We start from the raw sequence: 72,089 nt of genomic DNA, 5'->3' as shown, positions 1-72,089 counted from the left end.
GTCTTGTTCTTCCTGAAGTCGGTGACAATGTGCTTCGATTTTGCAGTGCTGAACTGTAGTCAAATTCGACGCTGGTGTTGTTACCGTGGGCCGGGCGGCAGTCTTAGGTGTAGAGAGCGTACAGGAGAGGGCTGAGCACGCATCCTTGAGGGGAACCGGTGCTCAGCGTTCAGGTGGAAGATGTGTAGAGGCCGAGCATCACAGTCTGGGGTCTATTGGTCAGAAGGTCCTTAATCCAGGCGCGTATAAGGGCAGGGAGGCCTGGATTGTCAGTTTGGGGATGAGGATGTCTGTAATAATTGCGTTTAATGCAAAACTGTAGTCCTCAAAGAGCATCCGGGCATAGTTCCGCTGTTGTTCTAGGTGGCCCAACACAACATGCAGAGCAGTGTCGATGGCGTCCTCAGTGGATCTGTTGGCTCGGTATGTAAACTGGTAGGGGTCTAGTGTGGGAGGAAGTCAGTCTCTAATGTGCTAGAGAGCCAATCTCTCAAAGCACTTCATTATGACTGGCGTGAGAGAAACAGGATGGTAGTCAGTCAGGTGAGTTGTGGGTGACTTACAATACAGAATAAAAGATGGTTATCCATCCATCCTTTATCCATCCATCTTTATTTACTTATCCAGGATTGGGTCGCAGAGAAATACTATAGTAATAAATGATAAGAATAGAAAAAAATATCATATTGTGATTTATAAAAGATAATTAATGAAGTAATTCATATTAAAATGTAACTTTTAATATTGCAGAGCCACACCCCCAAACCCCCTTATGAAGCACAACATTTTTGGACCACGTTTTCCCTTGCCCGGACGCGGGTCACCGGGGCCCCCCTCTGGAGCCAGGCCTGGAGGTGGGGTCGTCGGTGAGCGCCTGGTGGCACCCATGGGGCTCGGCCGGGCACAGCCCGAAAAGGCAACGTGGGTCCCCCTTCCATGGGCTCACCACTTGTGGGAGGGGCCAAAGGGGTTGGGTGCCACGTGAGTCGGGCAGGGGCTAGAGGCAGGGACCTTGGCGCTCTGATCCCCGGCGACAGAAACTAACTCTTGGGACATGGAATGTCACCTCTCTGGCGGGGAAGGAGCCTGAGCTGGTGTGCGAGGCAGAGAAATGCCGACTAGATATAGTCTCACCTTGGACAGTCTTCCACTCTGGATTTGCTCAAAGTGAGAGATGCCGAGCAGATGGGGGCATACTTATTGCCCCCCCGGCTTGGCGCCTGTACATTGGAGTTCACTCCGGTGGACGAGAGGGTAGCCTCCCTCCGCCTCAAGGTGGGGGGACGGGTACTGACTGTTGTTTGTGCCTCTGCACCAAACAGCAGTTCAGAGTACCCACCCTTTTTGGAGTCTTTGGAGGGTGTGCTGAAGAGCGTTCCCCAATGCTCACGTGGGTAATGACAGTGAGACCTGGAAGGACGAGATTGGGAGGAATGGCCCCCTCAATCTGAACCTGAGCGATGTTCTGTTACTGGACTTCTGTGCTCATCATGGATTGTCGATAACGAACACCATGTTCAAACATAAGGGTGTCCATATGTGCAATTGGCAACAGGACACCCTAGGCCGCAGTTTGATGATCGACTTTGTAGTTGTGTCATCTGATTTGTGGCCGCATGTTTTGAACACTCGGGTAAAGAGAGGGGCCGAGCTGTCAACTGATCACCACCTCGTGGTGAGTTGGCTCAGATGGTGGGGGAAGATGCCGTTCCAACCCGGCAGACCCAAACGTATTGTGAGGGTCTGCTGGGAACGCTTGGCAGAATCCCCTGTCAGAAAGAGTTTCAACTATCACCTCCGGCAGAACTTTGCCCATGGGGAGGCGGGGCACATTGAGTTTGAGAGGACCATGTTTCGTGCCTCCATTGTTGAGGCAGCCGATCGAAGCTATGGACGTAAGGTGGTCGGTGCCTGTTGTAGCGGCAACCCGAACCCGCTGGTTGACACCGGCGGTAAGGGATGCTGTCAGGCTGGTGAAGGAGTCTTATCGGGCCTTTCTGGCCTGTGGGACTCCGGAGGCAGCTGACAGGTACCGACTGGCCAAGCGAAATACGGCTTCGGTGGTTGCCGAAGCAAAAATTCAAGCGTGGGACGAGTTCGGCGAGGGCATGCAAAACGACTTCCAGACGGCTTCGAAGAAATTCCGGTCCACCATCCAACGTCTCAGGAGAGGGAATCAGTACACCATTAACACTATATATAGTGGAGATGGGGTGCTGCTGACCTCGACTCGGAACGTTGTGAGTCGGTGGGGAGAATACTTCGAAGACCTCCTCAATTCTACCGACACGCCTTCCATTGAGGAAGCAGAGCCTGAAGACTCCGTGGTAGACTCACCTATCTCAGGGGCTGAAGTAACCGAGGTGATTAACAAGTTCCTCGGTGCCAAGGCCCCGGGGGTGGATGAGATCCGCCCGGAGTTCCTAAAGGCTCTGGATGTTGTGGGGCTGTCAATGTTGACACACCTCTACAACATTGCGTGGACATCGGGGACAGTGCCTCTGGATTGGCAGATGTAAGATGGGCTGAGGATAGTTAATCAGTTTGTGTATTTATAATCATGTTTTTATACACTCATTCATGTTTAAACACACACACATAGACACTTACTTGTTATTTTAGCACACACGCACACAGACACTGTATCCTGATGATGTGTATAGTTAAATTGACCTTTACACTGTGAGTTGTGATTCTCTGCCTGCTAGAGTTACTGATGATTAGTTATTGATGTTTTCTGTCTTCTGCTGATTAGTTTAGTCTAAAACAGACCACCATTGTTAATTAATCTCCTGTATTCTGGTGATTTAGTTTAGGCTAAACAGACCTTCATTGTATTCTAATTTCATGTGATTCTTGAGTCAAACTAATAAAAGCCGAGCCGGTGAGAAGAGGAGGAAGAGGAGTTGCATGGAGCGGCTGCGAGCAGGCGAGCTGCTGCTCGCGGCCTGTCTGTCCCACTCTTTTCCCCCGCCGGCGGTGAAAATGAACAACGGTGTCTGGTTCCTCCTGGCTATTCAGCTAGCGTTTTATTTCGGCCGTTACATTTAGTAAGTTATTTCAGTAAGCCCTCCCAAAATGGGCATTTAAACCTGACAGCAGACCGGGGCCGTGGTAACCCTTTTTAAGAAGGGGGAGGATGTTTTCCAATTATAGAGGAATGACAATCCTCAGCCTCCCTGGTAAGGTCTACTCAGGAGTACTGGAAAGGAGGGTCCGTCGGGAGGTTGAATCTCAGATTCAGGAGGAGCAGTGTGGTTTTCGTCCAGGCCGTGGAACAGTGGACCAGCTCTACACTCTCTACAGGGTCCTTGAGGGTGCATGGGAGTTCGTGCGACCAGCCTACATGTGTTTTGTGGACTTGGAGAATGCGTTCGACCGTGTCCCTCGGGGAGTTCTGTGGCGCGTGCTTCGGGAGTACGGGGTACCGAGCCCGCTGATACAGGCAGTTTGGTCCCTGTACCACCGATGCCAGAGTTTGGACCGCATTGCCGGCAGTAAGTCGGATTCGTTTACAGTAAGGGTTGGACTCCACCAAGGCTGCCCTTTGTCACCAATTCTGTTTATAACTTTTATGGACAGAATTTCTAGGCGCAGTCGAGGTGATCCGGTTTGGTGACTGTTACTCTGCTAGGGAAGGGGGGAAGTAACATAGACCAAGTTGTAAAATGGTTTGGAGAGAGTTTACAATTTATTTTTAGTGAAAGAAAAGAGGTAGGTTTCAAACAAATGAGTTGAACAAAAAGGTATTACCCACGTTCACAAATGTGTTTAAGTAATAAAGGATAATGTAATCATGGCAGTCATGATCTAAACACAGAGCAAAGGGTAGACTGATAGGAGCTACCAGCATGACTTTTGTTGTCCCGGCATGAAAGTCCATTGTTTCAGAGGTGTCTCGTTCACACCTCCTTTGTTGCAGCCTTGATCCAATCTACCTGCATTCATCTCCTGAGGGTCTTGTCATTAGCATGGTCCAAACTTCGGTTACACTTAAAGGATTTCATACATTTCACTATTAAAGGAATACAAGAGTGTGAGCTTAACATAGTTCATTAGATGTTGCTGCATCCAGTGTATGAAAGTGTGAGACTGTAAAGTGCTGAGCGTGTGACTGGTGGAGCGGAACGGTGTGTGGGGTGCAGGAATGTGCAAGAATGGAATGTTTCAGGACAGATGGTGATAGCCGCAAGGAGGGGGCGAAGACGAGATGAATCAAGCACAACCAGGAGGAGCCACCACGTGATTCTTCAGGGGAGAAAGACCAATGAGAGCAAGCTAAAGTTAACTGCAGGATACACATAGCCAATAGAATCATGCCAGGATGCCTTTGTCTTTGTGTCATTTACATATTGTATAGTATGAATCACTACTGGGCAACTCGAAAAAGTTCTGTTCTGTTGGTGGCAAGAGAGGTGTAGAGTTGTATTGAGAGGGATCCGAGACCCAGGCGCATATGTAGTAAATCTGTGTATTGGGAATAAATCCACTCGTGCGTGAAAATGCTGGCTTCCCGATACCTTTCTATTGCAGAACGAGCGCGCATATTGTTGGATGAGTGAGAGTTGGGTAAGGTCACAAATTGGAGTCAGATTACTAATTTGAGGTTACATTGGTTTAAAATTAAATTCTAACATTGATTTAAAGCTGAATTCCAACAATTTATATATATATATATATATACGTCCATTATCTATACCGCTTCTCCTCACTAGGGTTGCGGGGGTGCTGGAGTCTATCCCAGCTATCTTCGGGCAGTAGGCGGGGGACACCCTGAACTGATTGCCAGCCAATCGCAGAGCACGCAGAGACGAACAACCATCCGCGCAAACACTCATACCTAGGGGCAATTTAGAGTGTTCAATCAACCTGCCATGCATGTTTTTGGAATGCCGGAGGAAACCGGAGTACCCGGAGGAAACCCACGCAGGCACGGGGAGAACATGTGTCAGGTTCGTCAATCAGACATAATATTTTCATAGGCTAAAAGCTTAAAGTTTATCTTACCTCTGGTGTTCCGTGCTGTCCCTTCTGGTTCAGTCGGATGATGATCGAGCCGCGCGTCGGGATGTTCTAGCGAGGCTGACCTCGAGATGAGGGTTTAATACTAGTTGCTGTGCACAGTCTTCCTCCAGCTGTCACTGTTCCCTCCGCTCGATCCAGCCACCATCCAGCTCGAACTTTGAAATGTCACGGGAGAATCACACCATGTGGTGGAGCGACCCTTACCCTGACAAGTAGGAAATTCAGAGACAAAATAGACACGGACACCAAGTGGCAAGAGTCTGGCGGCCAGGAGAGATGATACCCCAGTGATCGGGTCGGATCTCTGAAGCTTCCTACAACCACCCTGGGCCTTTTATTGAGAATCACAGGTTATATCACAATACAGGTTTACGCAACAGTATCAATGGTACCTTTATTCTGGTCGCTGCTGTTGTTTATCCTGCTCACATCCGCACTCCTTTCATGTTTATTTAAAGTTGTTGGGTCGCCTTAACCTGGGTGCAGGTGGCTGTTCCCAGAGTTGTTAGTTAATGTGAGAACCAAAATAAGCAACAAAACCTATACCGTATAGTTAATGTTGTGCAGTGTGATATTAAACGTATCTTTATATTACATTGGTGAACATAATTGTTCCTATGTTATTTCTCTGTAGCCACTTCATGAGAATTTCTTTATCATTCTTGACATTCTTCTTTAGCATAGGTGCCGACGTGGTTGCAGCAGACTTCGACGTCAAACATCTCTTCTCAGGATTCAGCACGATGCGGTTTGCGTCAACTTCTCTCCTGCATCTCCACTCAAACTGCAAACACTCAAGCATAGTCTACTTCACTAGATTGCAACATGTTATATGCACTACGTATTAAAATAAAGCTGCGTCACGGCAAATGTATAATAACCTCTGAATCTTATTCTAACAACATGCAAACTACCCACAGGATGGCCGGAGACGGGATTGAACCCACGACCAATGCTATATATATATATATATATATATATATATATATATATATATATATATATATACAGTGAAACCCCGGTTATCGCGGTTAATGGGGACCGAGACCACTCGCGAAAACTGAAAATCCGCGAAGTAGCGGCGCCCCTTCAAAAATGCTTAAAAAAACCTATACAGTATACCCCCCTGTATACATTACACCATATAGAATACGGGTAGAGAGAGAGAGAGAGTGAAATTCATGTTATAACAATAAATACCAAATTATTATTAAAACTTATTATTTTTTTTATTCCCCAGCCATTATTTTTGTATTTATTCAATTACTTCTTTTTGTATTTATTTAATTACTTCGACTTTTACCTGCTGGTACGCCGTCCGCTGTGCCCTGTGAAATGAAAGGTGGCATTCTTCATTTATTTATTTATTCATTTATTCATTCATAACTGACAGCCTCGCGCTCCGCTCGTGCCCGGGCGGAAGAGGTGCTCCTCTTCGGCTTAATTGTCACGCACGCCGGACCTGCTCCCCCGAAGTGTGTCTCCGTTGGGTTGAACTCGGTTTCATTTCGCACCGCTCGTACCCCGGGCGGAAGGTGCTCCTATTCGTCTTAACTGTGACACACGCCCGCCCTCCTCCCCCGGAGCTTCCATTCGGTTAAACTTAGGGGCCGCTTGGCACGTCCGTGCTCGGGGAAGGTGCTCCTCTTCGGCTTAACTGCCACGCACGCCGGCCGGCCTCCTCCGGAGCTCTCGTACGGAGCGAAATGTCGCCCCGCTCGTGCCCAGGCGGAAGGTGCTCCTATTCGGCTTAACTGTGACGCACGCCCGCCCTCCTCCTCCGGAGTTTCCATTCGGTTACACTTAGGGGCCGCTTGGCACCGCTCGTGCCCGGGGAGGGTGCTCCTATTCGGCTTAACTGTGACACACGTCCGCCCTCCTCCCCCGGAGCTTCCATTCGGTTAAACTTAGCGGCCGCTTGGCACCGCCCGTGCCCGGGGAAGGTGCTCCTCTTCGGCTTACTGTGACGCGAGCATGCCCTCCTCCTCCGGAGCTTCCATTCGGTTAAACTTAGGGGCCGCTTGGCACCGCCCGTGCCCGGGGAAGGTGCTCCTCTACGGTTTAACTGCCACGCACGCCGGCCGGAGCTCTGGTACGGTCCGAACCGCGCGAAACCTCGCCACCGATCGTGTCCGGGGGAACGTGCTCTTCTTAGTCCACTCTCCTCTTCGCCCACGCTCTTCTTCGGCGCACGCCGGCCGTCTAACCGCTCCAGCGCCCCGTCGTGCCGCTCGGCGAAACTACAATGCCCCCGCGGAGCGGAGCGAATGGAGAGCCCCGATCGTGCCCGGGCAAAAAAGCTTTTAATTTTTGAATATTTTTTAGACCCGCGAAGCACTGAACCCGCGAAAGGTGAACCGCGAAGTAGCGGGGTTTCACTGTATATATATATATATATATATATATATATTGTTAAAGAAATTTAAGTTTGTATGTTCATCTGTTAGTTTTGTTGTTTAGTTTGTCATCTTAGCAAGTTTCAAACTATAACTAATCTTACAGGCCCCCTTTGTTGCACATGCATTCGTATCTTTCTGGCCTCAAATTGAACTGTCCTATGGGTGCCAGGTACGGCTCCTCGCGAATGTGACTCCCCAACGCCAGAGCCCTTTTCTGTGAACACCTCCCTTGAGGTGTTGATGACCTCTTAGACCCTTAGCAGATAAAGAGAGACTCGCTCGCTTCTAAGGCCGTAACTTATGACTTGGGGAGGTTCAGCACAAGGCTTGGTACCTCTAAAGCAACAATATCGTCATGGCCAGAGAGATAACTTGTATGTGTCAGGCCTTGTGAAAATACACCATACACCAAAAGATGTCTTGTAATCTGAAACCATTAGAATAGGCTGGAAGAGTGTGATGGAGTCAAATGTCAAGTTTCCCATTCTGTATTGCATATTCAAATTGCTTATGCTGACGCAAATAAAAACCATGTGTGCAGTCGAACACGCTGGCTTCGCCTCGGAGTTCGAGGGCTGCCCCGCGCGTAAATGACAGACAAACTTGGCTGGTTGATTCATTTGTTCAGGCTTGTTTTGATAGAAACATCCCTAACATTACTTGGTCCTTCGAATGCCGGATGAAAACGTGTGATCTGCGGTGGACGATTGACGACGACTGAAAACGGCGCCATCGTGAAAAGTCCTCTCTTCCAGGAGGCCAGTCCTCGGCCATCCTCCACCGGAGAGAACACAGACTTCATCCATGAACCGCGAGTGTCTCACCAGCGGAGAGATTGTCACAGGTCAGTGGTTGTATACAACAGATAGTAAAAAACTTGAGTTTTTGGGTTTTTGAAGGATAGTAGGGTTTCAGGGAGTTCCTTTACCCGAAGAGATAGTACATCTTAGCTTCGTTATTTTCTGGAAGAAATACAGATTTAACTTTGCTATTTTGGAAGGCTTGTTGGAAGACTCGGATAGTACAGAATTAACTGTTGTTTTTTTCTGGAAGGCAGATTAAGGCATTCCTTGTCTGGTAGAGAGTACAAGTGTAGTTGATTATATCTGCTCGGATAGTACAGAATTAACTGTTGTTATTTCTGGAAGGCAGATTTCGGGGTTCTTATTTCTGGTAGAGTACAGATGTAATTATTACTATATTTGGAAGTGATAGTACAACGTTTATTTATAGAAGACGAAAATAGTTTATCTATTTTCACAGACACAGAAATGATCAATCAGTGTGTATGTGCATTGTATGAATGTCCAACGTTTGAGAAAACTAAAACTGACCGAGGGTTGTGAGTAAAAACACCCAGGAATACCCGCTCCAAATTGGGAGTAGAAGCTTGGTATTCAACCCAAAGTCAGGCAATTTGAATTTTTCTCAACACTGAGGAACCATAACTAGACACCATAACAATTAAGACTGTCAGAAATGGCGGCAAAATTGATGAAGGAAATTAACTGTCAACCTTCCGAATTTGAAATAAAGGAAAAATGTAGGTTAGCTGAAATTGAAAATTATTGATTAGCTTCTCGTTTGTAGCTGTTCAATGTTGAGAACTGTGTGTGTTGTTTTGTGGGCCCGTGTATATGTCTGTGTCTGACTATGTGTGTGTGTGAGAACGAAGAAGAGAAAGGGGGTTGAGTCAGTGAGCTGGAGTGTGTGCGAGTGTGTGGGGTGAGTAGATCATTTTGTTTGCGGAGGTTTGCGAAAAAACTGTATGCAAAGTGAGTGAATGGTGTGATTGGGGATTACAAATACCATTTGGTATTTAATCCCATGTAATACAGTAGGATTATAAACAGCAGACTGTTGTGGATGTAATAGACAAGAAATCTCCACCTGAAAAAGTTGAAGTGAGAATTGCCACAACAGGAAAATTGAGTTGCTGTCCTACTGATGAGAAACCAGTTTTTAGAACACCCTAGGTGTTGACAAACTGGTCCAATTTTCAAAAAATGGGGTATTAGGTAGTATAGTAAAGTCCAGGGAAGCTTTGCAGTGTAGAGATTGGAAGTTAATAAGAAAAGAAGAGGAATGTTTAAAGAAAAATGGAGAGTGTGTAGAGAAGGGATATGAACAATTAATGTGTGTCATAGTCAGATTTGCAAGTGGAAAACTGTAGAGAGTAACAAAATTAGAGCCTATGTGGTTGAGGTACGCAGAACACTGAGTTGGTTGCATGAGTTGAAGGAGAGAAGTAGGTGTTATGAAAGATTGAATGAAGGTTTTGAAAGTGAACATGAGGAATCTTTGCAAAAGCATAGGTGTTTCCTGATTTTGAAATTTTTAATTCAACACGTTGGTAGCTTTGAGTGGTTGTGGAAAAACTACAGTGAATTTGGAAATTGGGAGAAGAAAAGCCTTTGCAGGAGGCAAAGAGGAGGGGTGGTCATAAATCAGGGGCGTGCAGAAGGAGCAGCCTGTGGAGAGGTCCCAGGTGCGGAGAAGGAAAGAGAGAGAGAGTTTAGTGATTGAAGGCTGTGTCATTTGAATGAGAGAAGGAGGATAGAAATTAGATCCTGCTTTTTGGTGAATTGAAGAAAGAGTTTATATTTCATATTTCAGTTGATAATTTTTGGATCAAAGTAGAACAGAAATGGAAAATGACACAGGAAAAAAGATGGAAATTTAGTTAGAAGGGCTATAAATTTCATTAAAGCATAGAAGGAATTAGAAACTACAATAACAGTAATGGGCACTTGTCCACTTTAAGGTAAAATTGGTTAAAGTGAAATGAGTCAAAAGATTCGGAAAAATTGGAAATAAAATAGAATTAACAAGTTCACTTTTGTGATAAGAAATTTGTGATTAGGTGAAAAAGGAAAAGAAAATCACAGGTTTTTCGAATAGAACAACATAATTTAAATTGGCCAGCTTGTAAAATGGAAAAGAAAATCCTAAATTATGCAGAAAATAATGAACGCGTCGAACAGGAAAAGAAAAAAACTGAACGTCTTGATAAAAACATAAATTTTTCGGGACCGAGTCGTGATAACAAAGAAGAATTACGTGGACAAAAATACAAAAAAAGAAGTCCAGTTGACTTGTCCAAATTGTCACCCAAACATCAACAGTGGTTCAAGGAAGGCAAGTGTTTCAATTGCGGAAAAAAAGGTCATCTTGCTCGTCATTGTGGGGGAAAAGTTAAGCCTAGTCGACGCCGTGTTGACGAGTCACCTGATGATGAATGACTAGGCCGGGACCCCAGAGGGGCTTCGGACTGCGAGTTAATGTCCAAACCTCTGGATTCCTCCTCTGACAATGACAGCGGGGAAGACATCGAGGAAGATATTAAACATACGTTTGACCACGAGAATTACTTAATGTGTCATCAAATTGAACCGACGATATAATCTGAACTAAAGATAAGATGCAGCTGTTAAAAAAGGAAGTCACATATTTAGGCCGCATTTTAACTGAAAAGGGGCGCATTTTTGGGGACAAGGAAAAAGAAGTCGTTGCCCGAGCCCTAAAACCAATAACAAAGAAGTAAATAATGACCTTTATAGGTGTATGCAACTATTGCCAGGCATGGATTGCGAATTACTGAGAAATCACACGACCATTGCTGGACATCATTTATGACAAGCCAATGACATTTGAGAAGAAAAAAAAAATGTTTGAACACTTGAGGCTGACAAGCTTTTGAACTTGTCAAGCGTGAACTCATTGATTAAGATGTATTAGCACTACCAAATTACTATGAGCCATTTGAGCAAACAGTGACTTCAAAAATGGTTTCATGACCTTGTGTGGCTGCAGACGCGCAGGGCTCATGAAATCACTTGCATATTAGTCACAACAATGGGATCAAGCAGTTTTCACTGCTGCTTTAAGGAATAAAAAAAATGACATTCCATCACACGACATTCACATTGCACAGCGACTTAATTGTCACAGGGATATTACGCTAATAAGGTGCGATGCATTTCAGCCCAGCGTCATTTTGTTTTCCGCACCATTAGAAGGCATCACACGACTGTGGAGCCGCTCCAAATTATCACGAACCCCCGACTTGACCTTTTGTTTTTTTGACATTCTTTTTCCTTTTTCCTCCCGACTGGAGGAAATCAGACTTGTAACACAGACCAGGTGCGCTTTCAGACTGATAAGAAAGTGACTGAGAACCAAGGTTGTAGGAAGAAATCACGCTGACTTTTATGTGATGGGAGTATTAGTAGTCTGATACCAGCAGATAACTTGTAAAAGAGAAATTGTTCGGATAAGCAGGAAGAGCGTAGGCGGTTGTGAGCTAATTAAGATTTGGGGTTTTCCATTTTGTATGAGTTGTATGGTTACAATGTGGACTGACAAATGTTTATGTGTTCTGTCGACATTGGGCAAACGGCGCTTTAAAAAATCACAGAAGATGAAAGAAAAGTTGTGCATAAAGCACGTCTAAATAAGTATTTGTAAACGCAAAATTCTCTGAACAGAAAATGACACGATTACAATTGAATACTGCTTCGCTGACAATGCAGCAAGGGGTAATGCACACACACACACACACACACACGCAGCAAATCAACTTGACAATTTGATCTCACGCCAGGAAAAAATACACCACTAATTGAATGCACCGTTGGGAGAAAACAAAGGTGCAAACATTGCTGAGGACAGGATCAGCAAATTGGCAGATGGCAAATCCTGGCTGCCTAATTTATTGATTAGATGAATAAGATGATTGACACACGAGCAGATAGTCGTGTGTCAACAGGGGGAAGTATGATATGAAATTGTTCCCACATATAGACTTTTCAACAAAAAACTTTTTTTTAGACAAAGTGTTAGTTGTTTGGGTTGCAATATTGTTTGGTTATAATTAATGTGTTTTCAAAATGGATTACGTTGTTTCCAACAACACATGATGATGTTAAAACAGTTGGAAAAAGTGTTGTGTAATCGAATTATCCTGACATTTGGAATTTCAAGAGTGATTTAAAGTGAAAATGATGCATTTTGTGAATAATGTTTGTAACAAGTGGGACAGTTGTTGCAAAATTGACTCAAAGCGTCATTTTGCATACAGTCTGCAGGACTTGTGGAACGCACGAATGGAACTGACTTATCAAGACAAAGAAAAAAAAAAAAAGAGACAATGGCCAGACTGTGTTTCAATCACAGCAATGAGGATAGTGACAGCCGAAGGAAGGACACTATCCCCTTTTTATCCTATATGGCCTCACACATAGACTCTCAGGTTCACCAGAACCACCAGCGACTGGCACGTCTGTCCCAGTCCACATGAAAGACATGTTTGACCACAATTACTGGCCAGTGTGTTTTGATCCACAGATAAACCACGTCCATGTGGGAGACCAACTTTTCCTCAAGGTGCTGAAACGACCTCGTTGGGACAGTGAACGCTGGGACGGCCCTCATCAGGTGATTGCAGTGACCCCGACGGCAGCAAAAGTTGAGGGGCGTGGCGGCTGGATCCACCAGTCGCAGTGCAAGCTTCTCCGGCTCCCTGCTGACAGGCCGAGCGACGCTGGTCCCTCCGAATAGGATCTCCACCACGTACACTCTCAGTGTACCGACGAAAGACCACAGTTGGAAAGAGGGTTTTCCGTGGCAAACACACCCCTCTTGGAAAGAGGGTTTTCCGTGGCAAACACACCCCTCTTGGAAAGAGGGTTTTCCGTGGCAAACACACCCCTCTCGGAAAGATGGAGCGAGCCGCCGAACGGCGACTGGGCACAGCCCTGTCGACCAGATGCATCATCTACTTCCTTGCAGGGCTGTGCCTGGTGGAAATCAGCGCACGACCTCGAGACCAGGACGACATCGACGCATCCAAGTTGCACAGCCGCAGACTGCTGTCTACACTCATGTCGAAAAACCTGCAGCTTCTGACAAAAGACTCAGGGACACTGATTAATGTAACCTCTCTTTCACAAGAGTATGTCGTTACCATTCCTCTGAATCAATTGCAGGCCCGCCGAACCCAGTTTGAAAAAGTCTCAGCAATACCAGATTATTCAGGAAGGGTTACACTAGAAGAACAATATACCGAAATAACTGACATGAGTCAGTGGCGAGGTTATTGGTTTTATCTAATGAGTGCTCATGGCGACAATATAAATTGGAGGTCCTGGTCAAATTATATCACTTCTGTTGATGGTGATTACTGATAAAAAATAAAAAGAAATCAAGGAGCACTAAATTGGCATAATAAAATTTGTATTTCCAAAGTCATGAATACTATGGAATTGAAGGTAGCTGCTCAGGTTTCTGTAGCCCTGTCCGAACACCAACCTATGTATACTGACTCCGAAAATGATGAGGACTTTACTGATATGTGAACCCTTTTTGATGACTTCACAGAAAAGCGTTGCAGTTGTGAATGTTTGATGTTCTGGGTTTATTTTGTACATACATGTATTGGACCAAAAACAGCTTTAGCTTTGCTTTATTATCTTTTAATTGTTATTATTTTTTTGGGCTTCTCGTTTGGGGCATGGGTTTCTACCCTTTTCTCCAAGAATTTTTGAGTTTTTGGGTAGTTTTTCTCCCCCCTCAAGCGACAGCCTTTGATGATGAGATTTGAAACTTGATAAACAGGAGGGATATGTTAAAGAAATTTAAGTTTGTATGTTCATCTGTTAGTTTTGTTGTTTAGTTTGTCATCTTAGCAAGTTTCAAACTATAACTAATCTTACAGGCCCCCTTTGTTGCACATGCATTCGTATCTTTCTGGCCTCAAATTGAACTGTCCTATGGGTGCCAGGTACGGCTCCTCGCGAATGTGACTCCCCAACGCCAGAGCCCTTTTCTGTGAACACCTCCCTTGAGGTGTTGATGACCTCTTAGACCCTTAGCAGATAAAGAGAGACTCGCTCGCTTCTAAGGCCGTAACTTATGACTTGGGGAGGTTCAGCACAAGGCTTGGTACCTCTAAAGCAACAATATCGTCATGGCCAGAGAGATAACTTGTATGTGTCAGGCCTTGTGAAAATACACCATACACCAAAAGATGTCTTGTAATCTGAAACCATTAGAATAGGCTGGAAGAGTGTGATGGAGTCAAATGTCAAGTTTCCCATTCTGTATTGCATATTCAAATTGCTTATGCTGACGCAAATAAAAACCATGTGTGCAGTCGAACACGCTGGCTTCGCCTCGGAGTTCGAGGGCTGCCCCGCGCGTAAATGACAGACAAACTTGGCTGGTTGATTCATTTGTTCAGGCTTGTTTTGATAGAAACATCCCTAACATATATATATACATATATATATATACTGTATTTTCACAGCCAAAGACGTGCCGGATCAAACGCCACAGCGTCGGTTGTGGGTGCTATTTCTGTATTTAACGCATACAGTGCCCCACTCTATGCCTGCCTCTACTCAAAATACAATCAAGCACCCAAGATGATACACTACTGTATTTGGATGAGTTTTGTGTTCCAATGATTCAAATTTTAAAAACAATGATGTTTCAAATAATACACTATTTAGAAAGATAATTGCTTTTTTTATGTATACTCGACTGATAAATATGCATTTCAGAAAAATATTTTAAATTTTATCCATCCATCCATCCATCCTCAGTACCGCTTGTCCTCACGTGGGTCGCGGGGGGTGCTGGAGCCTATCCCAGCTATCTTCAGGCAGTAGGCGGGGGACACCCTGAACTGGTTGCCAGCCAATTGCAGGGCACACAGAGACGTACAACCATGCGCGCTCACACTCATACCAAGGGGCAATTTAGAGTGTTCAATCAGCCTGCCATGCATGTTTTTGGAATGTGGGAGGACTCCGGAGTACCCGGAGGAAACCCACACAGGCACGGGGAGAACATACAAACTCCACACAGGGTGGCCGGAGCCGGGATTGAACCCACGCCCGATGTTGTCTCTCACTGTGAAGCCATCGTGCTAACCAGTCAGGCCACCGTTCCGCACTTTTTAATTTTATACATAAAATAAATAAATGTTATAATAAATATTTTCATATTTTTTTACATACCATATATAGCCTATATCTTTTACCAAAGAGTTTAAGTTTAAGGTCCTGTTTTTGTTTAATAAGTTAATTGTGCTGAATATATACTACACAAGATAAGTATAGTCTAACTTTTATTTTCTAAGGTGCTGTTTATTTGTCAAATATGCAATAATCTGTTGCTGAGAATGCACCACAGAAGATGGGTCATTTGTCAGATAATTTATTTTGTATTCGTACAATATTCCTATTTGTTTTCATTGAGCTTTTTTTTAAATGTTGCTAAATATGCACAGCAGAAAATGAGTCAGGCATTGCTAAAAAGGATTTCACTTAATGTAAAATGTTTACTTTTGAGTTCAAACAAATGTAACTAGCTTCTAACATATGTGTATATTTCAAGCCTTATTTGGGTGCTTTTCTTCCCACATTTCAAAGACATGCATGCTAGGTTAATTGAAGACTGCATTGGTTGGTTGTTTGTCTGTATGTGCCCTGTGATTCACTGGAAACCGGTTCATGGTGTACACTGCTTCTCACCCAAAGTCAGTTGGAAGAGGCTCCAGCACACCCACAACTCTAGTGGGGATGAGCAGTTCAGATAATTATATTAATATAACTCACTTAAAACTAATATCATGTCAGGATTCACTTCAAAATATGAAGTATGCAATAGAAGAGGAGACTACAATGTTAATATCCTAATCCAATCCAACGTCAACGGATTTTTGATTTGATACACTGACCTTATATATCTCAAAAACAGTTCACATGTTCAAAGGGAGTAGGAAGAAGTTAAGACATCTTGGGCTACCCCTTGTACAGACATACACATACATACATATACATATTATGATGACAATTATATGAAGTTTATCATGCAAGTGTGATGCAATACATCCCAAAGTGCATTTGAGCATGTTTTCTTCTACAGAAACTTTAAGTGTTTTGGAAAAAATAACGTAGGTTTGACAAATAACAAAGATGCTATTTAGAGAGAGTGTGAGAAGTGCTGGAAAGCGAGGAGGGCATCGCTGACAAGCCTGATGAGATTTCCACAATCAAAGGGAGCATTGTCTTTGAAAACAATAATGCTGTTGTGTTCAGTAAGTGTACAGGCCTCTGGAATTATGGGTCCTTATATTCATGTCACTGTTCAACTCTCTTGAGGAAGTGGAATGTTTTTATCCTATTTTTAAATGTTATTTATTATATTTTCAATGGGATATCAAATATACTCACAAAAACAAAAACAAAAAAGTTAAACAACATTCGCAGACAGGTCAATGGTTGACTGAAATTATAACTATAGATTACAGACATATGCTTAGACTTCTGCCGGAGGGTTTTGACTAAAATAATCTATGAATGGTTGCCACTCCTCATAGAACCTCTGAGCCGAGCCCCTGGGAGAGTATTCCAGTTTCTCAAGTTATAAATATTCCATCACATCCTTAAGCCAGTGATGATGTGATGGACTAACAGGCGATTTCCAATTAAACTAAAAAAGGCGTCGGGCCAACAAAGAGGAGAAAGCCACGGCCTCAGATTGGGCGACAGATACATTTACTTTGTCTGGAACCACACCGAAAACCGCAATCAAAGGATCAGGATTAATCTCTTTGCCGCACACAAAAGAAAATGCATCAAAAACTGAAAGCCAAAAATGCGAAAGACATGGGCAAGACCAGAACATATGGCAGAGACGAGTCGGGGCCTGATGGCACCTGGTGCAAGTTGGGTCGACATCTGGGTAAATCTCAGCAAGTCTGCTCCTAGATATTGTAAGCAATGGAAAATCTTAAATTGACGTAACCCATGTCTGAAGCAGAAAGATGATGAATGTTTTATTTTAATTGCCAGATGCCAAATGTTATCAGGAATTTCAATTCCAATATCATTACATCAAGATTCCTTGATATGAGCCAGTGATGGGGATGCCAACTTTTGGATGCCGCTATGCAATTTGATTTCGATTTGAAGTGTTTATTTTCACACACACATAATGTTGTATGCACACAAAATACTGCGTTTCCAATGTGAAAAATGGACTCCCTCTGAAGCTAAAAGCTTATTAAACAGGGATCCAGCACACCACCACCAAACAAAAGATTTATCTTGTACTGACGTAATCAATTTGATATGTCATTTACAAGATGTTTACAGTGCTGGGCAACGGCTCATAATTTATATAAAAGAATACAAAAAAAAAAACATGCAAATCAAGATTTTTGTGTGGTGCTATAGCAGATATGATGGACCAGTTCATGTACATTTCAACTTAAATGATAACCAACGATAACTCAGTAATCCATGCTAAAGGGAAAAGTTTAACTCTGAGTCATTTGGCTGCAAAATCTTTAGATACATATTTCTCCAGTAGCTTGTGTTTCAGATTTCTTTTAAATATAGAAAGCGTAGCAGATTGTTTTATTTCATTATCCAATTCATTCCATATTTGTGGGCCCCTATAACATATACTGAATCGAGTGGATTTTAATTTCCTATATTTCCCTTTCAAGTGCAACTTGTTCCGAGTACTATGTAGGTGAGAGGAAGAGTACAGTGGAATGAGTTCACACCATTTAGTATTCAGCCTGTTAACCACATTATACATTGTACATAGGTTATGAAAGATGTTACATTCTGGAAGCTTTAGGAGACCATACTTTTGGAAGAGGGCATTTGTAGGAGAATTATATTTAGAGTCAGATATTGCCCTTATGGCTTTTTTTTGTAATATGAGTAATTTGGCAGTGTATGTAGGGTAAGTATTATTCCAAATAATATTACAATAATTCAGATGAGGCTCAAACAGTGATCGATACAAAGTTAATAATGCCTCAAATGGGAGCAATTGTTTTAGTTTATAAAATAATCCCACTATTTTTGATAGTTTTTTAACCAACTCATCAATATGCTTTTTAAAATTTATAGACTGGTCAATGTGGATTCCTAAGAATTTAGTGCACTCAACTTTGTGAATAAGTCTGCCATCAATAGTTATGTTCAATTCACGATCTCTGTATTTATGTTTATTCATGCTGAAGACAATATAATTTGTTTTGGTGATGTTCAGGGATAACTTGTTACATTTGAACCAAGTATTTACGTTTGATAACTTCTCATTTAAGAGTAGTACAAGTTGATCAATATCTTTATGTGATATAAATAGATTTGTGTCATCTGCAAAAAGAATTTCATGAATATTGTGCGAACAGAAACCAAAATCATTAATATACACAATAAATAAAAGGGGGCCCAGAATGGATCCCTGGGGAACTCCAAATGTGATGTTTTCCAGTCCTGAGTTTTCCCCATTTACATTTACATATTGTAGTCTATCCTGAAGATAGTCCTTGAACCACTGTAGTGCTATACCCCTGACACCATAATGCTCCAACTTCCCAAGTAAAGTAGAGTGATCAATCGTATCAAATGCCTTTGTGAGATCGAGAAAAACGCCAATACCAATTTCTCCCTTCTCAAAAGCATCGTTTACTTTCTCAAGCAAATCCAAAGTGGCCATGCATGTATTGCTTTGTTCCCTGAAGCCATACTGTGAAGAAACTAGTATATTGTAGTGCGGTTAACTTGTTAAAGGGCCTAGGACTATGCAGTGCTATTGTGCTTTGGTTTTTCCCAGCCTATGTTTGGTCAGTGAATGCAACGCGATGTTATGACTACCGTTTATGATCGCGAGACTGTTAGATAAAAGATTGATCTTGTTGTATGGTACTCGCGGCTCACTGCATGGACACTGCTCAAACGCTGTCTGTGCCCGAGCTAGAGACCGACACAACACGGTGTATCATCTCCAACGATAACAGCTGTGATTGTAACTTTATTGTTACTGGATGCAAGTAAAGTTGACGAGAGAAGATTCCTTGTCGTGTGACTCTGTCTACCCACGCATCGCCATCGCACCAAAAAGTACGAACACGACAATATTTTGTTTTTTTAAGTAGGTTACCGGTCGCAAGTGGATTGCTCTTTCTAGTACTTTGGAAAGGGTTGGTAATATTGATATGGGCCTATAATTTTGCTCACCATGCCCCTCTGCCTTGTATCCCCCTCCATCCTCTCATCAAGCCATCCGTCCGGGCGAAGTAATGGAAAAGTAAAAAATTTCTTAATGAAAGCTCGATGTAAATATCTAAAAAATTGTGAGCGAGGAATGCCGTAGTCACCCAGCAGCTGCTCGAAAGAAATGATCACCCCATCTCTGAACAGATCTGTAACTCGCTTCAACCCGATAATTTGAACACTGCGTCCATGAGCGAGAGGGGAAAGAGTGTATTTGACACAATAGAAAGAGAGGGTGAGGCCTGTCGACAATTAAAGTGTGTCCTGAACTCACCACAGGGTTGTTCGTCAAGCGCTTTTTACTAAGCGGTAGTGGGGCACACACCAATGATGACTGCGACTCAGGATAAGTGGAGCCTTGCTCTATGTCTGGCGTGGGCAAACTACGGCCCGGGGGCCACATGCGGCCCGTTAAACGTTTTAATCTGGCCCGCCGAACTTGAAAAAACTTAAATGAATAAACCTTGTTAATGTTTTATTTTCTAAATACTGTGGTTTTTCAAAGACATATATTGTAGTAATGCTTTTGTTCACTTTCATTTAAAATTAAATGTATTTTTTTTCTCCGATGAGGTGAGGTTACCAAAACACTCCATCCATCTGCTCCTGGTCCAGCCCCTCTGTCAAATTTTAGAACCCATTGTGGCCCGCCAATTAAAAAAGTTTTCCCACCCCTGCTCTATGTCAACCCATACCATGCCGACACCAGCATATGACAGCGACATCCAATACATCAATTTATGAATGTTTTCCGCCCAATAATATTGCATGAAATTTGAAAGTGCCAGCCCTCCATCCTCCCTCTGTCTTTCTAAAAAAAGCTTTACTAATGCATGGCATGCTCTAATTCCAGATAAAAGAGTTAATTGACATATCCAGTTCCCGGAAAAAAGATTTCGGAATAAATACGGGCACCGTTTGGAACAGGAACAGGAACCCGGGCATAATCCTCATCTTAACTGAATTGACTCTACCAGCCAACTACAGTGGCAGTGTAGATCAACGCGCAAGATCCTGTTTAGCCTTATCAAAAGTTCTCTTAAAATTTATTTTAAATAAATCAGCATACCTACGCGTCACAGTCAGATGCGACCTTCCAGTGGTAAGCCTCAAACGACATTTGACGAGACAAATCATTAACCAGTAATAAGGAGCTATTAGAGAAGTTCATTTTGCAACCCGAGAATTTGCCAAAGTCTGAAATAATCCCCAGTGCTCTCGGAATGGACACAGAGGGGTCAGACAAGTATAAAATCAGGTCGTCTGATGTGATGTGACTAACCATCACTTCCGGCTGAGTGAACGCTGGCACGACTGGCTGATGCTGCTCACCGGTAACCTAAAAGTGCTTTTTTTACGCGGTCTTATTTCAAATTACCTTACCTAACTTGTAGTCAGCACTCTCCTTCATAGTTACATTGTCTGCCTTCTTCTAATGGCTAAAACGGCTGTGGTAAACAAGCCGACGACCTCCGCATGATCCGCCACCTCTGCACTTACACCCAGCCATCGACCTACGGTGCCGCCGTTACATCCATCGTGGCTCCCGCAGAAACTTCCATCACGCTTTTCCCTCCAGTGCAATAAAGTCCTTCTGTTCCGCCCCTCACCGTTCCCCCAGAAACTCCGTCAGGGTTCCCGCTTTACGTGCATTAGCCTGCCTGGCTAGGTCGGCTAATAGCAATGTCAAGCACGATAACCCTGCCGTTCACTTTGGACTTCTCAACATCCGTTCTCTTACCAACAAGGGTCATCTCATCCAGGATCTAATCACCGACCGTCAACTTGATTTCCTTTGTCTGATTGAAACATGGCAGCAGCCAAACGACTTCTCCCAACTCAATGAATCCACTCCTCGCGGGTTTGTTTACACCTGCCATCCCGCTGCAATGGTCGCGGCAGTTGTCTCGCAGTAATCTATCGCGACAAGTGGAAACTTTTACCCATGTCTGCCCCCGCTCTTAGCTCCATTGAATGTGCTGTTTTTAAACTCCCTGGCCCCAGTCCCACAATTGTTACTACTGTCTGCGGACCTCCGAAGCCCGACCCGGGATTTTTAGCTGATTTTTCCACTCTTCTCACTCATCTTTTCACGCTATTCTCAAACATAATCCTGCAGGGAGATTTCAACATACACATTGACAACAATAATCTGCCTCTCACCAGAGACTTTTATTATCCTGCCTTGACAGTTTTGGACTTCATCAATACATCGACTTCCCCACTCATTCCAAAGGTCATATTTTGGACTTAATTTGTTGTTCCGGTCACACCCCCCCAATCTCACCCCAGATGATTTCCCCATAACAGACCATTTCCTCATCACATTCAATATTCCACTGTTCCTATCTTCAACCAAACTTCCACATTTCATTTCATTCAGGAACCTCAAGGAAATCAGCATTGACACCCTCTGCTCCAAAATTAACAACATCAGATTCCCAGCCCTTCTCACGAACCAACGACCTCACAGCCCATCCTAAATTATCTTGCCCCTCTAAAAACCCAGTCAGTCTCCTTCACATCCACTGCCCCCTGGTACACCCCTGAACTCCGCTCACTGAAAGCTCAAGGCCGCCAACTTGAACAACTTTACAAAAAAACTGGACTCACTATTCACAAAGACATGTACAAGGCTCACATCCTTTCTTACAAGGATTCCATTGCACACCGTAAATCTGTTTATTACTCCGGTCTCATCCACGCCAATGAAGGAAACACTAAATGATTATTCTCACTACTCAATCGAATCCTGCAGCCTCCTCACTCCCTCCCCCCACATTTCTACTCAACCAACACCTGTAACTCCTTAATGTCATTTTTCAACGATAAAATCGTCAAGCTCCACCAGCACCAAGCCCCACTCATCGTCTCCATCACCTTCACCCCTCCAGTTAAATCAATCTTTTTCCTGTTTTCAACTCCCGGATCCCTCTGATATCTCCAACCTCATCATCAAATCCAAGCCCTCCGCATGTCAGCTTGACCCTCTCCCCACGACCCTGGTCTAATCCTGTTTACCCTCTTTGCTTCCACTCATCCGAACCATCATCCACTCTTCATTAACCACTGGAATCGTGCCCTCACTCTTCAAAACTGCAGCAGTGACTCCAATTTTGAAGAAGCCTGGCACTGACCCCAACGACTACAATAACCTCTGCTCCATCTCCAACTTACTCTCCATCTCCAAAATTCTTGAAAAAATTGTTTCTTCTCAGCTTCATGCCCATCTTACCCACAACTACCTTTACAAGCCTTTTCAATCTGGTTTCCGTCCCCGCCACAGCACCGAAACCACTCTTTTCAAAATCACCAACGACCTTCTCACTGCAGCTGATACCGGTTCACTTTCCATCCTAATCCTCCTTGATTTGAAGGCGGCCTTCAACACCATTTCCCACCCCATCCTTCTTAACAGATTGTCCTCCATTGGCATCACCCACACCCCCCTTCACTGGTTCCGCTCTTACCCCACAGGCCGCTCCCAGTTCATTCAGCTCAAGTCCTTCAAATCCGTCTCCTCCCCTGTCTCTACTGGTGTGTCTCAGGGCTCTGTCCTAGGGCCCCTCCTCTTCATCATTTATATCCTCCCCCTTGGCCATAACCTCCGCAAATTTAACATTCATTTTCACTGCTTCGCGGATGACACCCAGCTCTACCTCTCCTGCAAACCAAATTCCGCTCTCCCTTCCCCCTCCCCCACCTCCTGCCTTTCTGAAATAAAATCCTGGTTCACCTCTAACTTTTTAAAACTAAATAGCAGTAAAATTTAATTACTTCTTATTGGCACCAATCCACCCTATCTAAAGTTGACAGTTTTTCACTAACCATTGACACCACCTTGGTCCTCCCTTCCCTTCAGGTCAAGAGTCTGGGTGTCATCCTCAACAGTACTCTTTCATTTCAATCCCACATCAACAACATCACCCGATCCTGTTAATTCCACCTCTGGAATATCAGCCCTCTCCGCCCCTCCCTCACCCCCCATACCACAGCCATGCTCATCCACAGCGTCACCTCCTGCCTTGATTATTGTAATTCCCTTCTTTTTGGCCTCCCCCAGAAAGCCCTCCACAAACTCCAGCTTGTCCAAAATTTTGCTGCCCAGATTATCACCAGATAATGTTCCACCCATCACATCACCCCCATCCTTCAGCAGCTCCACTGGCTTCCAGTCAATCAATGAATCATCTTCAAAATTCTTCTACATACTTCAAAATCTATTCACAACCTCGCCGCTCCCTACCTTTCCGACCTCGTCCGTATTTCCACTCCATCCCGCGCTCTCCGGTCTTCTTCCTCCGTCCTCCTCTCTGTACCCCTTGCCCGCCTCCGCACCATGGGGGACAGAGCCTACAGCCATTCTGCTCCTCAGCTCTGGAACTCTCTCCCACCTGACCTCCGAAATTGCACCACCCTCCCTGCTTTTAAAACTAAACTCAAAACCCATGTGTTCCGCCTTCACTACTCTCTCTAAGTCCAGTTATGTCCCTCGTCCACTTTTGTATTTTATTCAGTTTGTTTTACGTGTTGTTTTTTTACCCCTATTTTTTCCGGGTACTCCAGTTCCTCCCACAAAGAAATGCATGGTCAGTTAATGGAACACTCTAAATTGGCCCTCGGACGGATTGTGAGTGTGAACGGTTGTTTGTCAATGTGTGCCCTGCGATCTGCTGTTGACCAGTTCAGGGTGAACACGGCTTACTGCCCGTAATCTGCTGAGATAGTCTCCAGCACGCCTGCAACCCTTGAGAGGATGCGATGATGGATGGATATGAACAATAACAATTCCATTGAATTTGGGACATTGTTTAAAATGTGAATAAAAATAGAAAACATTTAATTTAATACACTATAATGTTGAAACTGATCAACTTCATTGTTTTAGAAATAATCAGACTTTTAGAAATTTAGGGCTGCAACAGGTTCCAAATCACCATTCAAAACATTTGGAAACTGAGGACACTAATTGTTCAAGCTTTGTAGGGGAACTTATTTTCCATTCATGCTTGATGTACAGCTTCAGCTGTTCAGGGTCTCAGTTGTCTTATTTTGTGCTTCATAATGCACCCCACATTTTCAATGGGAGACAGGTCTGGACTGCTGGCAGGCCAGTCTAGTACCTGCACTCTTTTACTACAAAGCCACACTGTTGTAACTTATGCAGAATGTGGATTGGCATTGTCTTGCTGAAATACAATGGGGCGTACATGACAAAGACCTTGCTTGAATGGCAGCATGTATCTCGAAAACCTGTATGTATCTTTCAGCATTAATGGTGCCTTCATATTCATATGAGTATATACTCATATATTAATTCACTAAGACAGCCCCATACTATCACAGATGCTGGATTTAGAACTTTGTGTCCATTACATTAATTTGCTCTTCAGCCTGGAGGACACAGCAACCACAATTTCCCAAAAACTATTTGTAATGTGCTCTTGTCAGTCCACAGAACATTTTTCTAATTTAAATAAATCTTTTTTCGATGAGAAATGGCCTGTTGCTTTGTCTAGTAGAATTTTAAGTTGCACTTGTGGATATTGCGCTAAACTTTATTTGCTGAAATTGATGTGTTTCTAAGCCCATGTGGTGATATCCTTTACCTATTGAGGTTGGTATTTGATGCAGAGCTGGATGAGGGATTGAAGGGCACAAGCATGTTGATTTTCGACAATGCAGCTTGCAAGCAGTGAATTCTCCAGATTCGCTGAACCTTTTGATATTATCAGAGGCGGGTTCTCATCCATCAGTTTAATCATCACTAATCGGGTCAACGGAACTCTTAGTCCGCCAAAGACGGACACCCATTTTGCTAATGAAACACGCACTGCTTGGTTTGTTTGTTTGTTCGCTGGGGGTTACTGATATAAGACTGCAATGACGATAAGCTCTTCTTTTGAACGCCACATTTGACCCCTCAGTACTTGTTCAGTCTTCTGCATTGTTGGATTTCTTTGAGACAAACTGTCTTCTCATTATTGGTGGATGTGGTTTGCCATATTAAGGATTTCAAATAATAACACTTGAATTTCCAAAAGAACTTAAGCCAGCAATGGTCAATGCAATGCGTGCATATATTTTTATAGATATACATATACATAAACATATACACATACATATACACACACACCCCCCCCCCACACACACCCCCGCACACACACACACCCCCACACCCCAGCACACACACAATCCAACAACCCCCATCAGGAGGACATTTATGAAAACGTTTAACTATAGCAAAGCTAACTAGAAGGCAGGGGCGGGGGTCACAAAACAACGACAAAAGCTCTTACTTTTTTCAATATATGTCCAGTCCGTTTAAGAAAAGAAAATCCTGCAGTTCTCTCCCGTGAAAGTGCTCACTTTACGGCAGCCGCGCCTGGAATCCCGATTCTCCCATCTGTGCTTAGCCAGCTCCCGTTCCACTCTATCCGGTTTGTCGATCCGGATCTGGACATCCAAGTGCCGAAGACAAGCACCTCGCCTTTATATTTTTTCCTTTAGCTGTTTCACGACGTATCTGACCAGCGCGTTTCCTCTGTAACGCCGGGGAATGGTTGTTACCAAAATAGATCTGTCTCTTGTCCGTCTTCACTGTACACTGTTTCCATGCTTGCCGCAGGATCTGTTCCTTGGCATTTTAGTCTGCGAAACCTATCATGATCGAGCGAGGAGGATCACTTTCCTTAGGTTTCAGCACCAGGGCCCTATGTACTCGGACCATCTAAGTTAGCGAAAGTTCTGTCGCAGCTTTTTGACAAACGCCACCATATCTCTCCCCTCGCTTCCCTTTGGAACCTGGTACAGTCTCATGTTTTCCTTCTCGCCCAGTTTTGAAGGTCCTCGCACCTCTCCAGAAGTTCAGATTTGCGGTGCAACAGAAAGCTGATGGCTTTTCCATGGGCATCAGAGGTATTTTGGGTGGTAGGTATAAGCTCTTTAGCTTTCATAACCCTCTTTTCCAGCTGTGTTAGTTGTGCGCTCACTGAGTCTATTTAAGTTTCCAGTCTCGTGAATGATTCGTTTGTTTGGCCTTTAAACTCCTTCTGTCATGACCCGTGTCTGCCACGTCAGTGTTTTTGTTGTTATTTTCTTCCCTCCTTCCTGCAATGTGCCTTTTGTTATTGTTTTCATCACCTCCCTGCCATGTGCCTTTGTTATTGTTTTCGTTCTCACCAGCTACGCACCTGTTCCTAGTCATCATCACGCACCTGTTCCTAGTCATCATCACGCACCTGCTTCCCATCTGCTCCCCTAAGTACCCGGACTATTTAAACCTTCCAGACCGACAACGCAGTGTCGGGTCATTACCCTGTTTGCCTCCTGTTGCCACGTCACCTCGGACTCTCACGACTTGCGCTTCGCTCCCGTTGTTGCACTTGTCTTCGTTCCCTGTCCGCCTGGCTCGTTCCCGTCTCGTGTTTGGTCCTTGTCATCGTCCAGTTAGTCTCGTTCAGTTGCCTGTGTTGTTTCTTTGCCCACGCCCCGTTGTTCGTCCCCACCAAGCTCCACAATAAATCTCCTTAAAGCTTCACCTACCCCTGCTTCCTCGCTTCTTGGGTCCACCTCCTCATCGCCGCAAGGCGACTCCTGACACCTTCACTTCTATCCTCATCAGTGAAATTTCCTCCCATATATCTCGGTTTGACTGGACGATAGCTTGTAACATCTCCTCCATGTTTTTCATCGCATATATAGAATCAGAAATCTCTTTATTGTCATTGTACAGTGTGCAACGAGATTAGTTATTATTTCTCCAGTGCAATACAACAATAATTTAATTAAATATACAAATTAGATAAATAAAAGAATACATAATGAGAAGGAAAATAATACGAAATTGGATAAAGAAAAACACATTATGTCGCTGTTTTGCAGGGTAAGGGTAGTGGGGTGTGTGTGTGTGTGTGTGTGTGTGAGAGTTCAGAATGGAGATGGCGCTCGGAAAGAAACTGGTTTTCAGTCTATTAGTCTTTGATTTGATGCACCTGTCGCCCCTGCCAGAGGGCAACAGGTCGAACAGGTGTGAGTTCGGGTGAGTATTGTCTTTGACGATATTGAGAGCTCTGCTGAGGCACCGGGTGGTGTAGATGTCCGACAGGGAGGGGAGAGGGCAGCCTATAATCCTCTTCGCCGTTTTGACTGTCCTCTGGAGCCTCACTCTGTCGGCCTCAGTGCAGCCGCTGTACCAGGTGGAGACACAGTAGGTCAGCAGGCTCTCGATGGACAAGTGGTAGAAGGCCAGCAGCAGCTTCTTGTCCAGATTGAATTTCCTGAGGACCCTCAGGAAGTGCAGACACTGGTGGACCTTCTTTACCACTGCTGTAGTGTTGTGTGTCCAAGAGAGGTCATCTGAGATCTGTACGCCTTTGCTAGCGTGTGCTGCCGTGGGCATAGCAGGCTTGTTAGCATCAGCTTTTTCCGGCGATTTCTCCTCCCTGTCGTTGGTCCTAAATTGGTATCTTGCAAGTCTATCGATGTCAGTTTTCATGGTGTTGTTGGGCATGTTTTTGCCGAGTAGTAGGTTAATGTCGTTTAATGGGATGGCTTAGTCAGCAGAGCTCGAACATTTGCGACTCAAACAAACATGGCGCCGCCGGAAGTCACCGGACGCTGCATTTTTGAAAGGCTAATCTGGATCACAATTGGCTGACACCCTGATGTATTTGAGAAAAAAACACAGAATTTCCCGTGTGCATGACACTATTTAGCTGGCTGTTATTAAATAACTTTTACTCTTATGATAAAATTGGATATTTCTTGATAGATAGTATTCACATGACGTCACTGAACATCGTCAATCGACCCAGCAGCCATATTGTGGGGCAAACAAAGACTTGTGGTTCGGTGAGCAATTGTAGAAGCTGAGGAGATCCTGTGTTTCTAAAAAGTTACTTCACAATTGTAAACACATGCATCAATCACAGGTGCAACAACAGAGCAAACAAGGCTGTGAGAAGTTTCTTCAGAGTACCTTTTGTCAGACTCCATGAATGTGAACAAACAAAGAAACAGTGATCAGAGAAGATGAAATACTACTGTGTGTTTTAACCATTTTATTGTGATACGATTATTAAAATGCATTTTACCATAAAGTGATTGTGATATATTATGTTGATTTATTTCATTTATTAACTTTTGCCTTATATTGCTCACTATATATTCAAGTTTAGAGATGATTTTTAGAAATGGCAGTTTATTATAGTTTAGAATAACTAAGTTGGCTTTGAGTTTGTGCAAAAATAATTTTTTATACTATAATTTAATTTATTTTACAGTTTCCTTAATTCGACCATTTAACCATTTCCTTTGAAGGAGTCCTCTTGAAACAGGCATTTAAACTTTAAATATCAGGAACAAAACACAGAAGTATAATATTCAGACCTCCCACTACAGTTTTACTTAGATTTAGTTTACTTCCCCCCCCCCCCCCCAAAAATAACTTTTTTAGGGCAGAGTAAAAAACTCTTACCTTGCTGACAGTTTCAACTGTTTTTTAGACGTCACGCGGAAGTGTGTTTGCTCTGACAAAGGCTGACATGACAGCTGAAACTGTCAGCAAGTTAAGAGTTTTTGGCTCTTCACGATAAGAAACAGCAATTTTGTCTGGAAAAAAAAGAATACAGTGAACCCTCGGTTATCGCGGTTAATGGGGACCGAGACCACCCGCGAAAACTGAAAATCCGCGAAGTAGCGGCGCACCTTCAAAAATGCTTAAAAAAAAAAAAAAAATTATATATATATATATATATATATATATATATATATATATATATATATATATATATATATATATATACGGGTAGAGAGAGAGAGGGTGAAATTCATGTTATAACAAAAAAAAAAAAAATTATTCTTCAAACTTATTTTTTTATTCCCCAGCCATTATTTTTGTATTTATTCAATTACTTCTTTTTGTATTTATTTAATTACTTCGACTTTTACCTGCTGGTACGCTGTCCGGTGTGCCCTGTGAAATGAAAGGTGGCATTCTTCATTTATTTATTTATTCATTCATAACTGACAGCCTCACGCTCCGCTCATGCCCGGGCGGAAGGTGTTCCTCTTCGGCTTAACTACCACGCACGCCGGCCGGTCTCCTCCGGAGCTCTCGCACGGTCCCGAACGGAGCGAAATGTCGCCCCGCTAGTGCCCGGGCGGAAGTTGTTCCTCTTCGGCTTAACTGCCACGCACGCCGGCCGGTCTCCTCCGGAGCTCTCGCACGGTCCCGAACGGAGTGAAATGTCGCCCTGCTAGTGCCCGGGCGGAAGTTGTTCCTCTTCGGCTTAACTGCCACGCACGCTGGCCGGAGCTCTGGTACGGTCCGAACCGCGCGAAACGTCGCCCCAAATCGTGCCCGGGGGAACGTGCTCTTCTTCGTCCACTCTCCTCTTCGCCCACGCTTTTCTTCGGCGCACGCCGGCCGTCTAACCGCTCCAGCGCCCCGTCGTGCCGCTCGGCGAAACTACAATGCCCCCGAATATTTTTTAGACCCGCGAAGCACTGAACCCGCGAAAGGTGAACCGCGAAGTAGCGAGGGTTCACTGTACTCCAAACCTATTTTAACGAAGACAAGATGAACACTAAAACGGGACTAGCAGTTTTGCTTACTCTCTCATCAGTCACTTGAGCTTTAACGAGACGCTTTAGTTGACACACGGCTTTTGTGATTTTGAAGCAGCTGTGCCACTAGTACTTAATTTGGGAAATTAATTATTAATTGTTTCCACTTAACCTCTGTAATGTACCCGTACCCCTGGTTGGAAAACACTGGTCTAGACAAAAGTTGTTTGAAAAGTCAGAGAAATGCACCTCCAAAGCCTTTGCCAGTTTCAGCGTCACACATTACAGGCGCTTCCATGCATCCTGGAAATGGGAGCTTAATACGCAAAGTGTTGAGTTTCTGATGATGGTCAGAAAGATGGGGATCCCACAAACGTAGACAGTGATAAAGATAAATTAATTTAATGCCTTTACAGAATAACTTAAATGCAGAGAACACCGAGCCAGGAAAAAAAAAATAAAGAACATAAAACATTTGCAAACAGCAAGAGTAACTACGCAAAATCACTTTTCAAAAAAGCGACAAGAAAATTAAAACGTCATAACGCAAACGCGTACGCGTAACAAAAACAATCCGACAGCAGGTATTTGACACCGCAGTCCACTGATGAGAATGAGAAACACCCCCCACCCCCCTATTCCGCTGAGACTGTAAAACAAAACAAAACCATGACAGTCGACTACACAAAACAGCATGACCAAATATTCAGGGGTATCTTGAAAGTGTCTCTCATTCGTCCCCTTCACGTATCCTGACCAGATAATGTGCCCTACGGAGGTCCAGTTGGGAGAATAGAGTAACTGATTGCAAAGGTGTGAATGCGGAGTCCAACAAGGTAAGTGGGTATTTATTGTTTATTGTTATCTTATTGAGTCTTCGATAAGCAACGCATGGTCTTAATGTCTAATCTTTCTTCTTGATAAAGAAAAATCCTCCTCCAACATGGGATTTAGAGGACCAAATCAAACTGGCCGCTACTGAACTGGAAAAGTAATTTTGTAATTATTCTTGTTCGGGTTGAGATACAGATACAGTCTAGAACTGGGCAGTGGAGCATTGGAAATTAGTTCGATGGCACAGTCAGACAGAGGCATCGATTGGGCGCGGTCTTTACTGAAAATGTATCTACAATCATGGTATTCTATTGGTACATTATCTAAACAGATCACTTCTTCTTGAGTGTGAAATACGCAGTGAAATTCAGAAATAAATTCTGCAAAAGAAGATCGGATTCTCGTTGTGCGTTGGTCTCTGCCAACGCCCAATAGGCAGCCAGGCCAGTCAAGAGACTCATAATGAATGCTACCTTAGAGTTGCCATGGGAGTACGTGGAGGTTTGGTAGTCAAAAATTAATGAACATTGATGAATAAATTGACCACATTTTCCGGGTTCTCCACCATAACACGATGGGTACGGAAGATTGTGTTCCCGGGAAACAACCGCATTGGTATGTATCATTTTGGCTGTTACGTTTCAAATTGGACACTGTGTTGTACGTTTGAAAAAACTGGGGCCAATCCTCATCCAAATAAATGTGAACCTCTACTCATTCCCACTTCAGTCTCTATAAGTATCCCGACTGCTGCTTTTATGCCCTGTGATCGGCAAAGAAGCAGTACGCGTGTGTACCCTCCTCCTAGTCTCTTGTTCCTATGCTCACTTCCACCCTCCCTCATTCTCATAAGAATCAGCCACGGAGAGGTCAATGCTTTTGATATATTGTTGTGGTCATGGGTAGGGATGTCCACATGAATTTTGATGGCAGGTGATCAACATTTTTGGACAATATAAGCAATGGAATTACAATGATTTCCAATGGAGAGTTTGTAATTGGTAGCTTAAGTGACTCTTGCAGTACCACGGGGAGAGCAGAGGGTGACGCGGCCATGCTCCTTAAAAGTAGGCATTTTTGAAGTCATCACTTAATTCATAATTTCTCCAAAATTAATAGATAAAAAGAAAATAACTAATTTCAGTTTCCTGATAAAAAAATATATAAACTGAGCTTAGATCTAGCCCTCCTTTAACAAAATAAGGGCCATATTTTTCAACCAGAACTTTTTATAATTTTGCCTGTTTTTTCTTTTACCTTCCAATAAACATATATGAGTCAGTGCCAATATTAAGTCTGGGCTAGGGTTGAATGGTGAAACTGCACAGCATGTCAATATTGAAGTATGTTGATAGATTTGCATGAAGACCTCTCTTTCTGATGTTTTCTTTGTAAATTTCAGGACTGTCCGAATGGTTTCGCCAACTAGTCTAGCATCATGACACCTTCACAAGTGCCATGCAGTCACTGGTTGTATCTTGTTGTAACTTGTTGTATTATCCTATCTTCTTGAAGTTTTTCAAATTTGAGGATACTCCAGCCCTGAACACATCTACCAACTTATTTTTCATCGTAGTTGTAGTAGCACCACCAACTGGTTAATGCGAATACAAGTTATTTTCTTTTACGTTTTTCTCCAAGCAGGTTATCAAGGTGGCCCTCATATTTGCTCGGATGAGTATTTAGGCCTTCAGGATGTCATAATATGAATATTGTCGTTTTTTTGTGATAATCTGTGGGTGTGGCTTGGCACAGTTCACCAATAAAACAACGCTGATTTCGAGGTTCGAAATATGAACGAAAACCCGTGAAACTTTACACACACATCAGGCTTGACAAAATCATCAATATTTTATTAATTTCTCGTGCAGTTTTTTTTTTAAATGGCACTCTATTGCCCTCTAGAAATTTTCACAAAAGTAGCCCCGGTTGAGTGTTCCACTTAGCTTTTTGAAATTTCTATGGAGTATGTCAAAGGCCAAGACCTACAAAAAAGTCTCTTGCAGCCATGATCTAAATTGCACAAGAAGTCGGCCATTTTGAATTAACTTCAAAGAGGGCGTGTCACCACAATGGCCAAATGCTTAATAACTCCCCTGCATATGCTCCAAAAATTCCAAAACTTCACCTATACATAAAAAGTCCAGACCTGAAGACATCTATATGTTATTATTCTGTTCTACAAACTGCGCCAACTAGTGTAAAAAAAAAAAAATACTAATAATATTTTTACATTTTAACACACTGCACGTTAACGAATCCGACTAAAAATTTTTTACATAAGCCTCTGTCATGCTCGCCGGTCGGCGAGGAGGGGGCTGGACCCAAGAATGCGGGGAAGCCAGGCATAAGGATAACTTAAAGGGGAATTTATTAAATTAATCAAGACGAGGACAAACAACGTAGCGTGGACAAACATGACAGTACCCCCCCCTCAAGGGACGGATTCCAGACGTCCCAAAAGAAATTAACAAAAAGAACCCCATGTCCAAAAACGAGGGTGGGCGGAAGGGGTCGGGAGGTGGGACCACCACCCGTATACGAGGCCGGTCTGGCGGATTTCCAGGAGGCCAGACCAGCAAGTCCCTTCGTGGCCCTTCATGCGGCCGTCCGGGAGGCCAGACCAGGTCGTCCAACTGTGGCCATTCAGGCGGACGTCCGTGAGGCCAGACCAGGTAGTCCAACTGTGGCCATTCAGGCGGACGTCCGGGAGACCCCGAACGCCACATGGAATCCGCTGACGAGGCTGAGACGAGGAGCGGCGGTGGGACCCCGGGAGCAGCAGAGGCAGGAGCTTGGAGGGGTGACGAACCAGATGCAGCCGAGACCGGAACGTGGAGCGGCGACGAGTTGTCGAGTGTCGCCGACGCAGGAACGTGGAGCGGCGGCTGGTCGTCGAGTGTCGCCGAGACGGGGACGCGGAGCAGCGGCTGGTCGTCGAACCCCGCCGAGACAGGAATGTGGGGCGGCGGCTGGTCGTCGAGCCCCGCCGAGACAGGAACGTGGAGCGGCGGCTGGTCGTCGAACCCCGCCGAGACAGGAACGTGGAGCGGCGGCTGGTCGTCGAGCCCCGCCGAGACAGGAACGTGGAGCGGCGGCTGGTCATCGAATCCCGCCGAGTCAGGGACGTGGAGCGGCGGCGGATCGTCGGACGTCGCTGAGGCAGATACGGCAGGCGGCTGCTCGTCGTCCACCGCCGAGGCAGGAACCCGGAGCGGTGGCGGATCGTCGGACGTCGCCGAGACCGGGGCAAGACGTGACGGTGGTTCCTCTGACACCCCCGGGGCAGCGGCGAGAGGCGGTGGCGTGTCATTGACCACCTCCGGTGCCGGAACGGGGGACGGCGGCGGATCGTCGCCCACCGCGGATGCAGGGACCGGGAGTGACGGCTGCGGGCCGTGTTCTGCCGAAACGTGAGCTTGGGGCGGAAGCAAGGCGTGCTCCGCTCGAACGAGAACATGTGACGGACGCCGGACGGGCTCCGCCTGAACGTGAACTTGGGACGGTTGCAGGACGTGCTCTGCCGAAACGTGAGCTTGGGGCGGAAGCACGGCGTGATCAGCCTGAACGTGAACTTGGGTCGGAAGCAGGATGTGCTCCGCCTGAACGTGAACTTGGGTCTGAAGCAGGATGTGCTCCGCCTGAACGAAACTTGGGACGGACGCAAGACGTGCTCCGCCTGAACGTGAACTTGGGACGGCGCGGGACGTGCTCCGACTGAACGAGAACTTGGGGCGGAGGCAAGACGCGCTCCACTGGAACGTGAACCTGGGGCGGACGCACCACGTGCTCCGCTGGCTCGAGAACTTGGGTCGCAAGCGAGGCGCCGGAACGGGGCTCGGCCGCTGGGGAGGCGCCGGAACGGGGCTCGGCCGCTGGGGAGGAGCCGGAACGGGGCTCGGCCGCTGGCGAGGAGCCGGAACGGGACTCGGCCGCTGGCGAGGAGCCGGGACGGGGCTCAGCAGCTGGCGAGGAGCCGGGACGGGGCTCAGCAGCTGGCGGGGAGCCGGGACGGGGCTCAGCAGCTGGCGGGGAGCCGGGACAGGGCTCAGCAGCTGGCGGGGAGCCGGGACAGGGCTCAGCAGCTGACGGGGAGCCGGGACAGGGCTCAGCAGCTGGCGGGAAGCCGGGACAGGGCTCAGCAGCTGGCGGGGAGCCGGCCCTGGAGGCTGCAGCTGACGAGGAGCCGGCACTAGAGGCTGCAGCGGACGTGGAGGCGGCATGGGTTGCTGCAACAGGCGTGGAGGCGGCATGGTCTGTGCAGCTGACGTGGAGCCTGCATGGGTTGCTGCAGCTGACGTGGAGGCGACGTGGGTTGCTGCAGCTGACGTGCAGGCGACGTGGGTTGCTGCCGCTGGCGTGGAGGCAACGTGGGTTGCTGCCGCTGGCGTGGAGGCGACGTGGGTTGCTGCCGCTGGCGTGGAGGCGACGACGGGCCGGGCGCAGCAGTCGTGCTCCGCCGGAACGTGAACTGGGACAATCTCTTTGTCTATCTGAACCCAGTGTTCCTCCATGTTCCAGATGGGGTGCATGCAAAGGGGGCAGCGATACGCACTAGTACTGACCATGGCGTCAAAACAGCTCTTATGAAGAAGGTGACCACAGGGAAGAACGTGTGCTCCCATTCGCGACGTGTGGAGATCCTCCATACACACCGGGCAGTTCTGTCTTGAAACATTCTCCACACATTTATGGTTTCCCCGGAGGTCCTGCGCTAAACACAGATTGCACTTGTCACAATGGAAATACTTCTCTCTAGGCCCAATCCTACATATGCCACAAGGATGGCAGTGGTACTGTTTCTTATCCTTGTCAAACAAGTGGCAAATGTCACAGTAATATTCTCCAAACTGCACATGACACTGTTGGCTCACCTGTTGTGCCTGCTGTAACGTTTGACACTCAGAACATTGCACCTCTTCCACCTTAAATCGGTCCATCTGGTGGTTCTCTTCTGCATCATGGCACAGCCGACACACATACAGTTTTCCACAACATGGTGCTTTTAGTAAGCAGCTCCGTGCATAATGTTCACAACCCACAGGTGCAGCCATGTTTGCTCCACTGTGGGTATCTTCCTCTTTCTTGGTGTCGGGCGGAAAGGCAGTGGGTGCAGGGGCATGGTCGGCAGGGTGAGGGGGGTAGTCCGAGCGGCGACGACGAGAGCTTCCCGCTGGGTCCGGATGTGGTCGGATCATTCTGTCATGCTCGCCGGTCGGCGAGGAGGGGGGTGGACCCAAGAATGCGGGGAAGCCAGGCATAAGGATAACTTAAAGGGGAATTTATTAAATTAATCAAGACGAGGACAAACAACGTAGCGTGGACAAACAAACGTGACTAAACAGAACAAAAACCGAGGAACAAAGACAGTGACAAAAACTAGGGACAAGAGCGGGAGCAAGAGCGGGAGCGAAGCGAGAGCAAAGCGAGAGCAAGAACATGAGCGTGAACGAGATCAGGGAGCAGTCGTGACAGTCCAAATGGAGCAGCAACAGGGAGCCAAGCGGGGTAATGATCCGACACTGGGTTGATGGCATGGGAAGCTTATATAGTCCGGTAATCAGGGGAGCAGATGGGGATCAGGTGTGTGATGGGTAACGATGAGCAGGTGCGTGACTGGTGAGGACGAGTGCTGAGGGGGAAACGCCCCGAAAGCAAGCAAAACAATAACACAAAAGCATGGAGCGTCCAAATAATAACACAAACCCTGTCATGCCCGACGCGGATCATGACAGCCTCAAAACATTGATCTTACTCTCTGCCGAATTTTGTGACTTTTCTGCAAAATTACGTCGCAGACAAATCTGATTGTACTCTGTGGCAACAAAAGCTCCGGCAACATGACTCAAGTGATCCTATCTTCTCGAAGTTTTTCACATTTGAGGATACTCCAGCCCAGAACACATCTACCAACTTATTTTTCATCGTAGTGGTAGAGCCACCAACTGGTTAAAGCTAATACAAGTTATTTTCTTTAATGTTGTTCTCCGAGCAGGTCAACAAGGTCGCCCTCATATATGCTCAGATGAGTGTTTAGACCTTGAGGATGTCACAATATAAAATTTGTAATTTTTCGTGAAAAGTTGTGGGTGTGGGCGTTGCACAGTTCGCCAATAAAACAACGCTGATTTTGAGTTTCTATATATGAACCAAAACTCGTGAAACTTTGCACACATATCAGGCCTGGCAACGTCATCAATATTTTATGAGTTAGTTGTGCAATTTTTTAAAAATAGCTCACCATTGCCCTCTAGAAATGTTCTAAAAAGCAGTCATCTAGCTTTTTGAAAATTCTTTGTGATATGGATGAGGCCAAGACCTACAAAAAAGTCACTTGAAGAGATGAGCTAAATTTTACAGGAATTGAATTTACTTAAAAGGGGGCGGGTCGCCACAATGGACTAATTGCTTTATAACTCCCCTGCACATGCTCTAAAAAAATCCAAAACTTACCCTGTACATAAAACGTCCCGACCGGAACACATCTATATTTTATTTCATTATTATACACACAATGCCACCTCATGGTATCAAAAATATATATTTTTTTTACTGTTTAATATACTGCACGGAGCCCTTTTAACGAAGCCGACTGAAAATTTGTCAGAATAGCCTCAAGACGTTGATCTTAGTCAAAGCCGAATTTTGTGCCTTTTTGGCAAAGGGCGTAGCCATTACGGTGCCGCAAAAATGTATTAATCTCTGTGGCAACAAAAGCTACTACCGTAACATGAATCAGATGATCCTAACTTCTAGAATATTTTCAAATTTGAGGATACTCCAACCCTGAACCAACTTATTTTTCATCGTAGTGGTAGCGCCACGAACTGGTTAAAGCAAATACGAGTTATTTTTGTTTATATTTTTCTCAGAGTAAGTTAACAACTTCGCTTATTTTGAGGTTCAAAATTTGAATGAAAACTCATGAAACTTTTCATCCAAATCAGGCCTGGCAAATTCATCAATATTTTCTTAGTGTGTCGTTTATTTTTTTTAAATGGCTCGCTATCACCCCCTTAAACATTTGAAAAAGAACAGCCCCCGGATCTGTGTTTCATCAAACTTTTTGAAAATTTGATGAAGCATGTACAAAGCCAAGACATAACAAGAAGTGTCTGGGAGCCACATTCTAAATTGACAGGAAGTCGGACATTTTGAATTTACTTCAAACATTGACGAGGCTTTGACAAAAAAAACTGCTCTAACTTTAACTCCACAAAAATTCCTCGTGAGGATTCCTCACGTTTTTTCTCGTAAATATTTCATATTTCCAACGTGCCGGTACCCCAACGTTTCCAGGGTTGCGAGGGCCCTTTATAGCTTCTCGCAGCTCTAGTATTATTATTATTTTTCTATTTTCCGCAGGAAATCTGTCATTTTGAATTATCTTCAAAAGGGGCGTGTCTCCACAATGGACAAAATGCTTTATATTCTGTTATACACATTGCCCCACCTAGTGGTGACTAAAAATATAATTTTTTACATTTTAACGTACTGCACGGAGCTCTTTTAACGAATCTGACTGAATATTGGTCAGAAAAGACTCAAGACTTTGATCTTAATCTATCACGAATTTTATGACTTTTCGGCGAAGTGCGTGGCTATTAAGGTGCCGCAAAGTCTGATTATTCTCTGTGGCAACAAAAGCTCCTGCAAAAAGATTCAGATGATCCTTACTTCTCCAAATTTTTCACATTCAGGCCCTGAAGACGGCTGCCAACTTATTTTTCCTCGTAATGGTAGCGCTACCTACTGGTTAAAACAAAAACAAGTTATTTTCGTTGATGTTTTTCTCCGGGCAGGTACACAAGTTTGACCTCTTTGCTAGGATTACACATCAGGCCTGGCAATATGATGCATATTTTATTAGTTTCTTATCCAATTAAAAAAAAAAAAAAAAGGCTCACTAGTGCCCCCTAGAAATAAAAAAAAAGCAGCCTCGAATCAGTGTTTCACCTAGCTTTTTGAAAATTTGATGGAGTATGTACAAGGCCAAGGCCCACAAATCTCTTGGAGCCATATGCTAAATTTTGAATTTACTTTAAACATTTGACATGGCTTTGACAAGAAAAGCTGCTTTAACTTAAACTACACAAAAATTCTTCTTGATGATTTCTGACACTATTTCTTGTAAATATTTCACATTTCCCACATGCCAGTACCCCAATATTGCCAGGGGTTTGCGAGGGCCCTTCATAGCTGTTCGGAGCTCTAGGTATTATTATTTTTTATTATTATCCTTATTGTTATTATTATTGTCATGATTATTTTTATTATTATTATCATCCGTAAAAATCCATTGAAACCCATGCCCTACATGTACAGGAAGTGAGTTATTTGTATTTGAAAGTAAAACTTTGGCCCATTTTTGCACTTTTACAGGGGTCATACTTTGGTTCCATTGACCTAAACAATTCACCGAATTGATTAGAGATTTTTTGTTGTACAATGTCAACACGGAGCGCAGCATCAAACTTTGACTTTCATAATTCCTTTGGAGCTGAGGATTCTGGGTTGTACATTTCTCAGACATCTACGAAAATTTGATGATGTATGTAACAGCCCAAGATCTACAAAAATATCTTGCTTGCATGTGTTTTCTCCAGGTACTAAGGTTTCCTCCCACATTCCCAAAACATGTGTGATAGATCGATTGAACACCAAATTGTCCCCATGTATGGTGGTTCGTACCTTGCGATTTGTTGGCAACCAATTCAGGGTGTGCAGCTGTGATAGACACCCGCCAGCCTCGTTAGAAAGTGGCTGGATGGCTGATGATTGGTGTTTATCACTTTAATGTAATTAGTTTTTTTTCTTTGTGTTTTATGGAAAAGTGTAAAACAGAGGTCTTGATTATTGTGTTCAAATCTTCCGAATACATTAATCGTACAGGACTAATTTGATGAAATGGCGAATACTTTTTTAAACTTAATGCCTGTGTCCATTGCTCACAGACAGTCACGTCTTAATGACTCACTCTGAGGACCTCAAAAACCTCAGTGCCCCAAACTGCCAGAGGCTCTGTCATGTAGCTCAAAATCCACCTCCCATTTATCCGCCACCAGTCCAGTTTAAAATAGTCTTTAAAATGTGATTTGCTGACAGCCATGTCTAATAATGGTCAAATGTATTTTTCGGGATGAGCAGGTTTTAGAGGGCAAGGCCACAGCAAGCGACTTGACATTTCAACTAATCCCTTCTAGCTTGTGGTTTCTTGCACAATGTGAGATTTGCTTCAAGCCAGAATTGGCTTTTTCACATACGTTACCTGTCATGTTAGATTGGAAGATGACATCGTACAGGCCAGATTTGTTAGCAGCCCAAAGGCTGAAATGTGTCAGGATTGGATTTAGATGACAAAATCCCCGTGGGCTCCTGGCATTTTGTGCAAGAGCTGCAGGTTTAGAAGTTATTTTAATTGCTCAGGTGAATACTCAGGTCCATGGGGAACCCAATGATTTAGCCAGACTTCTAATGACAGGTTTGTTGCATTGTTCAGGGGAACCACTGCGTATTGATAATGCATGTGATTTTGTGTTTCCCACAAGGCCAGGCCTATATTATGCAGTATGTTTAGTTATTTGAGTACTTGAGCTGTTCTTTGTCATAAAATTAACTTTTCAGCAACTATTTTCATTTGGTGTGACTGTTCGAACAAAGGCGAGCCATGCTACAGTGACTTTGTTTAATGCACACAAGGGAACATGATGTAACTGTCACAAACCTTTGATAGCAATGGGTGAACAAATAGTACCTGTCAAGATTAGTTATAGCTCAGTTCAGTCACCTGCCCTTCGTGGCTACCCCTCAGACGCCAGATGAACTTTTCACTTGTCCATTTCAAAATGTTGATGCAAACAGCAGCATTGACAGATTCCAGTGGACTGAAGAATTCCTGTATTTTTTTTTTTTGGACAGGGATGCCTCGTAATGAAGAGACCTCTTCCATTTTCTCCACTCAATTTGTCATGTCAACTGTCCCATACACTCTCTGTGAGACAAGGTAAAACTCTCCATAGTATTTGTCCAGGTTTATGTTACAAGTTAAATGGATTTTAGAATAAAGAGTATCAGGACATTGTTGTGAATATTTCTGCACAAATCACACATCACATCTGCACATGTATTAAATATATAAAAATCTGGGGGCCCTCGACAAAATACTCAGAGGGTCAGGAGGATGTTTTCACAACGAAAAGATGATTATAATATTTGAATGTATTGTCAAAGGTAGATGTGCAGTGTTTTGCCGAGTATGTGTGTGCCATCATCCTAATCGTTCCGTTCCAATGTTTAAGATATAATGTGTTGTAGGTCAAACTCAAAATAAAATACAATGATCAGCACTCAAAAAGTAGAGTTCTTCTCCCTGGCCATTCAGGCTCACCGAGCTCTAAACCAGGCCCTAGGAAGGTAAATAGCATGTTGTCTTTATTGATTTTAGTTTTAATCTAAAACACTGTATTTTATATAAATGTTGTAACTATATGATTTAACATGTAATTCAAGTGTATTTGTCACAGAAATGACTGGGGTGCCCTAAGTCTAGTGGATGACCGTTACAGGAGTAATCCAAACAAGTACAGTGAACCCCCGCTACTTCGCGGTTCACCTTTCGCGGGTTCAGTGCTTCGCGGGTCTAAAAAATATTCGGGGGCATTGTAGTTTCGCCGAGCGGCACAAGGGGGCGCTGAAGCGGTTAGACGGCCGGCGTGCGCCGAAGAGGAGAGTGGACGAAGAAGAGAGTGGTCGAAGAAGAGCAGGTTCCCCCGGACACGATTGGTGGCGACGTTTCGCGCGGTTCGGACCGTATCAGAGCTCCGGCCGGCGTGCGTGGCAGTTAAGCCGTAGATGAGCAGCTTCCCCGGGCACGGGCGGTGCCAAACGGCCCCTAAGTTTAACCGAATGGAAGCTCCCAAGGAGGAGGGCATGCTCGCGTCACAGTAAGCCGAAGAGGAGCACCTTCCCCGGGCACGGGCGGTGCCAAACGGCCCCTAAGTTTAACCGAATGGAAGCTCCCGAGGAGGAGGGCATGCTCGCGTCACAGTAAGCCGAAGAGGAGCACCTTCCCCGGGCACGGGCGGTGCCAAACGGCCCCTAAGTTTAACCGAATGGAAGCTCCCGAGGAGGAGGGCATGCTCGCGTCACAGTAAGCCGAAGAGGAGCACCTTCCCCGGGCACGGGCGGTGCCAAACGGCCCCTAAGTTTAACCGAATGGAAGCTCCCGAGGAGGAGGGCATGCTCGCGTCACAGTAAGCCGAAGAGGAGCACCTTCCCCGGGCACCGGCGGAGCGCGAGGCTGTCAGTTATGAATGAATAAATAAATAAATGAAGAATGCCACCTTTCATTTCACTGTCATGATCCGTGCCTGTCATGCCGCGTGTGTTTTTGTTTTTTCAGCTGTGTGTGCGTTCCTCCAGCGATCGTCTCGTGCTGCGAGACGCGCTGATTACACTGACTATATTGTGATTATAATAAATATCTTTGTATCACCACCTTTTTTCCCGGGTCTGCGTTTGGAGAGTCCTGTTCAATCCTCCAGCTCTGCTGGAGGATCATAACATTCACAGGGCACACCGGACGGCGTACCAGCAGGTAAAAGTCGAAGTAATTAAATAAATACAAAAAGAAGTAATTGAATAAATACAAAAATAATGGCTGGGGAATAAAAAAATAATAAGTTTTAATAATAATTTGTTTTTTTGTTATAACATGAATTTCACTCTCTCTCTCTCTACCCGTATTCTATATGGTGTACTGTATACAGGGGGGTATATAATTGCGTCATTTTGCAAAATTTTAAAACGCAAAGAAATGCACATACAATACGGTAAGCACCACGGGCAATTGGTCAATTGGCCAATTCACTACAGTAGCCCAAGCTTCTCCCGATGCCCATCAGTCCACGCTCATCTCGTATACGTATGTACAATACGCTTCTGGCCATAGATCGCGGTTAGTTAGTCTTTGTCTCGCAGTAATTTTTTAAGTGTAAAAGTTTTGTGGAGCCATTCGTGATGCCTCCCAAACGCTCTTTATCCCTTGGTGCATCTAGTGAACCGAAGAGGAGCAGTAAAGCTCTTCATGCCCCTGCGCAAAACGACGGACTAATTATGTTAGTGTTTGCTTGTTTTTGTATGTTTGTTTTGTTTTTGATTGGTTGTTTGTAAGTAAATTGTTTGGTAGAACAGTGTTCTAGTGTGTTCACTCTCGCGCTCTCTACCCGTATATTTTTTTTTAATATATATTTTTTTAAGCATTTTTGAAGGTGCGCCGCTATATATAATTTATTTATTTATTTATTTTTTTTTGGAAGGTGCGACGCTACTTCGCGGATTTTCAGTTTCGCGGGTGGTCTCGGTCCCCATTAACCGCGAAAACCGTTTTTTGTTTTTTTTTTTAGGTGCGACGCTACTTCGCGGATTTTCAGTTTTCGCGGGTGGTCTCGGTCCCCATTAACCGCGATAACCGGGGGTTCACTGTACATCAAAGGTAAAATGGTAATATTTAGGTGGTCTTTATTTAATTTAACCTGACTCCTGTGGTAGGTCTTCAACCCAATAACTACATGAACTAGTTGGTTTCGTCCATGATCTAGAGTGCAGGTCTCAAACTGCGGTCCTGGAGGACCGCTTTCCTGCATGTTTTCCATCTCTCCTGACTGCAAAACACATTCAAATGAGCAGGATACGTTTAGGCTTCTTCAGAGCTTGCTGATGAGCTGATCATTTGAATCAGGTGTGTTGCAGCCGGGAGCGATTGAAAGCATGCAGGAAAGCAACCCTCCAAGGATAAAGCATTTATTAATTAACATAAAAACAATGATCTGTCGTCTGATTAATTCCTCATCTCTTGTGACCTTCATTGGCTTCATTGTCTATGAAAACATAGGTTTGATCATTGTTAAGGATGTTTCTATCAAAACAAGCTTGAACAAATGAATCAACCAGCCAAGATTGTCTGTCATTTACGCGCGGGGCAGCCCTCGAACTCCGAGGCGAAGCCAGCGTGTTCGACTGCACACATGGTTTTTATTTGCATCAGCATAAGCAATTTGAATATGCAATACAGAATGGGAAACTTGACATTTGACTCCATCACACTCTTCCAGCCTATTCTAATGGTTTCAGATTACAAGACATCTTTTGGTGTATGGTGTATTTTCACAAGGCCTGACACATACAAGTTATCTTTCTGGCCATGACGATATTGTTGCTTCAGAGATACCAAGCCTTGTGCTGAACCTCCCCAAGTCATAAGTTACGGCCTTAGAAGCGAGTGAGTCTCACTTTATCTGCTAAGGGTCTAAGAGGTCATCAACACCCCAAGGGAGGTGTTTACAGAAAAGGGTTCTGGCGTTGGGGAGTCACATTCGCGAGGAGGCCGTACCTGGCACCCGTAGCTGTCCAATTTGAGGCCAGAAAGATACGAATGCATGTGCAACAAAGGGGGCCTGTAAGATTAGTTATAGTTTGAAACTTGATAAGATGACAAACTAAACAACAAAACTAACAGATGAACATACAAATTTAAATTTCTTTAACAATCATGTTTCTGAGGACCCCTGGGAATATATTCCAAGATTTCAAATTACAAAAAAAGATGTTACCCCTGACCATTTGGAACACGACTCTCAAAAATAAATATTTTTTCTCCCACCCATTTTTAAGTACAGCTATGGTGGTCAGAAGGAAAATTATAGTTGGTTTAGCAAGAAAAAATGCGTCCAAACTCTTTTTTATTGATTGATTTCAGGGCTGCCAAGATTAGTCGATTCATCACAACGACATTGCAGTTAAAATCGTCGACCATTAATTTTAACACCCGATGTTCGCCGTTTATTTCCGTGTTTTAATTATTTGGCTATGTTTTTTTCTAAAAAATGCCTGTGTTAGGGTAACTCAGTTTTATGGCTAACCCATGTTAGCGTGAGCAGCAGTAGCCGAAAATGGGCGCATTTCACAAAATGGACGCATACCTCCCGTTCATATCAGCATGGCGTAAAATTAAGAAACAATGCAAGTGTTTATTTTACTTTATTTTAGCACAGTGCATTTCTCTAATTTAATCATATGATTTCACTCCTTTCTACAAAAAAAAAGATTGGAGCCAAGAGTGAAATACGGTTACAAATATTTCTTTTTGTATTTATCTACATGTATTTATTACATTTATTTCATAGTATTAGTGTAAATCATCATAGTGTATAGTTTCCGGTTCCATTTTAAAAGGCACTAACATTTACAGCTAAACATTTCATGGCCACAGCCTTGAATTTGAGTTGCCCCCATCATTTATAATCATGTTAGGAATGCTGGTACAAGCTGCTAAGTTGAATACAAATTGAATGTACTATTATCATCTTCATGTGTATATACCTGAAAGAATTCTAGCAGCAAGATAGTCTAATGTTGATATAAGAGCAGATGTTTGCTGGTGCGATTACGGGGCGATTTACAGATGATCCGATTAGTCGACGAATCGCGACTACTGTTGATTAGTCGTTAATTTGTGGCATCCCTTTACTGGTTGTATTAAATAAAGTAAGCTGAGACATGTTTTGGGGCCCATGTCCTAGGCGCATGGCAGCTCATGTGGTTAGACATACTTGCTCTTTCTTAGCCTGCTGGACGCTGCTCTTTTTTTTTTAACTGAAAATGATAAATCGATTCCCAGTGCTCCATCGATCTCACTCTTAACCTCCTTCCAAAATGTGAGCAATTTTGGGCAGTCCCAAAATATATGCCAGTGGTCGCCAATCAATCCTACGGACACACCCCCTCCAGCAATATTTTACAGATGTGTTATCCACAAATTTGGACACCACCAAGGGGGTCCGAAAAAATCTCATCTCTATCATCCAGTCAAATTCCTTCCAAACATTACTGCCAATTCCCTTATGACACCCTGCACATATTTCTTCCCACTCCCGATCCTCAATAATAACATTCAACTCCATTTCCCGTTTAGTTTTGATGTAAAAAGTATTGTCTGGAGAATCTAACGATAAATTTCTGTATATTGGGGAGTGATGCTTTTCGGTAGGCAGCTGACTTTTGATCATATTGAGAAAGTAAGTTTAAAGGTTGGATGGCGCTCTCTTGATAATATTCCAATCTTTGTGGTTTGTTACATAATGTCTAAGCTGAAAATATCTGAACATGTCACTTTGGGAAAGTGAAAATTTCTCATGTAAATAGAAGAATGGTTAAAAAACATTGTCATGAATAACTCTCAGCTTAGTGTTCGCCCTCCTTGTAAAGGTGATATCTGACATTGAGGGAGGGAAGTCCAGATTTCAAGAGATCTGCACAGAGAGAGAGCCGCACATCCTCTACTTCACTTTTGCACTATTGACCATACTTTTAACATGTACGTCACCCACATATTTGTAAGGTGCGGCGGAATCTCTCCTTCACACAGCGAGGGTGTAACAGTCTATCACTGAAGGCGCTGTGAAGTGATGTAAAAGTGTCATTGAGGGGATGGGCTGGGTTGTCCAGCATTGATGACAGTTTTGGCGTCATCCGCCTGCCCCTCACTGAGTCCACATAGTCTAGGGAGCAGCCCAGGACAGGGCTGGCACTCCTCACAGTTTGTCCAGCCTCTTTTTGTCCCGGCCCGAGATGCCTCCTGCCCAGGAGACCACTCCATAGAAAATGACCGATGACACCACAGAGTCATAGAAGTTCCTGAGGAGTGTCCCCTGAACGCCAAAGGACCTCACCCTCCTGAGTAGGAAGAGTCTGCTCTGACCCTTCCTATAGAGAGGGTCTGTGTTGTCGCTCCAGTCCAGTTTATTGTTCAGATGAACACCAAGGTAAGTTGAGACCCTCTCAATGTCTGTTCCCTGGATATTCACAGGTGCAGGTGGAGAGTGCCAACGCTCGCAGAAATCCACCACCTCTTTGGATTTCCCAGCGTTGATTTGGAGGCGGTTCTGTTGACACCAGTTCACAAAACCCTGAGTAAGTTCTCTGTACTGCCGATCGTCTCCGTCAGTGATGAAACCGACAATCGCAGAGTCATCAGAAAACTTCTGCAGCTGACAGGTAGGGGAATTGTATTTGTAGTCTGAGGTGTAGAGGGTGAACAGGAAGGGAGCCAGAACAGTTCCCTGCGGTGCTCCCGTGCTGCAGAGGCGCAAGTCAGACATACAATCCTGTGTTCTCATGTACTGTGGCCGGTTTGTGAGGTAGTCGTGGATCCATGTGATGAGGGGGTGGGCCACTGCCGCCTGCTTCATCTTGTCTCCCAATAGGGTGGGCTGGATGGTGTTGAAAGCACTGGAGAAATCAAAGAACATGATCCTCACAGTGCTCCCCGCCTTCTCCTGGAGGGAGAGTGAAGTGTGGAGCAGGTAGATGATGGTATCATCCACACTCATGCCAGGCTGGTATGCGAACTGGAGTGGGTCCATGGAAGAGTTCACCAGGGGGCGCAGATGGACGAGGACCAGTCTCTCCAGGGTCTTCATCAGATGAGACGTCAGCGCCATGTTTTCCACAGCTGGGGGACTCTGCCCAGCTTCAGGCTCAGGTTGAACATGTGCTGGAGGATTCCACACAGCTGGTCTGCGTAGGATTTGAGGAGCTGGAGCTTCTGGACCCGCTGCATCTTACTGTCCTGGTGGGAATACTGTTCCCCATGCAGAAATTAATATAGTCTGTAATTGTGTCCGTTCGACCATTGATGTCCTCCCCGTGGGCTTCGCTGAAAACTGCCCTCACAGTTGTGTTGAAACAGTCCTTTAAGGCCTCCTCGGCTTCTTCGGACCATCTCTGAACTGTGCGTGTCACAGCTGGCTGCCTGCGAACCAGAGGTTTGTACACAGACATGAGAGCCACCAAGTTGTAATCAGCTTTTCCCAGCAGGGAGAGGGACAGTGGTGTGTAAGCCTCCTTGGTTTTGGCATAGAAAAGGTCCAATATTTTATTGTCTCTGGAGTGGCAGGTGACATATTGTGTGAATGAAGGGAGAAAGGAGGAAGGAGAAGCATGATTGAAGTCACCAGAGATAAGGAGTCGGGTATTTGGGTGCTGTGTTTGTAGCCTGCTCACAGCTGCTGTCAGTACGTCACAGGCTGTCTCACTGTTAGCAGAGGGGGGTACGTACAATGCCACCGCAATCACATGACTGAACTCTCGCGGGACGTAGTACAGACGCAGGCTAACAGCTAGCAGCTCAATTTTATCGACTGCAAAGTTGGTCCTTAATAGTGATATGCCCAGGGGTACACCAACTATCATTAACAAACACAACCAGCCCTCCTCCTTTCCTCTTACCGCTTTCCAGTCTCCTGTCCACACGTAGAATTTGGAAGCCGTCCAATTCCACAACGGCGTCCGGCATTAGCTCTGTTAGCCAGGACTACGTGAACATCAGCAAGCTAGCCTCCTGGAAGTTCCTCTCCTTCCGGGTTAGCACTGTTAACTCGTCCATTTTATTGGGAAGGGAAATTAATAATAACGGATGGGAAAACGGGGTGGTAACGTCTCGTCTTTGCCTGCCGTTCAGCCCCCGCACAACCTCCCCGTCTCTTCCTCCTCAGTGTCGCAAATAATTTATTATAACTTGCTTTATATAATAGTGAAAGTTGCGGAGTGAGCGTGCATACCATGTACTTGAAGCCCTGAGAGAGGCCCTGCGGGAGGTTCAATACTGAGCGCAAATAAGATAGGCGAAAGTGCGTGTCCCTGTCTTGTCCCCTACTCATCTTATAGAAATCGGAACAATGTCCATTAATCCTAACTCTCGAGCGCGGGCTCATTTAAAACACCCGAATGCAACTCAAAAAAGTTTCATTAAAGCCCATATGGATTAACGCTTGGTCCAGAAATGTCCAATCCATCCTGAAGGATAATGTAATCATGGCAGTCATGATCTAAACACAGAGCAAAGGGTAGACTGATAGGAGCCGCCAGCATGACTTTTGTTGTCCCGGCATGAAAGTCCATTGTTTCAGAGGTGTCTCGTTCACACCTCCTATTGTTGCAGCCTTGATCCAATCTTCCTGCAGTCATCTCCTGAGGGTCTTGTCATTAGCATGGTCCAAACTTCGGTTACACTTAAAGGATTTCATACATTTGACTATTTAAGGGATACAGGAATTTGAGCTCGGTGTAGATCATTAGATGTTGCTGCATCCTGTGTGTGACTGGTGGAGCGGAACGGTGTGTGGGGTGCAGGAATGTGCAAGAATGGAATGTTTTAGAAGCAGACGGTGCTGAGCGAGACGAGATGACTCGGGGGGCAGTGGATGAAGGAGCAGCCTTCAAAAGTTCACACGCAGGAGGAGCCACGGGATTCGGCGGGGGAAGAAAGACCAATAAGAGCAAGCTAAAGTTAACTGCAGGATACACATAGACAATAGAATCATGCCAGGATGCCTTTGTTGCTGTGCCATTTGCATATTGTATAGTATGAATCGTTACTGGGCAACTCGGATGTAGAGTATGTCTGCTGGTGGCAAGAGAGGCGTACAGAGTTGTATTGAGAGGGACCCGAGACCCAGGTGCACATGTAATCAATAATCTGTGTATTAGGAATAAATCCACTCGTGCGTGAAAATGCCGGCTTCCTGATACCTTTCTATTGCAGAACGGGCGCGCATATTATTGGATGAGTGAGAGTTGGGTAAGGTCACAAATTGGAGTCAGATTGCTAATTTGAGTTTCCATTGATTTAAAATTAAATTCCAACATTGATTTAAAACTAAATTCCAACAATCCGGTCAAGCGTTTTTTCAGCATCCAGGCTGAGAAATAATGATGGAGTCCTTCTGGCCGAGGCAATGGATTGCAGGTTGAGGTCCTGTCTAACATTGTCAGTGCCACGTCGACCGGTGATAAACCCTGTCTGGTCGGAATTGATTCATTTCTGTGTGTATTTTTGTATTTTCTATCTGCCAAAATAGAAGTCAAGATTTTTATATCCTGAAATAGAAAACTTATAGGCCGATAGCCAATGATCTGAGAAGGGTCCTTTCCTTTTTTGTGTATAACCGTAATGATTGCCTCGGACCAGGTTTTTGGGGGATCCCTAACATCGAAAGCATAATTATCTATCCAACTCAAAACTGGGGCCAGATCCCTTGCAAAAACGTTATAATACTCCGCCGAGTACCGTTGACTCCATGGGAAGCATTGTTCTTTAACTTACTATTATTATTATTATTCTTTTCCTTTTGGCTTTTCCTTTCAAGGGTCACCACAGTGAATCAGTTGCCTCCATCTAACCCTATCCTCTGCATCCTCTGCTCTCACCCCAACGACCTTGATGTCCTTTTTAACTTCATCCATAAACCACACACTTTGGTCTTCCTCGAGACCTCTTGCCTGGCACTTGGAAACTCAGCATCCTTCTGCCAATATACTCAGTATCTCTTCTCTGGACATGTCCAAATCATCTCAGTCTGGCCTTTCTGACATGTGCTGTCCCTCTGATGTACTCAGTCCAGATCCTATCCATCTTGGTCACTCCCAAAGAGAACCTTAGCATCGTCATCTCTGCCAGGTCCAGCTCTGCCTCCTGTCTTTTCTTCAGTGGCACTGTCTCCGGACCAGACAACATCGCTGGTCTCGCCACAGTTCTATAAATCTTTCCTTTCATTTTAGTTGAAACTCTTCTATCGCACATCACACCTGATACTTTTCTCCACCCGTTCCAGCCAGCCTGCACACGCTTCTTCACTTCTTTTCCACACTCTCCATTGTTCTGGACTGTAGACCCTAGATACTTCAACTCCCTCACTTTCTTCGTCTATTCTCCCTGTAAGCTCACTCTTCCTCTTGGGTCTCTCTCATTTACACACAGATACTCCATCTTGCTACGGCTAATCTTCATTCCCCTCCTTTCCAGGGCAAACCTCCATGCCTCCAGCTCCTCCTCGACCTGTTCCCTGCTCCCACTACATATCACAATGTCACCTGCAAACATCATGGTCCATGGAGGTTCCTGTCTAACAACTTCTATGTAACTTCTATGCAATCCAGACTTCCTCATACAGAACCACAGTTCCTCTCTGGGGACTCTGTCATAAGCTTTCTCCAGATCTACAGACACAATGCAGCTCCTTTTGTCCTTCTCTGTACTTCTCTATAAGCATCCTCAAAGCAAATATTACATCTGTTGTACTCTTTTTTGGCATAAAGCCATATTGCTGCTCACAGATGTATACCTCTGCCCTCAGTCTAGATTCCACCATTCTTTCCCACAGCGTCATTGTGTGGCTCATCAGCTTCATTCCTCTGTAGTTGCCACAGCTCTGCAAGTCTCCCTTGTTCTTAAAAAATGGACACCAGCACACTTCTCCTCCATTCCTCTGGCATCTTCTCACTGTCTAAGATCCTGTTGAACAGCCCAGTCAGAAATTCTACTGCTATCTCTCCTCGGCACTGCCATACCTCCACGGATATATCATCAGGGCCGAGTGCCTTTCCGCTCTTCATCCTCTTCAATGCTCTTCTCACTTCATCCTTACTGATCTTTGCTACTTCCTGGTCCACATCAGTCGCCTCTTCTTATCTTTGTTCTCTCTCATTTTCCGCATTCATCAACTCTTCAAAGTAGTCTTTCAATCTTCCAATCACACTACTGGCATCTGTCAACACAATTCCATACGTCCTTTATTACCCTAACCTCCTGCACGTCCTTCCCATCTCTGTCTCTCTGCCTTGCCAACCTGTAATGATTGGTCTCTCCCTCCTTACTGTCCAACCTCGCATACAAGTCATTGTAAGCCCCTTGTTTGGCCTTTGCCACTTTTACTTTCACCTTCCGCTGTATGTCCCTGTATTCCTGTCTACATTCTTCAGTCATCTCACTCTCCCACTTCTTCTTAGCTAACCTCTTTCTCTGGATCCATTTCTGCACCCCCTCATTCCACCACCAAGTCTCGTTATCTCCTTTCCCTCCAGATGACACACCAAGGACTTTCCTACGTGTCTCTCTGATCACATTTGCTGTCGTTGTCCAGTCATTTGGGAGCTCCTCCTGACCTTCAAGAGCCCGTCTCAACTCTTTCCTGAAGGTCATACAACACTCTTCCCCTTTCAACTTCCACCATTTTGTCCTCTGCTCTGCCTTCGCCCTCTTTGTCGTTTTCACCACCAGATTCATCCTACACACTACCATCCTATGCTGTCTGGCTACACACTCACCTACCACTACTTTGCAGTCGCTGATCTCCTTCAGATTACACCGTCTACAAAAGGCGTAGTCTTTCTGTGTACTCCTACCTCCACTCTTGTAGGTCAACCTATGTTCCTGCCTCTTTTGGAAGAAAGTATTCACAACAGCCATTTCCATCTTTTTTGTAAAGTCAACCACCATCGGTCCTTCTATGTTCCTCACCACTGTTTCCTGCCCCAACATGTCCATTGAAGTCTTTACCAATGACAACTCTCTCATTTCTTGGGATGCTTTCAAACATTTCATCATGGTCAAACCAAAAGCTCTCCTTCTCCTCCAGTTCACAACCTACCTGTGGCGCATTGATCATCACACCTTCGATTCCTAGCTGCAGGCTCATCATTCTATCTGACACTCTTTTTACTTCCAGGATGTTCCCAACAAACTCCTCTTTCACAATAACTCCTACTCCATTTATCTTCCTATCTTTCCTTCTGGTCTCCTGAATACAAAGTATGTCCACTTTCCTCCTCTACATCATGTAAACCAGCTCTCAACCTTTCCCCATCATAGTTCCCACATTCAAATTCCCTACTCTCAGTCCAAGACTCTTTGTGTTCCTCTTCTCTTTCTTCATTCTAACACATCTTCCTCCTCCCATTCTTCGACCAACAGTAGTCCAATTTCCACCAGCGCCCTGTAGGTCAGCAGCACCGGTGGCGGTCGTTGTTAACCCGGGCCTCGACCGATCTGGTATGGAATCTTATATTTGATTTGCATGTTTGATTTGGCCAAAGTTTTCCGTCGGATGCCCTTCCTGGCACAAACTTCTGTATTTATCCGGGCTTGCGACCGGCATAAGAAGACACTGGCTCGTGCCCCCTTACGGCTAAATTTGTTCTTTAACTTACTATTGCTATCTATTATTTACTGCCTATTCCTCCAATTGTATTAGAACCTCCACAGGGCCCCACAATTTTTTGAAATTTCTGGTTGAAGTCTCAATGAATATGTTATTCTTTCCATTTGGTGAAGTTCTCTCAACTTTAAAATCCATGAATCAAAGGAGGGTGGATCTGTTTGCAACCAAGATGTTGTGATACACTTCAGAGCGGCTGCAAAAAAGATATTCAAGAGGTAATTTGCCGTTCTTCCCTGCATCCCTGGTGGTAGAACCCAGAGTATGGCCACCATTATTTCCCGAGGAATTGATGTTTGGAGAACCCGATTTATTGCTAACCTGTATTTTAGGACATGTCCAAAAGACATGCGTGTGATTTGGCACATCTGTGCCACAGTGTCTCCAACACAAGCTAGGAACATTCGGGCTCGTCTTTGCCACATCTGGGGTCCGGAAGTATCTACAACATATGTTCCATTTAAATTCTCTCCATGTATTTGACTGCCAGGATGGCCGAGTGGTCTAAGGCGCTGCGTTCAGGACCCAGTCTCCCCAGGAGGCCTGGGTTCGAATCACGAATTTCCCCATTGTGGGACTAATAAAGGGAATATTATTATTATTTGTAGTCAGGTGCCTCTTTCCACTTTTCATCCAACACAGCCCGTACCGCCTCCGCCTCCCATCTGTGTTTTGCCTGAATGGTCTTATTTTGAGCCATTGACAAAAATGTCTAATTTTGCAATAATTTTATTGTCTTGTTTTTGGATTTTAATTAAGAATGCCTCAATTGGTAATGGATCCGGTATTTTTCCCCATTCTTTATGGGATATCAAAAAAGATCGTATTTGCAGGTACCTAAAGAAATCACTTTTTGGAAGTTGGAACTGACTCCTTATCTGTTGACAATAACCCCCCCCCCCTTCTCAAACAATTGATGTACATAAACAAGGTCATGTTTGGCACATTTTGAAAAGCCCATATCAAGGCTAACTGGAGAGAAGGATTTTAAATTATACTTGCCAGCGCTGAAATCTGAGTTGGTAACTTAAAAGCGACTCTAGCCCTCTTCCAGATGTCAAGCATGGTTTCGGTCCATTTTGCCAGGCCCTCAACCTGAGTACTGATAAATGGCAATGCTTGCAGAGGTACGGAAGACAGACATTGTTCGATGCCCACCCACCTTGTATGCGTGTCGTTTTGTATCCATATAGCCAGTGCTCTTAATTGTGCCGCCCTAAAATACAATTTCAAATTAGGTAAATTAAGTCCGCCTACTTCCTTCACACTTTAAAGTGTTTTATATTTAATTCAAGGGTGTTTCCCTTGCCATATAAATTCAGAAAAAACAAATAACTATTTATGCTAATTTTGATCTAGGAATTCCAATTGGTAACATTTGGAATAAATACAAAAACCGAGGCAGGACATTTATATGAACAGCTTCAATACATCCAAGGAGTGAAAGAAGCAACGTCAAATAAAGTCAGCTCTCTAGGGAGAAATGAAAGTTATCCATTTGCCCCCAATTTGGTAGAATTTGTCCTTCTGAACTCTAATTTGATAAGTCAACGTCTCCATTTTAAATATTTCCAAAATGATCCCGTACCAATCCTCTGATGTAGGCTGAATTGGGCTCATCCATCGTCTTGTAATCGCCTTCTTACTGGTTACCAGGAGCATTTAATTTCTCTTCTTTGTTCAAGAGTAGTAACATGACCAAGGTAGTAGACATCAAAGCTCAGAGGAATTTGCAAATTAAATACAACACTCAAGGACATATGGACACCCTTCCAGAAATCCTTGACCTTAGGACAGTCCCAAAAGACATGGTAGTAGCTGGCAATTGTCGAGCCACAATCTCTCCAGCATGGTCTGTCCACACCCTTGTATTTTCCCTGATATGGGGTCCTAAAGTATCAGATGATATTCTTCCAGCAATGTTCCCTCCAGTCTATAGAGCTGGTTGAGGAGCATTGGAAGGACCAAATGTCGCCCCATGCCTCCTCTGAGATCCTCAGTCCAGACTCCCTCGCCCATTTTTGTTTAACGTACAAAGTGTCGTCAGGGGTGGCAAGGCATAAAGTCATGTACAATTTAGAAATAGTTTTTGTGGGAATCACAGACTTCGTTGTTTTTAGAATTTGGTAAAAGTTAGATTAGGTGGCTGAAAAATTGGTCCGCTCTGCCAAATAAACCTGGAAATCCACTTGTCCCATTCTCTAAATTGGTGCTCGCTCACCTCAACAGGCAAACTCCTAAATAGGTAAAGCAGACGGGGGAGTACACTCATCTTAACCACGCTTATCCTTGAACTAAGACTCAGAAAGGGGACCAAATTCCACCTGTATATTTCTGTCTTGATATTGAGCGATTATTGCTTGGTAATTTGCCAGAAGAGTTCTGAGAGATCCTTAGTTAGTTGTATCCCTAAGTATTTAATATTCTCATTTTCCCAATTTAATTTGAAGTCTCTCCGTAATGTCTCAGTGGCCATAAAATTTAGGGTCATCACCTGTGTTTTTAAGATGTTAGATTTGTAACCTTAAAGCTGACCACATTTGGTTAAGATTGACATCAATTCTTGAAATGAGCTCTCTGGCTCTCCCAGACAGACCAGTACATCATCAGCAAACATTGCCACTTTATGTTCGACTCCTAATATAGCTACACCTTTGATATTTATATTTTGTCTTATCATTTGGCCAAGTGGCTCTATAAACAAATAAAAGAGAAGAGGAGAAATTGCGCAGCCCTGCCTACACCATCGTTTCAGAAAAAAAAACTTCAGAAACATCCCCATTGAGGCTGATGGCTTGTCATACTACGCCGGGATTACTCTAATAAACTTGTCTTCAAAACCAAATTTCCCCAACACCTTGTACAGAAAGGCCCATCTAACCAAGTCAAAGGCCTTCTCGGCATCCAGACTCCCTATGATTGATTCTGTTTTGTTCTTGTGGACATGATGTATAATGTGCAATATTCTTCTAATGTTGTCAGTTGTTTGTCTATGACAAATAAATACGGTCTGATCTAAATTAATTAGGCACGTTAGTAATTTGTCCAATCTTCGAGCGAGAATAGATGTGAAAAGTTTGTAATCTAGGTTGAGAACACGAATCGGTTGATAGTTCCCACATTCCTTTCTGACTTTCCCCTCTTTTGGAACAACCGATATAGTTGCTTCTCTCCATAAGGGTGGTATTTTCCCCTGTAATAAGACATAATTAAATGTTCTCCATAGTAGTGGGGTCAATATTTGCCTGAAACTACTACCAATGACAGTCTGAGCCATCAGGTCTCTACTGCCTTTCCTGCCTTCAACCTAGAGATTGTTGCTTCAACTTCTTCAGCTGTAATTTGTTTGAGCAAATTTACATTTTGCAATTCAGAGAGCAAAGGAAGGTCTAAAAGAGCAGAGAATGGTATTCATGTAATTCTCTCCCAAGGCGTTTGGCTGTGAGTATTGGCTGTGAGTATAGATCCCTGTAATATTTCAAAACATTCCTGGATTTTATCCAATTTAGTTTCCACCCTATTTGTTTTTGGGTTCTTAATTTTGTAAATTGTATTCTACTCCCATTGTCTACACAACTTGAAAGCCAAATATTTTGAGGATTTAGACCCGAGCTCGTAATATTTCTGTTTTAGAAAAATTAGATTTTTTTTTTTGGGCCTCTTGTGTGAAAATATGATCAATTTTCCCCTTGTAGTTTCTTGATTTCCTGCTTTGTGGAGGGATTTGGGTTGTTTATATCTTCCTCTTCCTTCAATTTCAACCTTGTATGTAGATCTGCAAATTTCTGCCTTTTGAGGCATTTAAGATGGGAGGTTATGGAAATTAAGTTGCCCCTCGTTACCGCTTAAAGCGTGTCTGATATGTCGTTTATATCCAAAAATACCTTCATGTCTTCCTTAATTTTAGATACTATGGCAGTATTATTGAGTATGTTAAAATTTAATTTCCACAATGTGGATAGTTTTTACCTATCCATCTGCAAAGTCAGGCATACAGGGCTATGATCAGACAGGTCCCTTGTAAGAATGTCATAAATCGCTCTACATTAAACATAAGAAAATAATCAAGTCTAGCATAAACCTTAAATGAGTTAGAATAGTGAGTGTAATCTCTGCGGGATGGATGTAACTCACGCCATATGTCAATTATGCCCATTTCTTCCAGTACGATTTAATTTGTCGCATCAGAGGAGTGATTCGGTTAATTGGATTTGTGGAGTCCAGTTTGGGATCAAGTCTAAAGTTAAAGTCTGTACCACAAACAACTAAACCCTGAGAACCAACCATTACATTTAAAACCTTCCTGTAGAATTGCCTATCACTACCGGGCGGCGCATATATATTAATAAAAGTTATTACAGAGCCCTCAATTTTTCCTGTAGTCTTTACATATCTACCTTCATCATTGCTAACATCACATCCCAGCCAACATGTCCAACTGGGCCCCAAATGGGCAAATGCGGGATTCCTGGGTACCAAGTGGGAATGGGCTAGAAGTGGGCAATGGTACAGGGTTCCATGTGGGCGCCATCTGGGATTTGTGGGCATGGGCTTAAACTGTCACGATCCGTCTGCGGCGTCTCCAGCGAGTGGGCGTGGCCCGGCGGCTCCGCTCCGGGAAGCGGCCACGAGCGGGGCGCGCTTCCGATCACCACAGCTGCGCGTCATTAAGACACTAATGACTGAACTATTTAAGGAGCCGACGCGGACATACCCGCGTCGGATTATTGTTCCACATTGCTCAGGCTATTGCTCATGCTCTCGTTCACAGATTGTCCTGCTCGCGATTTGTTCTCGTTCTGTTGTTTGCGTTTTCATGCTTTTGAATTTCCCCAGCTACTTCTCGGCTCGCTTTCAGTTTATCGTTATCAATTGGATTTGTCTTCACCCTTTTGTGGTAAGCGTTGTTTTTCGGTTTCTTGCGTTGCAAGCGTTTTCTGTTGATTCCTTATCTTTTCCTGGAGTGACTCGGTCTCCCAGCGTTTTGTGTTTCGCCTTTTCCGGCGGTTGTACTCATAGAACCCTTGCGGTTACTAAATTCATAGATATTGCTCATAGTAATTATTGTGTTTTGCTTGACGGCTTCCCAATAAACCTCCTATCACCCAATTCCTCCTGAGTCTGCGATTAAGGATCCACCTTCCACCGCTTTCCAGCCTCGGCTGGGAAGCGGTCCTGACATAAACTGGGCAAATGTTGTGGGTGCAATACGGGTTGTGTATGGGCTAAGTGGGCATGGGTTAGAACTGGTCAACCATGTGAGGGTCTCATATGGGCTAAGTGGGCATGGGTTAGAACTGGTAACCATTTATAGGTCCTATTTGGGCTATATGTGGGCTAAGTGGGCATGGGTTAGAACTGGTCAACCATGTGACGGTCTCATATGGGCTGTATATGGGCCAAGTGAGCATGGGTTAGAGCTGGTCAACCATGTCTGGGTCCTATTTGGGTTATGTGTGGGCTAAGTGGGCATGGGTTAGAAGTGGTCACCATTTATCGATCCTGTTTGGGTTATGTGTGGGATAAGTGGGCATAGGTTAGAGCTGGTCAACCATGTCTGGGTCCTGTATGGGTTATAGATGGGCTAAGCGGGCATGGGTTTGAAAATTTGTTCTGTAGCCTTTTTTATACTTAATGCATGCGATACTAATAGTATCCACGCGAAGACTATTCTCAGTAGAACTATTCAATGGATGCCAGAACGATAGAGACATGGCCATGGAGCCTATCCTGCGAGATTGTGAAAGGACTAAAATAAGTGTAGGATTTTTGAGGACCAGAAGTCAGCTTTTATTAGGTTTGACATTGATTAAATTTATGGAACAATGCAAATTATGGTCGGGTTGTTGTTGGACTTTTCAAACTGAATTTTTCAGCTTTTGACTAAGGGACGGTGTTTTTATTTTCTAGGACTCTTTAGAACAAGTGGCCCGGTGGCGGACTGGTTAGCACGTCTGCATCACAGTACAGAAGTGCAAGGTTCTCCCTGTGCCTGCTAGGGTTTTCGCCGGTTTCCTCCCACTTTCCAAAAACATCCATGATAAGTTGATTGGATACTGGTCCAAGGTCTGAGTGTGAGAGCGGATGGTTGTTTGTCTCTGTGTGCCCTGCGATTGGCTGGCAACCAGTTCAGGGTGTACCCTGTCTACTGCCCGAAGACAGCTGGGATAGGCTCCAACACGCCCGGGGACCCTTGTGAGGACAAGAAGCAGTACAGAGGATTGATTGATTTCTTAACGGATGAAATAAATATTCATGTATTTATCTATGCTAAATGTAACAAGGCTGGACGTTATATTTTGTGAATTTACATGTACCCCCAACTGTGACTTAATAACCCTTAAGGGACAAGATAACATTTTATAATATACCAGACAGCTAAGATTGTCATCTATGAACTATTTGACAAGGTAGGTCCAGCATTGTCAGCCACATCCTACAGGAAAGCACACAGCGACACATCACATAGCTCAAATCACCTATCTAATTAAGAAGCCGAAACTAAATGGCCATTCTTGGTGATACGGGTGTGAGCGTAAAGTGGCCAACTCATACTACACATGGCCCAACTTTGCTAAACACATTTGGGGCAGTTTTGTCTTAAAATATGCCCAAGCTAACGGGTGATGCGGATATGAGCCAGAAGTGGCCGAAGTAGTTAAAAAAACTAAAGCACCCTAATTTACCGTTTTTCCTCGAATATAAAACCCAATTTTGTGAGCCAATAATGCATTCAACATTTTAAGATGAATACTATAAATGGCTTTATGCTTTTTCCCTACCTAAACTCATGACATTTTAGACATTTTAAATGGCTTATAGGTTTGTGAAACATTTTCTTTAATTTCAGAGTGGTATTTGATGTCAAATTTACATATTTATGTATAATAATTTATGGTGTTAGTAATTTATCCCAATAACAAGAGCACCATAATCTTCAAATCTAGAATTACATTTGAAAAATGAACTAAGTACTTTAAAAGTATATCATTAGTTAGTTATTCATGTCAAAGTCATAGAGAGCTACAACAGATGAATGAGAGTCGTTGGTTCCACAAACAACACTGTCCCGTGACCTACATGCAAAAATCAAAACGAGAATAACGTGTGTTTAAAGGAAGTCTCATGAGAAAAATGCATGCTCTCAATTATGTGTGGGAAAATGATTTGGATTAAACACAGCCTTTTTCACACAATTGTTAGAACGCTTGAACATAGAGTGTAATGTTCACTCCAATATATCTGTCTCAAGTCAACTCAGTTACTTTTTTTAATAAACAAATAAATAAATAAAGTCAATATTATTAATTAATGTTATTTTAATTCTGTATGTTGTGAAAGATCTTTATTCAAAGTATATTTGAAGTTATTTCTACCCTATTGTTTGATTTTTGTCAATTCAAGTTGGAGTTGTCAAAATTATAGATTCTTTTGAAGGCAGGATATTCAAACTGTGAGAAAAGGAGCGAACGCAAGCTACGCGGTCCTTGAGGTGCAGCAGAAGAGCTGAAAACACGGTGAGTCCCGAACGATAATTGAATTAATTAATTAATCTCGGGTAAATGTCTGGCTCTCATTTTTGAGACTTACTTTACAATGTGTTTTGTAATTTTTTAAGGTTGCCTGTGTTGGAAAACTGCTTGGTGCGTTAGCTAAAACATAGCATGCTAAAATGATAAGTGAGGAAAACACAGAGGTTATATTAACAACGTACGTTCTCGAATTTTTGGGGGGAAAACTTAAGTACATTATAATCACCGTTTTAATAATACTGATTGTGGCGTTATGTTGTACGCGCGAATTAGAGTTACGATAGTAACAGTGAGGCTCGACTCCCGTTAGCAGTGCAAACACGGTTAGCCTTTATTTAACGTCTGCCAGGCACACATCGCGCCAGTCCGCATACGCGCTCTCATGCACGCAAAGCATCATGGTCAATGTAGGCTGAACTATTCACCATTCGTGACACCTCCCCTCTTAAATCAAACATCCCCAATGTTTGTCTCTATTCTATGAACACAGAACATATATATATCAAAGTCTCTTTGTTCTTTCAATAATAACAACAGTAAACAACAAATGTCGGTGTATTTTTTATGAACTACACACCATTCGACCTAACTTGGGGTAATGAGTAGACTGTCATAATCCCCATGGAAAGGAACAGGGATTATTCTGCCCTGTGTGTCATCCATTTCCATCTAAATAATATACCGGCTGTTAGGCTTCACAACTCTCCCGCTTCTAGTGACTACGGGACCGCTAGGGCCTGCTGCTGGACTACACTCCACAGTCCCCGAATCCGCTTCGATCAATACCGGTTCTAGTGGAGCAGCTGGTGGTTTTGCTACAGTCTCTTTGTTGACCTGCTGGATGTTCCTGCGGTTCCTTCTCGGAGTGTCACCTCGGCCTGTTTGCATGGTAAAGGACCGTGGCGTCTTCTCCTCTTGCTGTACAACAGCTGTCGTCGTCCATGTTTTCTCTCCGTCGATCTTGAGACGTACCTGATCTCCACTGGCGAGAGGGGGTAGTGATTTTGCTGAGTATCTGCGGTTGTAGAACCTTTCGTAGGTCTGCTTGGCTTGCTCGTCATTCCTCCTCACTCTCTCTAAGTCGCGCCAGGCTGGTTTTAGATTTTCCTTCAGCGTTGGTAGGGTTGTGCGCAGGTTTCTACCTTGTATGAGCTTGGCAGGACTTTCTGGTGTAGGTCCAGTTGCCGTGGAGCGGTAGCACAGGAGTGCAAGATGAGGGTCTTCCTGTTTCAAAATGCTCTTAGCTGTTTTCACTCCACGTTCCGCCATGCCGTTACTTTGGGGGAAATGCGGGCTGGACGTGATATGTTGGTAATCATACCTTTCAGCGAAGTTCTTGAACAGCTCCGCAGAAAACTGAGGGCCATTGTCAGTCCGGACTTCCTCAGGAATGCCGAACCGGCTAAAGGTGCTTTTCATCTTTCCAATCACAGTTTCACTGTTTGTCTTAGGTAGATTGAGGATTTCCAGCCACCTTGAATAGTAGTCGATTATGACAAGGTACTCGCAGAGATCGGCTGCTATTTTCTGCCAAGTCAGGTCTGGAAGTGGTGTGGTGATTAAGGGTTCACGGTTCTGACTGGGTCGGTTGATGTTGCAATGTTGGCAGGACTGTATAAGTTCCTTCACGTCGCTGGCTATGCCTGGCCACCAGATAGCATTATTATAGCGCTGTCTACACTTTGTTAGTCCCTGGTGACCATGGTGGATCTTTTGAATCATGTGGTCACGCATGCTACCTGGGATGACGATCTGATTGCCGCGGAGCAGGACTCCGTTAAGGTCACTCAGTGTTCCACGCTCGTGAAAGTATCGCTTGGCTGGTATGGCTGTAGTTTTGATGCTGTCTGGCCAGCCGTTTTTAACATAGTTGAGGGCATGCTGCAACTCACTGTCCGTTTCCGTTTTCTCTTTGATTTGGTCTAGGATTGGCCTCCTCACCCCTATGCTCTCCTCTATAGCATCCACATAGGCCTGTATCTCTCCTTCCAGGACACTGGTTTCAGTGGTCTGCAATGGGCACCTTGACAGGGCGTCGGCAGCAACGAGGTTCTTCCCCGGTACGTACACGGCGGTAGGGTTGAATCGCATCAGTCGGATCAGGAGGCGCTGGCAGCGGAGGGGCGTAGCATCAAGGTCCTTTGAGTTGATTAGTGTGACCAGTGGCTTGTGATCTGTGTTAAGCTGGTATGACTCTAATCCACACAAGTACTGATAGAAGCGCTCGGATGCCCAGACACCAGCCAGGCATTCTTTTTCGATTTGGGCGTATTTCCTGTTAGCGTCCGAGAACAGAAAGACACAGGCCGAAGCTTCCCGTCGTGCTCCTGCATCAATAAGCCACCTAGGCCGTAGCTGCTAGCATCTGAGCTAACCACTGTCGGTCTCTGAGGATCAAAGTAGGCCAACACTGGTGCAGAACAGATCTGAGTTTTCACATCTTTGAAAGCACTTTCTTGTCGGGGACCCCAAATCCACGCTCTCTCTGTCTTGAGAAGGTCATTCAAAGGTTGGAGTCGGGTGGACAGGTCGGATACATAGCGACCTACATAGTTCACCATCCCTAGGAACCGACGTAGTTCTGGGACGTTCTCCGGGGCGCTCATGTTTGTGATCGCAGCAACTCTCGCTGGATTGGGTTTGATGCCATCTTTGCTCACAACTTGTCCTAAGAAGTCCAATACTGGTCGAGATAGCTTGCACTTGTCTTTGTTGAGCTTTAGACCCGACTTCTCGATGGTTTCCATCACCTTTCTGAGTCTCACGTCGTGCTGTTGTTTGCTTTCTCCGCTGACCAGGATGTCGTCCATATAGCATATCACACCCTCATGCCCTTGTAATAATTCAGACATTTTCCTCTGAAATATTTCGGGTGCTGAAGTGATGCCGAACGGCATCCTCCTGAAGCAGTACCTTCCCAGGGGGGTGATAAAGGTTGTCAGCCGAGCGGACTCTTTATCCAATGGAATCTGCCAGAAACCGCTGGCCGCATCCAGGCTTGAGAAGACTGTACTCCCTGCTAGCTTGGGGAGGAGGTCATCAATCGTGGGCAGAATGAAGCGTTCTCGTTCAACGCTTTCATTGAGCTTCTTCAAGTCGACGCAGATTCTGAGTCTTTTGGTCTTTTTGACGACTGGGACCATCGGTGCGCACCATTGCGTTGGCTGAGTCACTTTTTCGATAATCCCCATGGATTCCATGCGTCTTAGTTCTTCCTCTACTTTGGGAAGTAGTGGGACCGGAACACGACAAGGTGTGGCCAGACTGTATGGCTTTGCTCCCTTTTTAAGCACTATCCTCACGGGATCTCCCTTTAAGGTTCCTAGTTCACCGTACACGTCATTGATTTCGTTCAGTTTTTTAATCAGGCCCAATTTGGTAGCCACTGCACGACCAAGCAGATTCTCTCCACTGGATTTTACAACAACTACTCTAAAGTGACAGTCCCACAGCTTGTTCTGGATCTCAGCTTGAGTTTTGGCAATAAACTGTCCCCTGGTAGCGACCATGCCACCTGGACTTCCTAGAGATGTTCTCACTGGGTTTAGCTGGGGCTTTTTAGCTAGGCTATTGTAAGTAGCCTCCGTGATGACTGATGTATCAGCTCCCGAGTCTATTTTAAATGTCACTGGAGTGTTGCATATGCTCAGTACTGTGTGCCATGGTGGTTCATCCTCTGTTATCACTTCGTTCACATTTGCTTTGTTTTCAGTGAGTGAGCCGAGGAAGACAGACTCCTCTTCATCACTTTTACAGTTATCTGTATTTTCTATTATCTCTCGCACACTCTTTGTGTAACAAACAATTGCAAAATGTCCCACCTTCTTGCACTTGTTGCATCTCCTTCCTTTAGCTGGGCATTCATCTGTCTCACTGTGTTCTCTGTTACATTTTCCACACTTTCCATCTTTGGTTTTACCTCTTTTTAGCCTGCCAGCATTAGCCACGCTTTTATTATAGTTTCACTTCCCTTTGTGTTGGAAGGACTTTACTTCATCCACATTATCTGACGAACCATGTTGTAGGTTCTGTCCTTTAATTAGCTCATAGTGTCTCGCCTGTCAGGGTCGCCGGTCGGCGAGGAGGGGGGTGGACCCAAAATGCGAGGAAGCAGGGATAAGGGTAACTTAAAGGGAATTTATTTACAAAAACAAAACCAAAAGGCAAACAAGGTACTAGGACAAACAAACGTGGCAGGGTGCAAAATAACAAAGTCGAACTAAACGTGACTAAACAGAACAAAATCCGAGGAACGAAGACAGTGACAAAAACTAGGGACAAGAGCGGGAGCAAGAGCGGGAGCGAAGTGAGAACATGAGCGTGAACGAGATCAGGGAGCGGTCGTGACAGTCCAAATGGAGCAATGTTCCGACGCTGAGCTGTCGGGATGAGGTGTTCAAATAGTCCAGTGATTAGGGGCGCAGATGGGAGTCAGGTGTGCGAGTCTAACGGGGAACAGGTGCGTGGCTGGTGATGACGAGTGCTGAGGGGAAACGCTAACACAGCTGACAAAACAATAACAGAAGCACATGGCAGGAAGGAGGGAAGAAAACAATAACAAAAACATTGACATGACCGACACGGGTCATGACAGTACCCCCCCTCAAGGGACGGATCCCAGACGTCCCAAAACAAACGAAAAAAAACATTGTCCAAAAACGGGGGTGGGCGGAAGGGGGCCGGGAGGCGGGACCACGACCCGCAATCAAAAGACTGGTCAGGCGGGCGTCCGGGAGGTCAGACCAGCGAGTCCTGTGGTGGTCTTTCAGGCGGCCGACCGGGGGGCCAGACCAGCGAGTCCAGCTGTGGCCTTTCAGGCGGCCGACCAGGGGGCCAGACCAGCGAGTCCAGATGTGGCCATTCAGGCGGCCGGCCGGGGGGCCAGACCAGTGCGTCCCGATGGGGCCATTCAGGCGGACGTCCGGGACGACCCGAACGCCACATGGAGTCCGCTGATGGGGCTGAGACGAGGGGCGGCGGCGGGGCGCTGGGTGCCGCAGAGGACGGAGCTTGGACCGGCGTTGAGGCGGGCGCAGCAGAGGCAGGAACTTGGAGCGATGGCGGGACGTCGGACGCCGCCGAGACGGAGACGAGGCACGGTGGAACGCCGGTCACCACCGGAGCAGGGACGAGACGCGGCGGAGGGTCGTCCTTGGGGCGGCAGCTGGTCGGCAAACCCCGCCGAGACAGGAACGTGGAGCGGCGGCTGGTCGTCAAACCCCGCCGAGACAGGAACGTGGAGCGGCGGCTGGTCGTCGAACCCCGCCGAGACAGGAACGTGGAGCGGCGGCTGGTCGTCGAACCCCGCCGAGACAGGAACGTGGAGCGGCGGCTGGTCGTCGAACCCCGCCGAGACAGGAACGTGGAGCGGCGGCTGGTCGTCGAACCACGCCGAGACAGGAACGGGGAGCGGCGGCCGGTCGTCGAGCCCCGCCGAGACAGGAACGTGGAGCGGCGGCAGGTCATCGAACCCCGCCGAGACAGGAACGTGGCATGGCGGCTGGTCCTCGAACCCTGCTGAGACAGGAAAGTGGAGCGGCGGCTGGTTGTCAAGCCCCGCCGAGACAGGAACGTGGAGTGGTGGCGGTTCGTCGGATGCCGCCGAGGCAAGGGCGGCAGGCGGCGGCTGGTCATCGTCCACCGCCGAGGCAGGAATCTGGAGCGGTAGTGGGTCGTCGGACGCCGTCGACCCGGAGGCGAGAAGTGGCGGTGGTTCATCTGGCACCGCCGGGGCAGAGGCGAGAGGCGGCGGCGTGTCCTCGGGCGCCGCCGGGACAGGGAATTGGGGTGGCGGCGGACCGTCGAGCACCGCCGAGGCAGCGACGGGAAGCGATGGCGTGTCCTCGGGCGCCGCCGGGACAGGGAATTGGGGTGGCGGCGGACCGTCTGGCGCCGCCAAGGCAGGGATTTGGGGCGGCCGGGGGCCGGGCGCACCAGAGGCCGGGACTGGGAGCGGCGGCGGGCCGGGCGCAGCGGGGACAGGGACTGGTGGCGGACGCGTGGCGTGCTCCGCCGGAACAGGGACTTGTGGCGGACGCAGGGCGTGCTCCGCCGGAACAGGGACTTGTGGCGGACGCAGGGCGTGCTCCGCCGGAACAGGGACTTGTGGCGGACGCAGGGCGTGCTCCGCCGGAACAGGGACTTGTGGCGGACGCAGGGCGTGCTCCGCCGGAACAGGGACTTGTGGCGGACGCAGGGCGTGCTCCGCCGGAACAGGGACTTGTGGCGGACGCAGGGCGTGCTCCGCCGGAACAGGGACTTGTGGCGGACGCAGGGCGTGCTCCGCCGGAACAGGGACTTGTGGCGGACGCAGGACGTGCTCCGCCGGAAAAGGGACTTGTGGCGGACGCAGGACGTGCTCCGCCGGAACCGGGACTTGTGGCGGACGCAGGGCGTGCTCCGCCGGAACAGGGACTGGTGGCGGACGCAGGGCGTGCTCCGCCGGAACAGGGACTTGTGGCGGACGCAGGACGTTCTCAGCCGGAACAGGGACTGGTGGCGGAAGCAGGACGTGCTCCGCCGGAACAGGGACTTGAAGCGCTGGCGAGGCGCCGGGACAGGGCTCAGCAGCTGGTGGGGAGCCGGAACGGGGCTCAGCAGCTGGTGGGGAGCCGGAACGGGACTCATCCGCTGGCGGGGAGCCGGGACGGGACTCAACAGCTGGGGAGGAGCCGGAACAGGGCTCAGCAGCTGGCGGGGAGCCGGGACGGGGCTCAGCAGCTGGCGGGGAGCCGGGACGGAACTCAGCAGCTGGCGGGGAGTCGGGACGGGACTCAACAGCTGGCGGGGAGCCGGGACAGGGCTCAGCAGCTGGTGGGGAGCCGGAACGGGGCTCAGCAGCTGGTGAGGAGCCGGAACAGGACTCATCCGCTGGCGGGGAGCCGGGACGGGACTCAACAGCTGGGGAGGAGCCGGAACAGGGCCCAGCAGCTGGCGGGGAGCCGGGACAGGGCTCAGCAGCTGGTGGGGAGCCGGAACGGGGCTCAGCAGCTGGTGGGGAGCCGGAACGGGGCTCATCAGCTGTCGAGGAGCCGGGACGGGGCTCGGCAGCTGGGGAGGAGCCGGAACAGGGCTCAGCAGCTGGCGGGGAGCCGGGACGGGGCTCAGCAGCTGGCGGGGAGCCGGGACGGGGCTCAGCAGCTGGGGAGGAGCCGGAAAAGGGCTCAGCAGCTGGCGGGGAGCCGAGACGGGGCTCAGCAGCTGACGGTGAGCCCGGACGGGGCTCAGCAGCTGGCAGGGAGTCCGGATGGGACTCAGCAGCTGGCGAGGGGGCGACAGAGGGCCGGATGCAGCAGTCGGTCCGGTCACAGCCGAACCGGGGGCCCTGATCCCTATCAGCCTGCCGCCATAGGGAATCAGGGGAATGGGGAACACGAGGGACCACGGTTACAGGGGCTGGTGAACGCGAGCTAGGGGGTGCCAGGGGAACGTGAGCAGGTGCTGAAACCGATGGTGAACGAGGTACCGGGACTACAGGGGCTGGTGAACGTGCGCTACAAAACGTGGGTCGAACGGAAGGTGGTGCAGAAACCGACTGTGGACGAGGTACAGAAACAGACGGACGAGGTGAACTAAGTGAATCGGAAAAACGTGACTCAGGGTGTAAAAAGTGGGTGTTATTACGAGAGGTGGCAGACCCTTTACTTGGGCGCCGTCGTTGACCACCCCGCGGAGGTCCGGGATAGATGGCCAACCGGGTGCCCAAGTAAAGGTCTGATGGGTGGGATTCAGGGGTGGACTCAAAAGAAATCCGTGACAAAAACTGACTGGGAGAAGAAAACTCTTGAGAAAAATCTAAATCTGGGTCAAACTCGGAATCAGACAAATGAAAATAGGGGTCATCATCTAAATCTGAATTAACAAAAACATGGGGGGACAAAATGGTGTCGTAATTAAAGATGTCAACACGAGACGAAGAAGAATGGGGAACTGGCTTGGCGGAACATATAGAACTCACACGAAGGGGTTGGTCGGCAGGCTGATGAGGGGCAGGCACCGGCGGCTGCACGGTTGGTGCAGCTGACGTGGAGGCTGCATGGGTTGCTGCAGCTGACGTGGAGGCGACGTGGGGTGCTGCTGCTGACGTGGAGGCGACGTGGGTTGCTGCAGCTGGCGTGGAGACGACGTGGGTTGCGGCAGACGATGTGGAGGCGTGACCCCTTTCAGCCATCTTTTGGTCGGCCAGCTGTGCCAGCCTCATGCTCTCCACCATCTTGACCTCCAGCTCCGCCATCTGAGCTGTCAGCTCCATGATAGCCTCCCGGGGTGGTGCCTCGGCGGCGCCCTTCTCCGCTATCGAGGCCACCTGCTCCGCTATCTGGGCCAGTCGTGCTCCCAGCTCAGCGCGGCGGGAGTCCAAAAGGGAGGCGGTCTTTACGAACTCGTCCTCGTAATCTGGGTCGATGATCAGAGGGGGTGGATTGACCGGGGAACCGTCGATGACGTAATCTGGAGAAACAGGGAGCGTGGCAGACGTGGCGCTGAGCTGATCGGCGGGTTGTTGGGGGTGGTCCGTGCTGCGGTGTCCATGACGCCCCTCGCTGGGTCCTTCTTTCGGTGTCGGAACATTCTATCAGGGTCGCCGGTCGGCGAGGAGGGGGGTGGACCCAAAATGCGAGGAAGAGGGGATAAGGGTAACTTAAAGGGAATTTATTTACAAAAACAAAACCAAAAGGCAAACAAGGTACTAGGACAAACAAACGTGGCAGGGTGCAAAATAACAAAGTCGAACTAAACGTGACTAAACAGAACAAAAACCGAGGAACGAAGACAGTGACAAAAACTAGGGACAAGAGCGGGAGCAAGAGCGGGAGCGAAGCGAGAACATGAGCGTGAACGAGATCAGGGAGCGGTCGTGACAGTCCAAATGGAGCAATGTTCCGACGCTGAGCTGTCGGGATGAGGTGTTCAAATAGTCCAGTGATTAGGGGCGCAGATGGGAGTCAGGTGTGCGAGTCTAACGGGGAACAGGTGCGTGGCTGGTGATGACGAGTGCTGAGGGGAAACGCTAACACAGCTGACAAAACAATAACAGAAGCACATGGCAGGAAGGAGGGAAGAAAACAATAACAAAAACATTGACATGACCGACACGGGTCATGACATCGCCATCTCTATTGCACTATGTAGGGTCAAATCTTGCTTCATTTGCAGCTTTTGAGACAGTTGTTTGTCACAAATTCCTATGACCAATCTATCTCTCATTTGTTCTTCCTTTTGGGCGCCGAAGTCACAATTTACAGCTAGCTCATAGAGTTGTCTAATAAACACTTCCACATTTTCACCAGGCTGTTGCACTCTGGAGTGGAACTTAGCTCTTTCATAAATGACGTTCCTTTTCGGGATGAAATGGGCGTCAAACTTTGCTAACACTGTTTCATATTTTTCTGCATCTGCTTCGGTGTCGAACGTGAAAGACTTGAATATGTGCTCAGCCTCTGCTCCCATTGCATAAATCAGCGCACTGACCTGCACCGACTCATCCTCCTCCATTAGTTTAGTAGCGACTCTGTACCGGGAAAATCACTGTCTCCAGTCAGGCCACGCCGCCGGCTTCGTGAAGTCCAGCGCGTCGGGAGGCGAAAACTTTGCCATGGCGATGCACAAACGTCGTCTTTCACGCTTCTTTTCCTTCCCCTTCAAAAGCGTTTACTTCTGACACCATGTGGCGTTATGTTGTACGCGCGAATTAGAGTTACGATAGTAACAGTGAGGCTCGACTCCCGTTAGCAGTGCAAACACGGTTAGCCTTTATTTAACGTCTGCCAGGCACACATCGCGCCAGTCCGCATACGCGCTCTCACGCACGCAAAGCATCATGGTCAATGTAGGCTGAACTATTCACCATTCGTGACACTGATAAGCGTTGTGTTTTATTTATTTTTATGAGGACCTTTACAACGAGCTACATATTGTTTGCATTGGGCCTACTACGCTAAACACAGTGTCCCTCGATCTCCCTCCAAAATTCTCCAAAAGACTTCAGCTTTCACTCAAATTAATACAATCTACTCCACTAGCTCATTTAAGGCTTTTTTTTGTCATGTGTTTGATCTGGGTAAGTAAAGCAAAACACATTAAATGTTGAATGTTGCCTGTTATTTAAATAATAGAATTTCAAGATGAAAGTTGAACAGATGTTGAAATGCTAGATTGGCTCATTCAGAATCATGCCACAATGTGCTATGTATGTTTTGTGTGTAGGTATATCAAGCTCTAATTCAATGCAGTGTTGAGCTGCATTTGAGAGGAACTACGTAAGTAACTAATGTGGAAAAATTGTGACTTCTTTGTGTAATTTTATTTTGAATATTCAAATTTTGTGGGTAGAGGTTAGAGAAAATAAGTTAAAAATGAAGAGCTGTACAGGTATTTAAGTTTTTGGTTCGTAAAATACCCAAATGTGGGTTTCAGCAGGTGAGGCAATGATTGGACAGAGCAAAAGCTATGCTCTAAAATAGAAGTGATTACACCTTCACTAGACTAACCTGCAGCTAATTACATAATTATAAAATTAACACTTATAACCTGGCTTCCCCATCACATATGTATTCTTTTAAATGCAAAGCTTTTTGTTCTAGCTTTTGTTGTTAAATGACATTCATGCCCTATGCATCCATTGCAGGGATGTTTTCTCAAGTGACGAGTCTGAAGCCTGTGATGACGAAGTACCATCTACACCTCCCCAGGGACTGTCCCAGAGAAAAAGCTTCCTAACCAAGAGACAGAGGAGCTGCAGAAGGTCCTTGAGTACGTCCAACGAGTCTGTGAGTCTACTGCAGGATCTAATGCAGGTATGAAAATGATGGAATTTTAATGTATCATCTTCAAAATTATAAATAATTATTTAATTTCTTGAAATATAAAATTAGGTACCCTAAATCCAAGAAGGAACCCCAGTCCCAGTGCATTCCTGATTCTGGAGCGACAGAGATCAAACCATCCTACTGTATCCCTAAATAGTCCCACCTCTAAAACCCTGATTCGGAAGGCTGAGTTGAAAAACTTCAGAGTTCAAGATGGCCAACTGCAACTATGATAAGCCGAATGTGTTCACCCCAAGTCGGAAACTGAGAAAAAGACTCAATTTTCACATGATTTCAGTCCCTTCTATATTTAAAAAAATGTATTGGGGCTCTAGAAATGTGAAATATTTTTACAATTATTTGTTTTACGACTCAAAGGCAGTTTCATAATAATAGTACAATTTGGCATCGTGTATTGTTTCTTGGTTCCATTCAAAATGCACAAAACATATAGACATATTTTGTTTGTGGATCGCTGCAGCATCACACAAGCACACAGAGACAAACTTAAAAAAATTAAAATAAAATAGGGAACTGAAAATCAAAAATCGAATCGGGGCTTGAGTGAATCGTTACTTCGTCATGACAAATCCTCAGTCTCTGAAGTACAATCTCTTTGGACATCGTAGCAAGAACAAGCGCCGAGACCTGCCTTTTTCTGATGTTCCATACGGTAAGATATTTATTTATTTATTTTTTTGAAGGGAGTGTGGTGAAGACATTTCAGCATGTCCCATAAGGTTTCACAATAATAAAATACTTTACTAAGTTGGCTTCTTGTCTTTTTTGT

The 72,089-nt window shown here is 45.5% G+C and overlaps 1 protein-coding gene and 1 pseudogene across 1 annotated transcript; both read right to left on the bottom strand.

Annotated features, from left to right (window-relative positions):
- Positions 1–25,831: 25,831 nt before the first annotated feature.
- Positions 25,832–35,964, bottom strand: LOC148334304 (RING finger and CHY zinc finger domain-containing protein 1-like). The gene is made up of 4 exons (XM_088299880.1): positions 35,320–35,964; positions 34,081–34,299; positions 33,739–33,840; positions 25,832–25,963 (listed from the first exon to the last, which is right to left on the bottom strand). The coding sequence occupies exons 1-4, from the start codon at positions 35,962–35,964 to the stop codon at positions 25,832–25,834; spliced, it is 1,098 nt and encodes a 365-aa protein (XP_088156006.1).
- Positions 35,965–50,110: 14,146 nt separating this feature from the next.
- Positions 50,111–52,046, bottom strand: LOC148334303 (uncharacterized; annotated as a pseudogene).
- Between the last annotated feature and the right edge of the window lie 20,043 nt (positions 52,047–72,089).

The sequence above is a fragment of the Idiotropiscis lumnitzeri genome, chromosome 7 (assembly GCF_059441095.1).
Source record: "Idiotropiscis lumnitzeri isolate Australia: NSW breed Sydney's pygmy pipehorse chromosome 7, RoL_Ilum_1.0, whole genome shotgun sequence".
In the NCBI taxonomy this organism is placed as follows: domain Eukaryota; kingdom Metazoa; phylum Chordata; class Actinopteri; order Syngnathiformes; family Syngnathidae; genus Idiotropiscis; species Idiotropiscis lumnitzeri.
The sequence above is the reverse complement of the archived record's forward strand: the minus strand, read 5'-3'. Positions and strand labels throughout refer to the sequence as shown.

Coding starts and splice junctions, on each gene's coding strand:
- LOC148334304 (XM_088299880.1), bottom strand. CDS start 35,964: ATGGCTGCACCTGTGGGTTGTGAACATTATGCACGGAGCTGCTTACTA. Junction 33,841..34,080: donor ACGACGAGCAGCCGCCTGCC/GTATCTGCCTCA, acceptor TTCGACGACCAG/CCGCTGCTCCGCGTCCCCGT. Junction 25,964..33,738: donor CGTCGCCGCTCCACGTTCCG/GTCTCGGCTGCA, acceptor TTGGATGTCCAG/ATCCGGATCGACAAACCGGA.